Source organism: Cherax quadricarinatus, chromosome 51, assembly GCF_038502225.1.
Source record: "Cherax quadricarinatus isolate ZL_2023a chromosome 51, ASM3850222v1, whole genome shotgun sequence".
Lineage (NCBI taxonomy): Eukaryota > Metazoa > Arthropoda > Malacostraca > Decapoda > Parastacidae > Cherax > Cherax quadricarinatus.
The window spans coordinates 23216003-23288091 of NC_091342.1; positions in this window are offsets into that span (position 1 = coordinate 23216003).

Below are 72089 nucleotides of genomic sequence, written 5' to 3' on the forward strand. Positions count from 1 at the left end.
TTCCAGGGTGATGGACTCATTACATCATCTGTATTCAACTGAAGAAGCCTACTATGTAGGCGAAATGTTTCGGAATCAAGACACCTAGCGTCTTATTAACTTGTCGGTACTGTATATAGCAGCATCATATTCACGTACAGAAACTGCAAAAGACCAGGGATAGTGACCTTAACTTATCTCAGCACCAGAATGTCACTTTATTCGTTTAAATACAAAAGTTCATGAAGCCACGAAATGGAGCTCTAGTCTTTATTTTAGGACGTTTTATTCATATTGATTTTTATTAAGTCTGCTAATGTTTTGATGAAGCTTAATTCTGGCGGTTGTTGTACCCCAGTAAAAAACACCCGGCAGGATTTTTGACCTGATACAACTATTATGTACATGATGTACAAAATGCACGCTGTCTCGCATGAGAAGAATAAATTAAAAAAGGTGTCCCGTAGCTCGATCGCTAGCGCACTCAGCTCACACACTGAGGTCCGGAGTTCGAATCTCCTCCGGTACGGCTGGAAAACATTAGGGACGTGTTTCCATAAGACACCTGCTGTCCCTGTTCACCCATCAGTATAAAATGGGTTCCTGGGTGTTAGTCGACTGGTATGGGTCGCATCCTGGGATAAAACTGACCTAATTTGCCCGAAATGCTCAGCATAACAAGCGGCTTTCTATACAGTAGTATGTCATTGATATCAGCTAGGACTGTATACCTTGTACATGTACTTGTAGTAAATAAATAGTATTATTATTAAAAAAGTTAAATTACACATGAATAAATATGAAAAAATCATCCATAATTATGATGAGCGTCACAAAAATTAAGGCAAAAGTGTTCCATTAAACCAGAACAAGTGACGTCCCCAGTGATTAACGAGGCAACTTCTGCCTACCCACGCTCGTTATTTGTGGAGGCAGGAGGGCACTCAGTGAAGGTAGCCTGTGATGCTCACCCAGTGACGTAGTAAGGCAGTGATGTAGTGAAGCAGTGATGTAGTGAAGCAGTGATGTAGTGAAGCAGTGATGTAGTGAAGCAGTGATGTAGTGAGGCAGCGATGTAGTGAAGCAGTGATGTAGTGAAGCAGTGATGTAGTGAAGCAGTGATGTAGTGTAGCAGTGATGTAGTGTAGCAGTGATGTAGTGAAGCAGTGATATAGTGAAGCAGTGATGTAGTGAAGCAGTGATATAGTGAAGCAGTGATGTAGTGAAGCAGTGATGTAGTGTAGCAGTGATGTAGTGAAGCAGTGATGTAGTGAAGCAGTGATGTAGTGAAGCAGTGATATAGTGAAGCAGTGATGTAGTGAAGCAGTGATATAGTGAAGCAGTGATGTAGTGAAGCAGTGATGTAGTGAAGCAGTGATATAGTGAAGCAGTGATGTAGTGAAGCAGTGATATAGTGAAGCAGTGATGTAGTGAAGCAGTGATGTGTAGCAGCGATGTAGTGAAGCAGTGATGTAGTGTAGCAGTGATGTAGTGAAGCAGTGATGTAGTGAAGCAGTGATGTAGTGAAGCAGTGATATAGTGAAGCAGTGATGTAGTGAAGCAGTGATATAGTGAAGCAGTGATGTAGTGAAGCAGTGATGTGTAGCAGCGATGTAGTGTAGCAGTGATGTAGTGAAGCAGTGATGTAGTGAAGCAGTGATGTAGTGAAGCAGTGATGTAGTGAAGCAGTGATATAGTGAAGCAGTGATGTAGTGAAGCAGTGATATAGTGAAGCAGTGATGTAGTGAAGCAGTGATGTGTAGCAGTGATGTAGTGTAGCAGTGATGTAGTGAAGCAGTGATGTAGTGAAGCAGTGATGTAGTGAAGCAGTGATATAGTGAAGCAGTGATGTAGTGAAGCAGTGATATAGTGAAGCAGTGATGTAGTGAAGCAGTGATATAGTGAAGCAGTGATGTAGTGAAGCAGTGATATAGTGAAGCAGTGATGTAGTGAAGCAGTGATGTGTAGCAGCGATGTAGTGAAGCAGTGACATAGTGAAGCAGTGATGTAGTGAAGCAGTAATGTAGTGGGGCAGTGATGTAGTGCATCAGTGATGTAGTGAAGCAGTGATATAGTGAAGCAGTGATGTAGTGCAGCAGTGATGTAGTGAAGAAGTGATATAGTGAAGCAGTGATGTAGTGAGGCAGTGATGTAGTGAAGCAGCGATGTAGTGAAGCAGTGATATAGTGAAGCAGTGATGTAGTGAGGCAGCGATGTAGTGAAGCAGTGATGTAGTGCAGCAGTGATGTAGTGAAGCAGTGATATAGTGAAGCAGTGATGTAGTGAAGCAGTGATGTAGTGAAGTAGTGATGTAGTGAAGCAGTGATGTAGTGAGGCAGCGATGTAGTGAAGCAGTGATGTAGTGATGTAGTGAAGTAGTGATGTAGTGAAGCAGTGATGTAGTGAGGCAGCGATGTAGTGAAGCAGTGATGTAGTGCAGCAGTGATGTAGTGAAGTAGTGATGTAGTGAAGCAGTGATGTAGTGAAGCAGTGATGTAGTGAAGCAGTGATGTAGTGAAGCAGTGATGTAGTGAAGCAGTGATGTAGTGAAGCAGTGATGTAGTGAAGCAGTGGTGTAATGAAGCAGTGGTGTAGTGAAGCAGTGATGTAGTGAAGCAGTGATGTAGTGAAGCAGTGATGTAGTGAAGCAGTGATGTAGTGAAGCAGTGGTGTAGTGAAGCAGTGATGTAGTGAGGCAGTGATGTAGTGAAGCAGTGATGTAGTGAAGCAGTGATGTAGTGAAGCAGTGATGTAGTGAAGCAGTGGTGTAGTGAAGCAGTGATGTAGTGAGGCAGTGATGTAGTGAATCAGTGATGTAGTGAAGCAGTGATGTAGTGAAGCAGTGATGTAGTGAAGCAGTGGTGTAATGAAGCAGTGATGTAGTGAAGCAGTGATGTAGTGAAGCAGTGAGGCAGTGATGTAGTGAATCAGTGATGTAGTGAAGCAGTGATGTAGTGAAGCAGTGATGTAGTGAAGCAGTGGTGTAATGAAGCAGTGGTGTAGTGAAGCAGTGATGTAGTGAAGCAGTGATGTAGTGAGGCAGCGATGTAGTGAAGCAGTGATGTAGTGAAGCAGTGATGTAGTGAAGTAGTGATGTAGTGAAGCAGTGATGTAGTGAGGCAGCGATGTAGTGAAGCAGTGATGTAAGCAGTGATGTAGTGAAGTAGTGATGTAGTGCAGCAGTGTAGTGTAGTGAAGTAGTGATGTAGTGAAGCAGTGATGTAGTAGTGATGTAGTGAAGTAGTGATGTAGTGAAGCAGTGATGTAGTGAAAGAGTGATGTAGTGAAGCAGTGATGTAGTGAAGCAGTGATGTAGTGAAGCAGTGGTGTAATGAAGCAGTGGTGTAGTGAAGCAGTGATGTAGTGAAGCAGTGATGTAGTGAAGCAGTGAGGCAGTGATGTAGTGAATCAGTGATGTAGTGAAGCAGTGATGTAGTGAAGCAGTGATGTAGTGAAGCAGTGGTGTAATGAAGCAGTGGTGTAGTGAAGCAGTGATGTAGTGAAGCAGTGATGTAGTGAGGCAGTGATGTAGTGAATCAGTGATGTAGTGAATCAGTGATGTAGTGAAGCAGTGATGCAGTGAAGCAGTGATGCAGTGAAGCAGTGATGTAGTGAAGCAGTGATGTAGTGAGGCAGTGATGTAGAGAAGCAGTGATGTAGTGAGGCAGTGACATAGTGCAGCAGTGATGTAGTGAAGCAGTGTAGTGAAGCAGTGATGTAGTGAAGCAGTGATGTAGAGAAGCAGTGATGTAGTGAGACAGTGACATAGTGCAGCAGTGATGTAGTGAAGCAGTGTAGTGAAGCAGTGATGTAGTGAGGCAGTGATGTAGAGAAGCAGTGATGTAGTGAGGCAGTGACATAGTGCAGCAGTGATGTAGTGAAGCAGTGTAGTGAAGCAGTGATGTAGTGAAGCAGTGTAGTGAAGCAGTGATGTAGTGCAGCAGTGATATAGTGAAGCAGTGATGTAGTGAAGCAGTGATGTAGTGAAGCAGTGTTGTAGTGAAGCAGTGATGTAGTGAAGCAGTGATATAGTGAAGCAGTGATGTAGTGAAGCAGTGATGTAGTGAAGCAGTGTTGTAGTGAAGCAGTGATGTAGTGAAGCAGTGATGTAGTGAAGCAGTGTAGTGAAGCAGTGATGTAGTGCAGCAGTGATATAGTGAAGCAGTGATGTAGTGAAGCAGTGTTGTAGTGAAGCAGTGATGTAGTGAAGCAGTGATATAGTGAAGCAGTGATGTAGTGAAGCAGTGATGTAGTGAAGCAGTGATATAGTGAAGTAGTGATGTAGTGAAGCAGTGATGTAGTGAAGCAGCGATGTAGTGAAGCAGTGATGTAGTGAAGCAGTGATGTAGTGAAGCAGTGTTGTAGTGAAGCAGTGATGTAGTGAAGCAGTGTTGTAGTGAAGCAGTGATGTAGTGAAGCAGTGTTGTAGTGAAGCAGTGATGTAGTGAAGCAGTGATGTAGTGAAGCAGTGATGTAGTGAAGCAGTGATGTAGTGAAGCAGTGATGTAGTGAGGCAGTGATGTAGTGAAGCAGTGATGTAGTGAGGCAGTGATGTATTGAGGCAGTAATGTGGTGAAGCAGTGATGTAGTGAAGCAGTGATGTATTGAGGCAGTGATGTATTGAGGAAGTAATTTAGTGAAACAGTGATGTATTGAGGCAGTGATGTAGTGAAGCAGTGATGTAGTGCAGCAGCGATGTAGTGGAACAGTGATGTAGTGGAGCAGCGATGCAGTGGAGCAGCGATGTAGTGGAGCAGTGATGTAGTGCAGCAGCGATGTAGTGGAGCAGTGATGTAGTGCAGCAGCGATGTAGTGGAGCAGTGATGTAGTGCAGCAGCGATGTAGTGCAGCAGTGATGTAGTGGAGCAGTGATTTAGTGCAGCAGTGATTGTAGTGCATCAGAGATGTGGTGCAGCAGTGATGTAGTGCAGCAGCGATGTAGTGGAACAGTGATGCAGTGCAGCAACGTTGTAGTTAAGCAGTGATGTAGTGGAGTAGATGATGCTGTCAGCATCATCCCTTGTCTGTCATTCTCTTGTCTTCGAGTCACTCTGCCCTTTGGCTTGCAAATGATCTGAATCTTCGTTGCCACGTGGGTGAAGATGGTCCAAGAATCCCCAAGAACGTGGGCAGAACTCTGGCACCGGTTCCAGCAACAAGTGATTTCCCAAAAGTGATTCCTGGTTCTAAGGTTCCGTCGCGGTGGTCGGTAAAGGTTGTCTCAGTCACTTGAGATCCAGAGACTGAGCCCATTTCTCAGTTATCATAAGAAAAAATGGAGAAAAGGGAAGGCGTAAGCTCCAAAAGTGCACGAAATGAACCGTGTACTAAACCTGGATCGTAGTCACCTCCACTACGACAGGTAGTGCTGTTGTTCTCTGGTAACCATCTCGAACTGTTCCTAATGTGTAACACCAGGATGTCATCTCCAAAACTGACTGAGCAAGACTTAGCAAAAGTGCCGGCGGTGAAGAGTAGAAGTATAGGCGCCAACTAAGGGAGACAACTCTGTCTCACAAGAGAACTGCAGCTGGAGTGATGCAGAGGATTGAAGTACGTACTACCAACAGCGGAGACACTTTAGAGGCTTGTAGTCAGACTGTCTCACATTCCATAGTTAATAGATACGTATTAGCCTGAGTGATGAGTGCTGCGCCTAGACAAATTGTGAAGGAAGAGAGGGAAAACTAATGACGTTCCACTCAACCAGTATTGAGATCACTTGTGAGACGGAGTTAAGGGCTAGTAGACAGGAGAGACTTTTTGCCAGAGGTTTAACATAGGCAGGCTTCCATACCGAAGAACAAGGTGTTTAGAAGTAGACCTGACCTGATTCGTGGCCAGGGTATCACATTCTTTTCCTCTACCATAAAGACACACAGTAGGCTGAAGGCATTTAAAGGAATTGGTGAGAGATCAGTGTACTATCAAGTTACGTTAACAGATAAAGGAATGAAAGTGAAGAGGGGCAACAGCTGTAAAATGATTACCCAACAGGAAAATGAGATGAAATGAACTCTAATAATACAGTGTACAAATACTTAAAAGCACTAGATGAAGAGTGAAGTCAAATGACCTCAGTAAGTAGCCCACCCGTCATCTACCAGCCAAATGGTAGTTCTGAGGGAAAGGGCAGACAGGCGGCGCTGAAGTAACATTCCTCTGCAAATGAGCATAACCACAGGCATATGACCACCAGTCATTCACACATTCACACTGAAAATGACGTATACAAGAGAACTTTTCACCTTCACAATAGAGGTAGGAAAAATCAGCTTGTCGTGGAGTCATGTGGCTTAAATAATCATACAATCAGTACCACAAATACGAGTATATTAAAAAGTTATATTGACTTCATGTTCACTGAAATAAGGAATAATTCATTTAATAAATTAACCTATGAAACAATTTCCAGGCAGCCCGCTGTCTCCTGAAATTTGTTTGGTTATATTATCAAACACCAGAAAAATAAAGATGTAATTATAATCGTTAATTTTAATTTGCCAGAATCAAAGTGGGGTGAGATTATTTCTACCAGTTCTGAGCGCACACGTATACATACGCAATAAGATCACAGTGAACAGGTGATATCACAATATGCAAAATACTTACACAGAAAGATCACAGCCTCGTTTCCATGCTATCCTCGAGTGTGACTTAGCTCCTTTAACCACTAAGTTACGGAAGTTTCAGAATGTTAGATTACTTGTGAGTCGTGTTTCTTCTAACGTCGGGCGCACCAATCAGCCTCAAGTAAAGGGTTTCATTGTTTGCTTACCCTTGTTAAAAAAGATAACAAGCATTAAGCACTATACTCACATACAGGTGCTTATATAGTGCTTGTGGCTTATGTAAAACAAAAAAGAGAGACTAACATTTTAGTTTTTTAAATAAAGTGAATATAGTTTTATGACAGTTTAAGGAAATCCTGTGGATTAATTAATTTAAAATTTTTTAGGTATGATTATTAATTTGTATGTTAAAATCTATATAATTACTAAAGGTTTACCTGGAGAGTTGGATTGTCTAGTGGGCACAGAGTGTATGGTGTATCAGACAAGACAGACGTCAATGGCTGGTTCAAGAAGGGAGAACCCTTGCAAGTAGTCAGTCTGCACTGTAGGGTCATATGCATATATTTAATATTAGGCTGAGACGCAAAAGTTATACAGATGTAGAAAACGATACAAAACATATAATGTAACATGTACAGTAGTTTATTTAAGTCAAATAATTTCTAGGGATAAGTGGTTTTAACATGTCTTGTTGAATAATTAAACTATCTATTTACTTACCAATTCATGCCCCGACTATGCTTGCACTACTTTACGAAGACAACATGGTGCGTGCAAGTCGTATAAAGTTAACTTGGGATAGGTGCCAGCATACTGGCATACATCATAAGCAATATACTGAGTTCTTATTCTCTTAATTAATAATACACTATTTGTAATTTATTGTTAACAATGGACATATACATTGAGAGGCGTATATCTCTGTGTATATACAATGAGTTAACTTTAGTGTCTTGTTTTTAGGGATTAGAGTATAATTTTTTGGTAAGTGTCAAGAACAGTTGCAGTCTTGACGACAAAAATGGCTTAAACCTAAAAAGAACTAAGGCTTACTACAAGACGTAATTCGTGAATTGAGAATTTAACTATAAAACACATATTTAAGATGACACTAATATCAGTATCGGTCCACAGCAGGTTAGAGTTCATGTTACTGAAGGAGACACAGTTGCAACACTTGGGTACCTTTATTGTGGACATGTTTGGCAACCTGTGGTTTTATTCATCCAATACAGAGAATAATACTGATAAAGGTGGAAGATGAACTAGTAGTTCGAGGTGTTCACTTCATCAACCTTGAAAGATGATGTTTAGTCCATCAATTTTGGAAGGTATTCATAGTCCATCAGTCTTGAAAGGTCTTCACTCCATCAGACTTGAAAGGTCTTCACTCCATCAGACTTGAAAGGTCTTCACTCCATCAGACTTGAAAGGTCTTCACTCCATCAGACTTGAAAGGTCTTCACTCCATCAGACTTGAAAGGTCTTCACTCCATCAGACTTGAAATGTCTTCACTCCATCAGTCTTGAAAGGTTTTCACTCCATCAGTCTTCAAAGGTCTTCACTCCATCAGTCTTGAAAGGTCTTCACTTCATCAGTCTTGAAAGGTCTTCACTCCATCAGTCTTGAAAGGTTTTCCCTCCATCAGTCTTGAAAGGTCTTCACTCCATCAGTCTTCAAAGGTCTTCCCTCCATCAGTCTTGAAAGGTCTTCACTCCATCAGTCTTCAAAGGTCTTCACTCCATCAGTCTTGAAAGGTCTTCACTCCATCAGTCTTGAAAGGTCTTCACTCCATCAGTCTTGAAAGGTCTTCACTCCATCAGTCTTGAAAGGTCTTCACTCCATCAGTCTTGAAAGGTCTTCACTCCATCAGTCTTGAAAGGTCTTCACTCCATCAGTCTTCAAAGGTCTTCACTCCATCAGTCTTGAAAGGTCTTCACTCCATCAGTCTTGAAAGGTCTTCACTCCATCAGTCTTGAAAGGTCTTCACTCCATCAGTCTTCAAAGGTCTTCACTCCATCAGTCTTGAAAGGAGGTGTTCAGTCTTTCAATCTTGAATTTAGTTGTTTGCTTTGTATACCATTAATATATATAATAGAATTGAAGTATAAAACTAGTTTTGTAAATATCTTTTATTGTAATGTGTTGTGAATATCAGGACTGTGTACTTCCGACTGTGAGTCTTTTAAGTAGCTGCTGAACTTATATAATTGTCCTGGTGTCTTCGTCTTGTGATAATTTCTACGATACAGTTATTAATCATAATATGTAAAGTAGTAATTCAGTAGTTTTTTAATGATGCTTTGATAAATGGAATGATAATTAGTAAGGTAGTAATCGAACGATATACTTATAGTGATGGAGTGATGAAGTGGGCACTGTACAGTGATGCGGTGAGTTGCAGTTGTATAGTGATACAGCTGTATACATGGTAGTTTGTTTGGTTTAAGCTCTATCAACTGCACGAGAGTATTAAGCTCACAATTCACTTTAATCCCTAAAAAATGGTTCAAAGTAGAATCTCAGTGTATGTACACAAATATACTGGGCACACCTCTCAGTGAATATATACTTTTCTTAGTGTTAGGAATGTAATGATAAATTTGAAAAGGAAACTGTAATAACCTAATTGAGATATTGTGATATGTTAAGATTATCCTTTGACACTGTGATTCACAGACACATTGCTATTATAATGCAATATTATAAACAATTAAATAATAGAAGTCCTCAGGTTGTTCTTCAACTCTATATATCCTTGGTTAGGTCTCATTTAGACTATGCTGCTCAGTTTTGGTCACCGTATTACAGAATGGATATAAATGCTCTGGAAAACGTACAAAGGAGGATGACAAAGATGATCCCATGTATCAGAAATCTTTCCTATGAGGACAGACTGAGGGTCCTGAATCTGCACTCTCTCGAAAGGCGTAGAATTAGGGGGGATATGATCGAGGTGTATAAATGGAAAACAGGAATAAATAAAGGGGATGTAAATAGTGTGCTGAAAATTTCCAGCCAAGTCAGGACTCGCAGCATTGGTTTCAAGTTGGAAAAATTCAGATTCAGGAAGGATATAGGAAAGCACTGGTTTGGTAATAGCGTTGTGGATGAGTTAAACAAGCTCCCGAGTACAGTTATTGAGGCTAAAACGTTGTGTAGTTTTAAAAATAGGTTAGATAAATACATGAGTGGGTGTGGGTGGGTGTGAGTTGGACCTGACTAGCTTGTGCTGCTGGGTCTGGTGCAGTGCTCCATCCTTGAGTGGGGATGACCAGACTGGGTGGGTCATTGGGATAATCGGAGGGGGGGGGACATGGACCTGCTCCGCATGGGTCAGTAGGCCTGTTGCAATGTTCCTTCTTTCTTATGTTCTTAGGTTCTTGTATATATATATATATATATATATATATATATATATATATATATATATATATATATATATATATGTGTGTGTGTGTGTGTGTGTATCACTTTAAAATTAACATGTCTTGAGGAAACTAACAGTGAGGAGTGTCCTTCATAAACAGCTGATTTTAAATAATTGATGAGCTCTTGATGTTTGCCTGTTAAACGGGAATCTTCATATAAATTGCGAGTATTTATGTGATACTCAAAAAAGTAAGTTTACTTTATTCGACAAAATTTATTTATGTTTTGCCGAGTGTTACTTTAAACTTCTATAAAGTCTGCATTACGCACAGACATACAGTTAATATGCAATAAGATTACAACAAACAGGTGATATCACAATATGCAGAACAACCACTGTGAAAAAAAAGTAAAATTCCAAGCGCTTTCCTGATTTCTCACATTATCAAGGAACTTTACAATCAGTATGATGGGGTATCAGTATATAGCAAGCAATATCATGGGGCATCGGTATATAGCAAGCAATATGAGGGGGCATCAGTATATAGCAAGCAATATAATGGAGCATCAGTATATAGCTTGATATATACTGATGCCCCATCATATTGCTTGTATAGCTCCTTGATAATGAGAGATATCACGAAAGCGCTTGGAATTTCACTATTTTTTTCACAGTGGTTGTTCTTCATACGTTTAATATTTGTTAAATGTTCTGAAGATCACCTCTCCCTGGTCTGATCTTCGACCAGACTTCTTAAATTGGAAAGGATGTCTTACTGGAAGAATAAAATGGCACAATGCACAATGCACAAATAACCTCGCACATAGAAGGAAACTTATGACGACGTTTTGGTCCAAGTCGGACCGAAACACCGTCATAAGTTTCTTTATCCTGTGTGCGGGTTATTTGTATATAAGTTACTGGATAAAAAAAACTACTGTGAAACACCCAGTAAAGTGAAAATCCGAGTTTAATGAATGTAAGCCGAAGTGTGTAAGATTTATCATCTTAATTGTTCACGAGTGCACAATGTTCACGAGTGCACAATGTTCACGAGTGCACGATGTTCACGAGTGCACGATGTTCACGAGTGCACAATGTTCACGAGTGCACAATGGTCACGAGTGCACAATGTTCACGAGTGCACAATGGTCACGAGTGCACAATGTTCACGAGTGCACAATGTTCACGAGTGCACAATAGTCACGAGTGCGCAATGTTCACGAGTGCACAGTGGTCACAAGTGCACAATGTTCACGAGTGCACAATGTTCACGAGTGCACAATGTTCACGAGTGCACAATGGTCACGAGTGCACAATGGTCACGAGTGCACAATGGTCACGAGTGCACAAAGTTCACGAGTGCACAATGTTCACGAGTGCACAATGGTCACGAGTGCACAATGGTCACGAGTGCACAATGGTCGCGAGTGCACAATGTTCATTAGTGCACAATGGTCACGAATGCACAGTGTTCACGAGTGCACAATGTTCATGAGTGCACAATGGTCACGAGTGCACAATGTTCACGAGTGCAGTGGTCACAAGTGCACAATCGTCACGAGTGCACAATGTTCACGAGTGCACAATGTTCACGAGTGCACAATGTTCACGTGTGCACAATGTTCACGAGTGCACAATGTTCACAAGTGCACAATGTTCACGAGTGCACAATGTTCACGAGTGCACAATGTTCACGAGTGCACAATGTTCACGAGTGCACAATGGTCACGAGTGCGCAATGTTCACGAGTGCACAGTGGTCACAAGTGCACAATCGTCACGAGTGCACAATCGTCACGAGTGCACAATGTTCACGAGTGCACAATGTTCACGTGTGCACAATGTTCACGAGTGCACAATGTTCACAAGTGCACAATGTTCACGAGTGCACAATGTTCACGAGTGCACAATGTCCACGAGTGCACAATGTTCACGAGTGCACAATGGTCACGAGTGCACAATGTTCACGAGTGCACAATGTTCATTAGTACACAATGGTCACGAATGCACAATGTTCACGAGTGCACAATGTTCACGAGTGCACAATGTTCACGAGTGCACAATGTTCACGAGTGCACAATGTTCACGAGTGCACAATGTTCACGAGTGCACAATGGTCACGAGTGCACAATGTTCACGAGTGCACAATGGTCACGAGTGCACAGTGTTCACGAGTGCACAGTGTTTACGAGTGCACAGTGTTCACGAGTGCACAGTGTTCACGAGTGCACAATGGTCACGAGTGCACAATGGTCACGAGTGCACAATGGTCATGAGTGCACAATGGTCACGAGTGCACAATGGTCACGAGTGCACAATGGTTACGAGTGCACAATGGTCACGAGTGCACAATGGTTACGAGTGCACAATGTTCACGAGTGCACAATGTTCACGAGTGCACAATGTTCACGAGTTCACAATGTTCACGAGTTCACAATGTTCACGAGTGCACAATGTTCACGAGTGCACAATGTTCACGAGTGCACAATGTTCACGAGTGCACAATGGTCACGAGTGCACAATGGCCACGAGTGCACAATGGCCACGAGTGCACAATGGCCACGAGTGCACAATGGCCACGAGTGCACAATGTTCACGAGTGCACAATGTTCACGAGTGCACAATGTTCACGAGTGCACAATGTTCACGAGTGCACAATGTTCGAGTGCACAATGTTCACGAGTGCCCAGTGGTCACGAGTGCACAATGTTCACGAGTGCACAATGTTCACGAGTGCACAATGTTCACGAGTGCACAATGTTCGAGTGCACAATGTTCGAGTGCACAATGTTCGAGTGCACAATGTTCACGAGTGCACAATGTTCACGAGTGCACAATGGTCACGAGTGCACAATGTTCACGAGTGCACAATGTTCGAGTGCACAATGTTCACGAGTGCACAATGGTCACGAGTGCACAATGTTCACGAGTGCACAATGTTCACGAGTGCACAATGTTCACGAGTGCACAATGTTCTTGAGTGCACAATGTTCTTGAGTGCACAATGGTCACGAGTGCACAATGGTCACGAGTGCACAATGGTCACGAGTGCACAATGTTCACGAGTGCACAATGTTCACGAGTGCACAATGTTCACGAGTGCACACTCAGACGAGAGGACAGTACTATCTACCTGTGTACTTGTGCTCTACCAGTCTACTACATGTATCTTTTACTGTTAATGTTCTGCAGAAACCTAATAAAGAAAAGTTCATAAAACACCTGAAGTATAAACAGCAGCTGTCAAATAATTTCCTTTTAGATCTGCAAAATCCTGTATATTAGGTCGATTAAAGTGATCGATAGGCATAAAGAGGGATTTTTTTTTTTTTTTTGAGATTGCATTTATTGGTACTGCAGAAAAACCTGAATGAAGATTTAACCTGAAATAACTTAAAGAAGCCCAATGGTGTAATATAAAACCATATAGGTTAGAATTGGTTTTTCTTTTTCTTACTTAGGACATATAACAGCCATATATGTTCAACAAAATATACTACAGTTAATGCAAAAAACACTAATTTTAAGATTATAGAAAATCAGTCAAAAGCTGTGTATACTATATATATATATATATATATATATATATATATATATATATATATATATATATATATATATATATATATATATAATGTAATCATATCTAAATTTATTTCATTAGTAGGTATTAATTAAAAGTTCAGCATTGTTGTAACTGCAAAAGAAGTCACTTTCTATTAGCAGCTTCATTAATCAGTACTCCTGAACTTTATTCTTCATCACACACAGCTTGTATGACTAACCCCAAATACACTAACAAGCACGAGAGTGAAGAGTAATAGCTTGATTTAGATTTAGATTTTTGCCTTTCAAGTGGCTTGTGCACACTGTATACGTACATCCTGTGGACGGTAGCGCATGAGCAAATGGGTACACAAAAGGCCTAGGAACTAGGTACCAAAAGAGTTAACACACACACACACACACACACACACACACACACACACACACACACACACACACACACACACACACACACACACACACACACACACACACACATACACTCGTGTTGAATAGAGGGGAAAAATCTTGAAAATATTGTGCTTGCCCCTAGCTAGGGTGTAGATTGTGTTTACCCCTCGGAAAGGAGGCACTATACCACTATTCTCGTAAACACGGAGATACTATTCCACCATTCTCGCAAACGAATATGTGCAATACAACTATTATCGTAAAAAGGGGGAGACTCTATGCTACCATTCTCATAAAGAGAGAGAAGAGGCACTATACCACCATCTCGTAAACAGTGAGACACTATATAATCGTTCTCGTAAACAGGAAGACACTGTACAACCATCATGTTCAATATAGTGATATATAGATATAATCTTCAATAAGGTACTTGTTTTAAAATAGCATAATACTGTATTCTTATATTTTACATATTGGTACTATAACATACACATATACACATTTTATTTTACTAATACTTTATCTCATTACTAAATAAGGAAATAATCTTACCCCCCAGTCTTATTAGTAATGCAATATTACACTTGACTCACGAAATCGTAGTAACACGGTGGGATTCAAACTCCACCCACGGAACTGGTGGTTTTTGACCCCCCCCCCCCATTTCGTGATCAGTATTACAGTAACTTAGCCATAGTATATATACCCTTCACTTTTAGACAGTGATACTAGGATGCCCCTACTGTTTTAAATAAGGTGATATTTTATTCCTACCTTTACTCCCCACTCTTAAAACTGTGGGAAATTAAAACTCCACTTTTAAATAAGACAATATTTTACCTTAACATTAAATACGGTGATACTATACTCCACTTTAATTAAGTGGATACTACTAAGACTCCGTACTTAAAGTATATTATAAAATCCATTCTTCCTAGGTATGGTGATACTTGATGACCACTCTCATAAAGAGGGTTATACCATACCAAAATTCTCTTAAATTTTATAATATTATACCCCGACTCATTAATTTTTTTAAATTTTATTCATGAAAAAATGCTAAATCCGTTGAGGTCATACAACGCTGATATTTTGACGACTGTGGAAATATCATTGCCATTTAAAGCAGAGAAAATGCTAGGCTCTTCTTGCACGGTCTGTGCCTGTGATAACGTCAAGTCACTCCAGCCTTAAAATCACATCTAATACATTTACATGCGTTAGCTTGTGAATGATTTTAGCTGGTTACAAAAATAAGTATTAGCTATTTTACGTTAGGTAATCCACGAATCCCACCTTCTCACTATCTGCAAGGCTCAGGGACAGATGATTTAAGTTTCCACGGTCTTTTGTACATAGTTCTGCAAGGCTGAGGTACTGATTACCTCATCTGCTTTCTTTTATATATTGATCTGAAAGGATAAGGGACTGATAACCTCATCCTCTACAATGTTCAGTTTATGTCCCTGTATTATAATAAAGCCACTGGTTGGCGAAACGTCTACAAAATAAAAACAAGCAGATGTTGCACATGTGTCTAAATCATCAACTTCTTGTTATTGTATATCACTGATGTAATGACACTGTAATCTAATACAAAAAGACTGTATAAGACAAAACTGTTACAGACGGGTTTTTCCTCCAGGGGCAGGTGTGGGGACCTTCGGAGAAGTAAATAAAAACGCTTCGAGAAAATGTAATGAAATTTCCCCTTAAGGCGGTTTAAAAATATTTATTATTAAAAAAATGTATTACTGCTCAACTGTAACTTAAAAAATGATGATTAAAGTAACAGAATTTGTATAACTTACTGTTTGGTTCATTAAATTGTTTACAATATACACTCTTGAACAAGCACAGGATATTTACACCGAAAATCGATACCATGCCTAACCCTTCTAGGGTAGGGTAGGTGCCTGAGCCCGAGCCTTTAGCTCATAAGACTGTCATTCCCATTAGCCCCCTTGGGGCGGGGATGGCAGACCAGAGAGGCCTAGCTTGTGGCTAGGCCTGGGGACAGTTGGTCCCAAAGATGAGGAGGTACTTGTGCCTCCTCCCATGGGAGACTTAGGTCTCACACACTCCCTAAAGAGGGAGCCAAGGCCGGGCCACCACTTGGAAGAGGCCCGGGCCGGGAGAATACCGGCTAATCTTTAATAATAATAATAATAATATACACCGAAAGGTGTATTTCTCACACCTTTATGCTGAGAATTTACTTTTATTCCTATTTTAGGGATTAAGGTATTTTGGGCTGGTAATGAAAAAGTTACGTGCAGGCATAAATGACCTACGTGTAGTCGATAGTCTTTAAATCCTATTAACCAACCAACATACTCAGGTTAAAGCTTAAGCTTAAAGGTTTCGATTCACATCTGCACTAACATCATGGTTATTTTATTCAATAAAATTAAGAGAATAAATTCATTGTATATAGATATATATACATCTTAATGCATTTACTCCATTCGGGTCATGTACACTTTGTAATGTGTATTACACTTACAGAACTCTCAGGGTATATACCACTCGGTGTATAATCTGAGATAGTCACTCACAGTATATGCTCAATGAGATGCACATTATTGGTGTATATGTCGATGTTAGAAGAGAGGAAAGAATAAGCTACTACAGTACCACCATACAATGTTCAGTACCACCATACAGCGTTCAGTACCACCATACAATGTTCAGTACCACCATACAATGTTCAGTACCACCATACAATGTTCAGTACCACCATACAGCGTTCAGTACCACCATACAATGTTCAGTACCACCATAGTGCTCAGTACCACCACACAGTGTTCAGTACCACCATAGAGTGTTCAGTACCACCATAATGTTCAGTACCACCACACAGTGTTCAGTACCACCATACAGTGTTCAGTACCACCATAGTGTTCAGTGTCACCACAGTGTTCAGTACCACCACAGTGTTCAGTACCACCATACAGTGTTCAGTACCACCATACAGTGTTCAGTACCACCATACAGTGTTCCGTGCCACCACACAGTGTTCAGTACCACCATACAGTGTTCAGTACCACCATACAGTGTTCAGTACCACCATACAGTGTTCAGTACCACCATACAGTGTTCAGTACCACCATACAGTGTTAAGTACCACCACAGTGTTCAATACAACCAGTGTTCAGTACCACCATACAGTATTCAATACCACCATACAGTGTTCAGTACCACCATACAGTGTTCAGTACCACCATACAGTGTTCAGTACTACCACAGTGTTCAGTACCACAACAGTGTCCAGTACCACCATAGTGTTCAGTACCACCAATGTTCAGTACCACCTCAGTGTTCAGTACCACCATACAGTGTTCAGTGCCACCACAGTGTTCATTACCACCACGGTGTTCAGTACTACCATGCAATGTTCAGTACCACCATACAGTGTTCAGTATCAATATACAATGTTCAGTACCAGTGTTCAGTACCACAATACAGTGTTCAGTATTACCACAGTGTTCGTTACCACCATACAGTGTTCATTACCACCATAGTGTTCAGTACCACTATACAGTGTTCAGTACCACTATACAGTGTTCAATATCACTATACAGTAGTCAATATCACTATACAGTGTTCAGTATCACTATACAGTAGTCAATATCACTATACAGTGTTCAGTACCACTATACAGTGTTCAATGCCACTATACAGTGTTCAATACCACTATACAGTGTTCAGTACCAGTACACTTCAGTACCATGAGACTGATCAGTACTGTGTCACTCCCATGGTTTTGGTATTATTTCAGGTGTATTAATTTATATTGTCACTAAAATTACAATAAAGCATCAAATAGAAGTTATAGAGCAAACTGTATTTTTATATATTGTAAAAAAGGTAACTTTTTATGCATGATAATGTTAGTAAATATTTATGTATAGCCTTTGAATATTTCAAAAGTTTGGAACCAGCTGAACACGGCCAATCGGCTCACGATTCAGATTAACTATTATTATTATTTTTTTTGCTGTACACATGAAAAAGTGTATGTCATCCCTTAAATATATTGCTGGAAAAAATATGTAAAAATAAAACTAGGATATAGTTGCAGAAAAAAAATTGGGGGGGGGGACATAATATGCCCAGCTGAACGTGGCCGATCAGATGACTCAAAGCGAAGGCTATAAAGAATTCATAAGACCACAAGAACAAAGGAATAGCGCAGTAGTAGGCCTTCTGGTTCGCGCTAGGCATCTTCAATTCATTTCCATCCACACCCACTCATGTACCTGTCCAACGTATATTTCAAGTTACCTAATGTGCTTGTCTTAGTGTCGCTCCCTGGGAATTTGTTCCATTCCTCTACAACTCTGGTGACAAACTAGTATTTTTTTTTTTTACACTGATCAGTTTTACAGGCTAAGAGCTGTTATCCTACCTCAGCTTATTTCAAAGCCCAGCCATGTTTAAGATATACTACCACCCCTGGGATGCCATCCACAACAGTCGGCTAACACCCAGGTACCTACTTACTGCTAGGTGAATAGGGGCAGTAAGTGCAAAGAAACATGCCTAACATTTCCACCCGTGCCGGATATTGAACCATGGATACTCTGTACATGAGCTGAGTGCTCTGTCAACCGAGCCACGGAACACTTATGCCTTTTCTGAACCTATTTCTTTCCATCTTTTATCTATTTCTGCGAGTCTTGTCTGAGATATTTTCAATACGCTATTTATACCCCCCTCCATTTATTCCTGTTTTTCACTTGTACGCCTCAATTATATCTCTTAATTCTACGCCTTTCCAGAGAGTGCAAGGTGCAATGTCTTTAAACTATTTTCAAAGGAAAGATTTTTGATATATAAACCAGAACTGAGCAGAATAATTTAAATAATTTCTAACCAAAGATGTATAAAGTTGAAGTATAATATTAGGACTTCTATTATTTATACTTCTTCATAGAACATCAAGAATTCAAATAACTTGACAATTGGCTGCTTTAAATTTCTGATAACCAGAACTCCTAGATCTTTTTCGCATTCATTTTGACTAAAATCTACATTCTGCAGTACATGTATTTAGCTTATAAACATCATGGTTATTTTCTTTTCCTAGGATTAGAACCTTACACTTGTCCGCATTGAACTGCATCTGCCACTTCGACCACAGCATCAACCAATTTAGGTCATCCTCTAGCCTTCTAGTGTCCCTATCAGAAATTATTTCACAGGCTATTTTAGTGTCATCAACAAACTTACGTTGCTCTTTATTCCCTCATTAATATCGTTTATGTGGATTGTAAACAAGAGTCCTAGGGCTAACCCTTGTGGCACAACCACTAGTAACAGGTTCCCTTCCGATTTCTACCCATTAATATGAACTGTCAACCATGCCTCCACCCAAAGGATAATTTCCTCTCATTTATCATGCAACGCTACTTTCTTAATTAATCAATCTCCTTTCTGAACTTCATCAAAAACCTTACTGAAGTCCATATTCTTCATCTTGGTCTTCCGCCTTGAATACCTTAGTTAAAACGTTAGTAGATTCGTAAAGCAAGAACGGAATTTTGTAAAACCATCCTGAGATTCGTTGCTCAAATTATATATTTCAAGGTGCCTTCGAATTTCCTCAGCAATTATTGGTTCTATCAACTTTCTCATTGAGGTTATTCTAACTGGTTCATAATTTAAAGCTAAGAACATATCTCCCGTTTTGTACATGAGTATTATCCGGTACGATACCTGTTTCTAGTGACATGCTGAAGAAATCAGCTAATGGTTTGCTAAGTTCCTCCTTACATTCCCTTAGGACCCTTGAAAACAGCACATCAGCACCCAGTGACTTGTTTGGCTGCAATCTATCTATTGTAATTGTCTAAGACCACGTCACAGTTGACTTCAACATTGCATAATTTATTTTGTCCTCACCAGTATAATTATTGATTTCTGAAGTTTCGTTTATATCCTGTTGTGTAAAAATAGAGAGAAAATAAGTAATGAAAATGGTAAATATTTCTAACAGAGAGCTGACTTGAGTTAAATTATAGTGGGTCAATCTTTCCTCTAAGCTTATTCCTACACTCTGTACCTGAAACTCTTTGAGTTGGTCCTTTTTTTCCCTCACAACCTTGTTTTTCATAATCTCTTTAGGGTTTCCTTATTCTTCATCTGACTTCTCTCATAAAGTGAATATATTGTTCAGTAAGTTGACCCTCAACTCTTTTCATTCGCTAGTAAATGCCTCTCTTTTCACCCGAGAGATGTTTGAGTCTACCCAGGTCGCCCTCTAGGTTTGGGGGTCTGAAGATCACATCTACCGAAAAGTTAAAGCTAAACAGATATCGTGTCTGTCTCTTCCATCTTTATATCGTGTCTTATACAATGGCATAAATTTTCCCTAACATACATAGCAACTCCGTCCCCTTTCCTATTGGCTATCAGTCACATGCCTCTCCCTGCATGTGGAATTCAGCAGGCTTGTCCCGAATTTTCAGACTGAGCCATGTATCAGTTATTGCAGAAATATCTATGTTTCCTGCACATGCAATTAGTATTTGTTTAACGATTTTATTTCTTGCATTCCGGCTATTTGTAATACATGCTAAGAAAGTTTTCATCTCGCTTTTCTCCCCTGTCTCGTCTTGTTTGTGACTAATTTTGCTGCTTTTATCAGAGACTACTTTATGAGCTATCCTGTCTTCTGAGTGTTTACCTAACATATGTCTTTTTTTTTTCTCTCTGTTTAGTGTTGTAATCCTTTCCCTCAATCTTCTAGGAGTTTGTCTTACAGAATTAAGCAATAACTTATTTGACTAATATTGCCCATGCTGCCTCCCCATCACCAGAAAGATGCATTCCATCTCTTGGATACATATAATTTTTACCATAGAAGTTATCCCAGTTGTCAGTGAATAGAATTTCAAGTTCCTTGCAGTACTTGGCTGGCCAGCAATTTACCCGAAATGCTCTAGACATTTATTGCCCTCTCCCAGGCAAAATGTAACTTATGATCATAACTTAATTATGACCAGTAGCACCATTTACTTGGCCAGCAACTCTTCTCTCTTGTGTTTCCTAACATTATTCTCTTCAACACTGAGGCAGACATTGGGTTTGTTTCCATTACCAGACATGATTTTATCAAACCTTTTAACTACTTCACCCACACCTGCTCGAGGAAAATACACCTTTCTCACCTTTTTATCCTTATTATAGGAAGCTACGTCCATGTATCGAATTTGTGAATCTCGAGCAACAAAAAAGTTCTTCTCTTACATGTGGCATTTGCCCTACCTGTCTCCTTATCCACAACTGCACACACGTCCTGAAGAACAGCAAAGCGATTTCTGTTCTATTACTCTGCTTCAACCTTCCTCAATTTCATCCTCCCACCTCTGGATATCACTTTCCATTCGTTACATCCATCATATTTTCCTTCGTTACTACCAACTACCTCACATTCCTTATTACATTATCACCCTTCTTGTCCAAATGAGTTTTTAATTTCTCATTCTCCTCCCAAGAACTGGAACCTCATCCTTGAGAACCGGAACCTCATCCTTGAGAACCGGAACCTCATCCTTGAGAACCGGAGCCTCATCCTTGAGAACCGGAACCTCATCCTTGAGAACCGGAACCTCATCCTTGAGAACCGGAACCTCATCCTTGAGAACCGGAGCCTCATCCTTGAGAACCGGAACCTCATCCTTGAGAACCGGAGCCTCATCCTTGAGAACCGGAGCCTCATCCTTGAGAACCGGAGCCTCATCCTTGAGAACCGGAACCTCATCCTTGAGAACCGGAACCTCATCCTTGAGAACCGGAACCTCATCCTTGAGAACCGGAACCTCATCCTTCATCTCTAGAACAACTCTTAACACTACTTCTCGAACTCTACAACACTCCTGAAAGATTATTGTACAAACCATTGTTACAAACACTTCAAATTCCCTGAGAAAGTCACACAGCTCTGGATAGGTCCACACAGCCTCCTTAACCATTGACTTGTATAGTCTATATGGCAAAACATTTTGAATGTGCATATATTAAATGACTAGAAGTAATATAACAGTGTCACTTAACTGTGTCGACTTAACAACTTTTTAAGTAATTTGAAATTAAGAACTTATCACTTTTGCCTTATTCGTCTTCATTATTGATTTTCTAGATTATATAAGATATTGTTAAAGAGTTCACCTGGTCTCGTGGCCCTGTTGGAGTTTAAGCAAGGAGATCCACCAAACTTAATGAGGATATATTGTTCCAGTTTCTGTTTTTTTTTTTTTTTTATGGAGGAACTGTATTTCCTCTTCTTTTCCGGCCCAGATTTGGGTAATATATTTTTGCCCGGACTGCCAGGAGGCAAGGCTCCATAAGGTTTTAGTGGCACTCAAAACTACAAGCAACAGCACCTCGTCTCCGTTTTCCGTGAAGTCGTGGTTATAATTCAGTCCTGTCCTCTTAATGGCTGTTATAAAGACAAACAGGAGACTGTTCAAGGAACCTTAAACAGTGAAAAACTGACAGTTGTATCTGCCACCCTCAGTGGCTGACCGGTTTCTTCTCCTGGCAGAACTTTTGATCGACATTATCTTTTATTTTTTTTTCCGTTGTGGTATGTTTTTAAATTTTTATTTTTATAGTTAGAGGACAACCTAATCAAAGTTTGCTGTATATGCTACATGAAAAATCCACACTTTTTTTTATGGGATTTAAGAGGATAGACTGAATACCTACATCAAAATACGGACTTCATCATCTCACAGGTATGCAATAACTCTTTCATATATTTATAACTTTTTATGACTATTGAGGGTTCGTTAAAAATATTCAACGTTGAATGATACACGAATATAATAAAATTGTCTCATTACTCGGTAGTCTAGTAATAAACAAACAAAAGTTTATTTCTTTGCAAAGGTTGCAATGTGTGTTTACATTTCCTTGTTTGATTGGTACAAAGAAAGTCACTGTCATGCCGGGGCACTTTGGGCCGTGTATAATGGAGTGTAGTTGGAGTGTATACTTAGAACTGTACATTAAATGTAACATAGAGCATATCAGAAAATATCGGCAAAAATTATAAGTATAACAGTTATAACAATTGTTAGCTAGCATAGTAACCGGCCTCCTGTCGTGTCAGGAATGTCAGTCACACTAACAATCATTATAACAACATAGTTAATCATATAGTACATAGTTATATTTACAAATGTTTTTAATACATACTGAATCAAACCTGTTTTATAATAACCATTAAACAGTGAGACTGTGGTAAAACTGTTACGAAGCCCGCTAGTGAATATAACAGTACCCTGTTCTCTACCTGGTGACTGGAACAGCGCCCTGTGCTCTTAACATTGTTCACTAAGGTATTCCTCTTGATCAGGGAATTGCATGTGCTCCAGTTCCCTGAATTGAGCCTGAATGCCTTCCATCCCCCCCCCCCCACAGCGATGTACAATCCTATGGGTTTAGCGCTCCCCCATTATTATAATAATAACCACTAAGGTATTGGAGGCAGTAGACTAAAATACAAAATACAATATAGTGTGCAAAACAACCAGTGAAAAAATTGTGAAATTTCAAGCGCTTTCGTAATTTATCACATCGTTAAGGTACAGGTCCTTAATGTGGGAAATCACGAATTTTGACAGGGTCCCACACAGCGACTCCTGGGTCGAGTTAAGACTGACCAGCAGGCAATAGTGTGTGTACATAAATGAGGAGAAATCAGTATATTGATCCGGTACAAGTTATGCCATAGGAGTCAGTATTGGGACCTCGTTTCACAATCTGTTTAAGCGACATAGGTATAAACGACATAAAGAAGTTTGTCGATGACACTAAAATAAACCATTAATTTTTGACGAGGACACTAGAATGTTACAAGATGACTATGGTAATTTACATGAAGTCCAACTGAATGCAAAAAAAAATTATCTTGGAGTTCTGGTTAACAGAAATTTAAAGCCAAGACAACAGTGCATAAGTGTTCCAAATAACGCTAATACAATTCTAGGCTTCATATCAAGAATTATAAACAATAGAAGTCCTAAGGCTATAATTCAACTTTATATATCTTTGCTAAGATTATAAGTAGATTATTCTGCTCGTTTCTGGAAATAAACATGCTGAAAAACAGAAAAGGATGAAGGTGATTCCACTTATCAGAAGTCTTTCTACGAAAATAGACTGAAGGCACTGAACTGGCTTTCACTGGAAATACGTAGAATTAGGGAAGATATGATTGAAGTGTACAAATGGAAAACAGGCATAAAAGGGGATCTAAATAATGTGGTGAAAGTAATTAAGACAGAACTTGCAGCAAAAATAAATTTAGAATGACATGGAGAAGTACTGGTTTGGCAGTAGAGTTGTAGATGAGTGGGACAAACTCCCAAATAGCGTTACTGGAACGAGAACTTTGGGAATCTTAAAATATAGGTTGTGCAGCCATGTGAGTGTGAATAAACCTGGTGAATATGGGACAATGAGCCTACTATAGTGTTCTTTTATTCGTGTGTTATTATTTTGATAACGACAAACTAATGCTAAACTCACGCTTGTAATTAATTTATATAACTAGGATATGTTTAGTAACTAGCATATGTTTTATTTGTTACTAGAATATGTTGTTTGTAACCAGGATAGGCTTTTATTTGTAACATTATGTTATTTCTAACTAGGATAGGTCTTATTTGTCTCTAGGATAGGTTTATTTGTAGCTAGGATATGTTAGTTGTACACAAATAACCCTAGGCCGTATTCCAGCCTAGATAAATTTTATTTGTAGATAGGTTAGGTTTTATTTTTAACGAGGATAGATTTTATATATAACTAGGATGTTTTATTTGCAACTAGGATAGGCTTTATCTGTAACTAGGATATGTTTCATTTATAACCAAAATGTTTTGTTTCTAACTAGTATTACGTTTTATTTCTATCCATTTGTTTGAAATTACATTTATTAAGCCCATGTTGGAATCAATTTAGTTATGGTGGTTACTCACTCATCTGTGTAAACTAATTCACTGAATATTGACAAGCGTCGCATTGTTCTTTCCACCTGTTAAGTTACTCCATGAAATGTAATGAAATATTTAACGTGAAGCCTATTCAGCGTGCATTAATAAAACACGATAAAGTTGTGTGTTTGGTTAGGATAAAATGTATTGTTCTAAATATCTTCAAAGTGCTTAAAACTAGCCTGGCATTAACGCTGTTTGATACTGACTGTTTGATCAACATTAATGAGTTCACAAATCATCAGTAATAATAATAATAATAATAATAATAATAATAATAATAATAATAAATAATGTATCATCCTATAATAAGACACATACTTGGATATTTTTATTGTTGAAACGTTTCGCCTCTACAGCAGTCTTCATTATTACAATATAGAGGTGATTACAATACTGGAGATATTTCTGAAATCACCTCTGTTTTCGACTGATAATACCTACAACATAGGTGAAACTTTGCACTCGTGTTACACATCGTGTTGTCAGTGGTGTGGCTTAGAAAGACACTTGAACAAACACTGGGGCATATTTATTAGAAAACTTGCTCAATCCTGGGACCTTGATGACATCTAACATACAGAGGTGGAGTGCGAGTCTTGTTAGGTATGTGGTGCTTTGCCTGGTTAAATGTCATGTATGCTAATGTTTTTCAAATTTTTGTGAAAGCCCCGCTAATCGCCGTCGGTGACGGCGATTAGCGGGGCTTTCAGACATCGTCGGCGTCTTAGATCTTATTCTGTGAGGACGAGCTGTGCCTCGTCTCAGTTCATCAGATGTCCCGTGGAGTCCCTGTAGAGGACATAGACGCACCTTAAGTCGTCTAATCGTCTCTGATGCTGGTGTTTCGATGTTCGTTGAAGCGGACAGAAAGATTTCTATCTGTTTCTCCTACATATCTTTTGGGATAGTATCCACAAGGGATGGTTTAGACTCCCGTTGTGGTAGTTAGATCACTTCTAACATATTTCTGTCTTGTTAAGTAGGTGGTGCTTTGTGTTAATCACTTCGGTCCCAAGACCGAAACATTTTCGGTCCTGGGACCGCGTCTTTCTAAACCAGTTGGTCGGTTTACACCATGTTGGTGTTGTATACCATTTATAATACGATGTAATACTTGGACAAGGATGGATCCTCCTTGTCTTTTTCTTCTTCTCATTATTATTATTATTATTATTATTATTATTATTATTATTATTATTATTATTATTATTATTATTTGCGATTAACAAAATATTTTTTTTCTTATTTACCCCAAATGTTTGAAAACACATTTGCTCGTTAATAGCGCAAGTCATGAAAATATCGAGAAAGAAATAGCTTGTTTATTATATTTACTTTGAATTTCAACACATCCCAAGAAGTCCTTAATGAAGGCAGCTTTATTGCATCCCTAACATCATGGCTACAAAGGCCAACATAAAGTTGAAATTGTATGATATTAGTCTAAGGTAATTTACATGAGGGTTTAAATTTATCTTTGTTAATAAGACTCAATTTACGATTTGTGATATTTTGTTGAGACAACATTTTGTCTCGACTGAGAACTGATAAAATCCCTGGTAAACGAAACGTCTTGTTAATAAAATGTCATAAACTGCATATTGAGTGTTATATACTTGTCGGTATGGTATACTGACATGTATATAACAAAAATATTCTTGAATGTGAGCCTTTAAACCGTTGAAAAAAATGAGAGCATGTAAGGATCCCTGTCATTGTGAGGACCATTGATAGGTTCAGAAAGAATGGAACGAGGATGTCAGACCAGGGCCACTAAATCTGAAAATGAACTTGAGGCGCTAACGTTGCCTTTGATCTCCTTTTCAAAGTCATATGAGAAAAAATCTAATTCGACCCTAATTTTCAGATGTAAACAAGTCATCATGAGTGAGACGTGTGTTTACCTCACTAATATTTGCAGGCTTTGATACCTCAAACACAGACAATTTTAATACCTTAAGTGCGATAAATACTTCAGTTATAATTATTATTAGCGCATTTATCAGCCTTGCCCAATACCTCACCCATGTTTCTTGTTCACATCTGGACGATCCACAGTACTGGTTTTACTTCTCACCCCGAAAGTGCCAGGGTCAAAGCTCAAGTTAAATTTTTTATTATCTTAATAAGGAAATATGTAGGTGAGACATCCAGTACTCACACGTTAATAGGAGGCGTATAGTTTCCAACGAACTGGAAGCAAAGTAACTGGATAAAAGAGGAAGGCATTGTAACTGGATCCCCGTACAATAATAATAGGGGGTTCTTCCCATACAAAAGAACCTACAAAGCAGGAGTCTGGGCAATATGACACTCTTGAAATCATTGCTTTTGAGATTATTACTTTTGAAATTATTGATTTTGAGATTATTGCTTTTGAGATTATTGATTTTGAAATATGTTCATATCGCCTGTAGAGGAAGCAAATTCAAAGATTGTTGACACGTTACGTAATATCACCCTTATGAAATGTGGCAGTATAGTTTTAGTGGTGGGGCCCTAGTCATAGACCTCCTACTAGTTGCTTACCTAGGGCCTGCTACAAGTTGCTTGCCTTAAGGCTCCCACAACTCTTCAAACGCTTCTATATTAACGTAAATTTTGTTAAGTCACATGTTTACGTTTTGTTACCCACATGTTTACATTTACAAACTGTTGTTGTCATGCCTCAACTCATTTACAGACTGCTATCATACATGAACTCATTTATCATAGATGAATCTATTTCAAAGCCTAACCCTGTCTAGGTTATACCACCACCTCACAGGATGTCATCCCATAGCGGTCAACTAACACCGTATCTATCTATTGCTAGGTGAACAGGGGCTTCAGGTGCATGGAGTCTTGCCTATACATCTCCCTCGGCCTGAATATCGAACCTGGGTCCCTTCGGTTGAACCGAGTTTTCTACCACTGAGTTATTATAGATCGTTCACTCCTTAACGAATAATTCTGTAGGAATTTCGAGTAAAAAAAATCCTGTTTTTTGTTAATATTAAGGAAAAAAGGTCATAAAAGTCATATCTTTAAATATTAATGGGTTGTATAGGATCGTAAACTGGTATTTATGGTATTGATGTACAGTATCATAAACTACATCGTGTATATTGTTGTATACGATCGTAAACTACAGTGTCTATGATACTGTTGTATACGATCGTAAACTACAGTACATATTTATGATATTGTTGTATTCGTTCGTAAACTACGGTATTTATGATATTGTTGTATACGATCGTAAACTACAGTGTTTGATATTGTTGCATACAATCGTAAACTATAGTGTTTATGATGTTGTATATGTAGAAAGAGCGCACAGTATTCCTGCAGTTCCAGCGTTGATGACATTGTTGAGCATGTACCAAGTCTATATTGTACTCCTGCAGGAACAATGCTGGGCTTGATAACATTGTTGTACATAAACGACGTGCACACACTGTTCCTGCAGGATCATAATCTGGTGCACTATGGGTTACACAAATTTCACTAACGTTAAAGGGTGTAGTTATCGAGGCGGTTTATGCGAGCCTCAGCCCAGCTGGTCAGGTACTGACCTTAGGTCCCTGTACAGCTCCTTCTTGAAGACAGCCAGGGGTCTGTTGGTAATCCCCCTTATGTATACTGGGAGGCAGTTGAACAGTCTTGGCCCCCTGACACTTACTGTGTGTCTTAGTGTACTCGTGGCGCCCCTGATTTTCATTAGGGGAACATGACACCACCTGCCGAGTCTTTAGTTTTCGTAGGGACTGATTGTCGTGTCGAAGTTTGATACTAATCCCTCTAGGATTTTCCAAGTGTATATCGAGTAGTCATCAAGGCATAGTTATCAAGGGGGTAGTCATCAAGGTGTAGTTATCAAGGTGTAGTTATCAAGGTGGTGTAGTCATCAAGGTGGTGTAGTTATCAAGGTGTAGTCATCAAGGTGTAATTATCAAGGTGGTGTAGTTATCAAGGTGTAGCCATCAAGGTGTAGTGATTGTCGTGTCGAAGTTTGATACTAATCCCTCTTGGATTTTCCAAGTGTATATCGAGTAGTCATCAAGGTATAGTTATCAAGGTGTAGTTATCAAGGGGGTAGTCATCAAGGTGTAGTTATCAATGTGTAGTTATCAAGATGGTGTAGTCATCAAGGTGTAGTTATCAAGGTGTAGTCATCAAGGTGTAATTATCAAGGTGTAGTTATCAAGGTGTAGTTATCAAGGTGGTGTAGTCATTCTCATACATGAAACATGGTAATTTTTAGCACAGATATGAGAGTGGGATTGATGGGAGGATTTTGCGTGTTGATGACTTTAGGATGGGTACGTTGATGACGCTTGTGTGTACAGTATATGTACTGCGGTAAGGGAACTTTGTACAAAGAACGAGTTTTTTTTTTAATGCTCTAGTGTAATTTTTTTTAGATGTTTGCCCCCACGTTTGCGGCAGTAACTGGAGACTGGAACTGTGTTGCACGCAAAAAAAATGTAGAGCCCATGGGGGAGAGACATTTTTCCCCTGTATTGAATGAATTGTAAGGGGACGTGTGTTTGAGGGATGCATGCGAGTGCAGGAAGCCTCGACACTGCACACGATGATTCAGCAGGGGTACAGTACACGATTATGTAAGGTTTATGTTAGTGACGAGGTTAGGGTGTTGGCCTGATCATCTGGCAATCTTAACAGTGTCTTTGGATAGTTTAGCAATTCCACATTAAGCTTATTGGAAGTTGAACCTAAGTACATTAAGCTTATCGGAAGTTGAACCTAAGTACATTGTTGGAGTAACAGCAGCTACAAGTGGTTGGATTAGGGTGTTTTAGAATGGTGGGTGAGATTGCTAAATCAGTGTTAAAGAAACTATAAAGGAATGTCGACGGTGTAATGCGGGGAAAATATAGTATGATAAATTATAATCAGTCTGAGGCAAAGCTGTGGGGGCGGAGCAGTCAGTAGGATGTTCATTATGGAACAAATTGAAAATCTTGAAGAAACGGATCATGAATCAGATTCATGGAACTTATACGGTGGTTTGCGTTCAAAGGTAAGCGAGGTATCGTGCGAAGACAAACCGTTGGGGTGCGTTTAATTAAGACCACAAAAAAATGAAAAACGACAAAACACGAGATGTAAAATGACAGAAATCATAGGAATGTATGCAGACAGGTAGTATGAAAAATATTCGATCCAGGCGGGGTGAGGGTTGGGGAGGATAAGAAGAGGGTTGAGAATGAAGATAGAGGGGGACAAGCGAGGCTATGTCAGCTATAGCAAGAGAAAAAGTGGCAAGGATAAATGGCCTGCAGGTAAAATTTTACAAAGCGCATTAGGAAAATTTGGGAAGGAGATTTAAGGTAATCTTAACAAACGAAATGAAAAATAGTAAGAGAGTGGAGCTTGAGCTGCGAGGCGGTACTGGTGCCGGATGAAAACAGACGGGAAGGTGGGATGGTTATATGGCGTTCTCCTTAACGTGCGCAGATTACAAAATTTTTTTTGCGAAAATTCTGGGGAACATGTCATCTCGCAGGGTTAGTATGACTCCAGGGACGATCAATAATTGAAGAGTACGTGCACCCGGTGGGGAGGATGGGGGAAGGAGACTTAATATCTCTAGAGTGGACGGGAACGTCAAATAATGTGAGAAACGTTGAGCGTAGTCCTATTAAAGCATGACTTTGGAAAGGAAATTGCGAGATGGGTAGAGACATGGGGTAGGGGGATGGGGGCAGCAGCAACAGTCTGGTTGATCAGGTCCTGATCGACCTTGGGGCCTGGTCTAGGAACAAACTGGTGAGGCGTTCACCCTAAACACATCCTCTAAGTATCCTTCAGTCATGCGAGCTCTGAATGGCTTGTGTAAATATATTGTTTTAAATAATACACGTCTACTAGTGCATGTATCACAGCGTCCACATTTATCCATACACAACAGGACCTTTCTAGGGAGGTGACTAGATGCCGCATAATTTTCGTTTGACACGTACCTTGACCGTCCCACCCGCATCGTACTGTGTCAAGTGTAAGCTTTATGTGAGTGATAAAAGATAAGCCTTCTGCTATTCTATTATTTTTACATTTCCTTGGTAATGTGAGAAATCACGAAAGCTCTTGGAAGTTCACTGTTTTCTCACAGTGGTTTTTTTTCACCAGTTTACTATGATATATATATATATATATATATATATATATATATATATATATATATATATATATATATATATGTGTGTGTGTGTGTGTGTGTGTGTGTGTGTGTGTGTGTGTGTGTGTGTGTGTGTGTGTGTCGTGCCGAATAGGCAGAACTTGCGATCTTGGCTTAAATAGCAACGTTCATCTTGCCATATAGGACAAGTGAAAATTTGTGTATGCAATAATTTCGCAAAAATCATTCTCAACCAAACGAAAAAAATATATTTAACTGTGTTTATTATTAAATTATTGTAAACAAATCTAAAATATATTTAGTTGGGTTAGGCTAAAATAAATTGCCCTTGTTATAATAAGGTTAGGTAAGTTTTCTAAGTTCCTTTTGGTGCAAAATTATAAATTTTTACATCAACATTAATGAAAAAAATATATCTTTAAACGTATAAGAGAAAATTTTTGAAAGGACTTAATTATAAATGAGTTCTTGCTAATTGACCAGTTTTACATATTCGGCACGACATATATATATATATATATATATATATATATATATATATATATATATATATATATATATATATATATATATGTCGTGCCGAATAGGCAGAACTTGCGATCTTGGCTTAAATATCAACGCTCATCTTTCCATATAAGACAAGCTAAAATTTGTGTATGCAATAATTTTGCCAAAATCATACTGAACCAAAAGAAAAAAACATATTTCACTGTGTTTGTTTAGTATTAAATTATTGTAAACAAATCTAAAATATATTTAGTTGGCCTAGGCGAAAATAAACTGTTCTTGTTACAGTAAGGTTAGGTAAGTTTTCTAAGATTCTTTTGGTGCAAAATTGTAAATTTTTACATCAACATTAATGAAAAAAATATATCTTTAAACGTATAAGAGAAAATTTCAGAAAGGACTTAATTTTAAATGAGTTCTTGCTAATTGACCAGTTTTACATATTCGGCACGACATTATATATATATATATATATATATATATATATATATATATATATATATATATATATATATATATATATATATATATGTCGTGCCGAATATGTAAAACTTGCGATCTTGGCTTAAATAGCGACGCTCATCTTGTCATATAGGTCAAGCGAAAAGTTGTGTATGCAATAATTTCGCCAAAATCATTCTGAACCTAACGAAAAAAATATATCTCATTGTGTTGTTTAGTATTAAATTATCGTAAATGTATTTAAAATATATTTAGTTGGATTAGGCTAAAATAAATTGAGCTTGTTATAATAAGGTTAGGTAAGTTTTCTAAGATACTTTTGGTGCAAAATTATAAATAAAAAAATTATAACTATAAATTATAAATAAAAAAAAATATATCTTTAAACGTATAAGAAAATTTTTTAGAATGGACTTAATTTTAAATGAGTTCTTGCTAATTGATCAGTTTTACATATTCGGCACGACATGTATATATATGTATATATGCAAGACAACCACTGTGAAAGAATAGTGAAATTCCAAGCGCTTTCGTGACTTCTCACATTATCCCATTATCAAGTTCCTTGAGATATATATATATATATATATATATATATATACATACATACATACATACAAGGAATTCGCGAGAGCAGGCGAAATATACACAAACACTGATCTCTGGCTGAAGGAGACTCGAACCTACGAACCTTAGGACAAGGTACGCAGTGCTTTACCAATCTACCCACATTGGACAGTACCTTGAAAGCTGGCTGCCTTGGCTCAAACGTGTAGCGCAAGCTACACGCCAAGGTATTGTCCAGTGTGGGTAGATTGGTAAAGCACTGCATACCTTGTCCTAAGGTTCGTAGGTTCGAGTCTCCTTCAGCCAGAGATCAGTGTTTGTGTATATTTCGCCTGCTCTCGCGAATTCCTTGCATTGTTCAAATCTCTAGTAAGGCTGATGCATGTAGGGGATGAGGTGAAAAGCTGTAAGCCTTCTCCCTGAAAGCTGGCTGCCTTGGATCAAACGTGTAGCGCAAGCTGCACGCCAGGGTATTGTCCAGTGTGGGTAGATTGATAAAGCACTGCGTACCTTGTCCTAAGGTTCGTAGGTTCGAGTCTCCTTCAGCCAGAGATCAGTGTTTATATATATATATATATATATATATATATATATATGTCGTGCCGAATATGTAAAACTGGTCAATTAGCAAGAACTCATTTAAAATTAAGCCCTTTCTGAAATTTTCTCTTATACGTTTAAAGATATATTTTTTTCATTAATGTTAATGTAAAAAAATTTAATTTTGCTCCAAAAGAATCTTAGAAAACTTACCTAACCTTATTATAATAAGAACAATTTATTTTAGCCTAACCCAACTAAATATATTTTAGATTTGTTTACAATAATTTAATACTAAACAAACACAGTGAAATATATTTTTTTCGTTAGGTTCAGAATGATTTTGGCGAAATTATTGCATACACAAATTTTCACTTGTCCTATATGGCAAGATGATCGTTGCTATTTAAGCCAATATGGCAAGTTCTGCCTATTCGGCACGACATATATATATATATATATATATATATATATATATATATAAACACGTTGCCCAATATCCACCGAGGCAGGGTGACCCAAAAAAGAAAGAAAATCCCCAGAAAGAAAGAAAATACTTTCATCATCATTCAACACTCTCACATCACTCATGCATAATTACTGCCTTTGCAGAGGCGCTCAGATGCGACAGTTTAGAAGTCCCTCCAAACTGCCAATATCTGAGACCCCTCCTTTAAAGTCAGGGATTGTACTTCTCATGTTAATGCATACACGAAACGAGTGATTTTTAAGTAAATAACAATGCTGCGACCAGCTGGAAATCGAACCCGAGATATTGACTTTAATCCCCGTCATAATTAAAAGTACTTTTTGATAAGTGTAAACAAATACTAAGGACCCCCGTGTAACCGACAGGCTTTAACCAACCTTAACGCTAGTTAGGTGCCTGTAATTCTAGCAGGAAAAAAAATCACAGAGGTATATCTACACAAGGAGTCAGAAAAGTGGTTTAGGAGGCTACCTCAAGCCCACAGCAGACGAGCTATTCGAATATATTGTTTCTGAGACTGGTAGTGGATGATGGCTATATGCCTTTGTAGTTACAGCAGAGTTTCATAGAGGCCTCAAGAAGCAGCTTGAATTAATGTCGTGGCAGCTTCAAGATGAAGATTGTGGAAGTCTTAAGGAACTTGAATTCGAGTGTTGTATGAGCATTAAGCAGAGGCTTGAATTTGAGTGTCGTGGAAGACTTAAAATGAGGCTTGTATTTTTCAGAATACAAACCCCAGTTTTATTCCTCAGAAAAGCATCTGAACACATCCCACATAGACTGTGATCAAGTTTGGTTGGCAGAGGAAATAAAAATTTATATGTTTGGGCATGCAGACCAACGGTGTATCTTGCACAAATAAAACGTGCAGCGTGTGTCGAGGAGGTTAGTGGGTCCGGCTGTGAAACATGGCAGGCGGCTGCTCTGGTGTATAGCCTGTACAACTCTCACTTGTTTTTGAATATGTTTTGATCTGAGGTTGTGTTTCAACATTTGTTTCTGGTTTTCTTGGGAAAAATTTGCTACTTACAAATTCCAAAACATTCTAGGATATTTTGGTAAAAACTTTGCCTCTAATGTTCAGAGGCTTTGGCTTTGTCGTTAAGAGTATGTTTACAAGACATGTTCCAGGAGAGAAGCTTGTATCGGTGCTCCCAGGAGAGTACAGCAGAGAGCAGTAGGGAGGCCTGTGTGTGGCAGGTGAGGAAGGCTAATGGACACACCTGCACCAACACTCAGGACATCACTCCATCCTAATATCCTGTAGGGAGCTGTGTGGGAAGCTCCAGGTGGGAGAGGTGGTGTTTCTGTGATGGTGGTAGTGGAGATGATTATGTGATGGTGCAGTGATTTTAGTGATTCTGTGATTGTGGTGGTGGAGATAATGATGTGATGATGCAGCAGTTGTAGTGATTCTGTGATGGCGTAGAGGTTTTGGTGATTCTGTGATGGTGGGGTGATGGCAGTGTGATGGTGTTAATGGAGGTGCTTCTGTAATAGTGCGGTGATGATAGTGTTTCTGTGATGGTGGTGATAGTGTTAGTGGTAGAGACAGTTATTCTGTGATGGTGTTAGTGGCGGTGATTCTGTGATGGAGAGTTTGTTAGTGGAGAATGTATTAGTGAAGGAGGGGGGTGTAAAGCCAAAGGAAAGATTTACAGTTTATTTCAAAAGTGATTAAAAACATACATAAACCATCACCGTCCATTGATAAGCAGAGTCTTAAGACTATCATAATCTGTGTTCAGCGATGATTACGTCTTTCCTTGACTATCATCTTTAACTCGGCCTGCCAGAAAACATTACATTTTTCGTTCCTGTAGTCACTTGGAGTACAGAAGTTGATATTTGTAACTGAGAGAGGTCTCACACGGGTGTTGGGATGTTTTTGGAGGTTCTCACAGGTGTTGGGATGTTAATGAACATCCATACACAAGTGTTAGTAGGTGCTAGTTCACACACAGGTGTTGGTAAGTGCTGGTTCACACACAGGTGTCGGGAGCTGCTGGTTCATACACAGGTGTTGGGGGTTTATTGAAGGTGCTCACACAGGTGTTGGATGGTATGTACGCTGAGAGCTATCATTCGCAGTTTTCTCTTGTTTGCCTTGGTTATATTTCTCAACATTGATAGAGAGCGACAAGAATAATTTTTCTAATGATAGTCATCTACTGTCGTTGGTGTATCTGGGAGGTGGTGCGGCGCCTCCACCCCTGCTGTCTCGTCCCTCGATATCACTCTCCGTTATGGAGAATTCTTATGCAGGTGAATCATTACAGAGGCGCTTAAATCAGGCCTCCACTCGCGTTTCTAATTTATGACAAAAAAAAAAAATTTTTTTTTTACCTCAACCGCCGTCTTCCACCAAGGTAGGGTGATCAATAAAGGAAACACATTCAGCATTATTCATTCAATCGCTGCCTTGCCAGAAGTGTGGCGACATCACAATTAAGATTATTACTCTTTGTAATATCTCCACACCCTCCCCCTTGTTTTCTTTAGAGTACAGGCATTGGACCTCCAGGATTCAAGACCTGCTAACTGGTTTCCCTGAATGCCTTCGTCAGTGTCACACTCCAGCAGCACTTAAACATTTAAACTTTAATCTCACAATAAACATATATGTTTGTTAATAGTGGGTCCCTGAAAAGAAGTGGTGCCTTGGTACTGATGAGGGGCTCTTGATCCAAGGAAGTGAGCTCATCCTCTTTTCAACCACACCTGTTTTTTTCCCATTCCCCATGACCTGTATTCCCTTACGCGTTTAGCGCCTCCCTTAATAATAATAATAATTGTTGTTGAAGGGGACTCAAAAGGCGAGATAACCCACTTCTTGGTTCATTCAGTCGACGCCATGACAATAGATCCCACAAAACGAAGTATATATGATATGATATACAAGATTACCTCAAGGACTGAAGTTTCTCTTCATTCCTATGATATAGGATTACATTCACTGCTGTCACTTATCAGTACCCAACAACAACACCACATACAACAACAACTAAAAAAGAAAAACATCAATAATACCGATACCACCAACAACTTATACTACTACTAACCCCCACACAAACACCATATATGTGTGTGTGTGTGTGTGTGTGTGTGTATATATATATATATATATATATATATATATATATATATATATATATATATATATATGTCGTGCCGAATAGGCAGAACTTGCCATCTTGGCTTAAATAGCAACGCTCATCTTGCCATATAGGACAAGTGAAAATTTGTGTATGTAATAATTTCGCCAAAATCATTCTGAACCTAACGAAAAAAATATATTTCACTGTGTTTGTTCAGTATTAAATTACTGTAAACAAATCTAAAATGTATTTAGTTGGGTTAGGCTAAAATAAATTGCGCTTGTTATAATAAGGTTAGGTAAGTTTTGTAAGTTCCTTTTGGTGCAAAATTATAAATTTTTACATCAACATTAATGAAAAAAATATATCTTTAAACGTATAAGAGAAAATTTTAGAAAGGACTTAATTTTAAATGAGTTCTTGCTAATTGACCAGTTTTACATATTCGGCACGACATATATATATATATATATATATATATATATATATATATATATATATATATATATATATATATATATATATATATATAACATGCAAAACAACCACTGTGAAAGAATAGTGAAATTCCAAGTACTTTCGTGACTTGTCACATTATCAAGGAACTATAAAAACAAAACAAAGGAAGGCATATAAAGGGTCAAGACTACACCTCACCATCACATCCTACAACATAGCAACATCTCACACACGCATGATAACACCCGACTCTGAAACCCACCTAATACTCTACCCAAGAATTAAGATTTATTACTTGTTTAATGTATCAATAAATTTTTCCGAAATTTTATTAATTATAAATGAATCCAATTTATATAAACCAAAGAAAATATTCATATTTTTTTCAAAACTGCTTTTATGAAACATGATTCAATTATATTCCTGTCGACCATGGACTTGCTGGATACAACTTTCTCAACTTTTTGAAAATCAGTTGGATGGTTAAAATCTATCACATGAATAAATAGAGCATTGAAATCTTGTCCAGTTCTAATGCTATATTTAAGTTGTTTTAATCTCAGTTCGAGACTTTTACCAGTTTGTCCGTAATAAAATTTATTGCAAATTTTACAAGGAATCTTATAGACACATCCGTCAGCATTTTGGGGGAAATTCTTTATTAAAAGTTTTTTTACTCTATCAAGATTTTTAAATACAATTTTGATATTAAAAGTCTTAAGAAGAGCAGGCATATCAACCAAGTTTTCATGATAAGGGAGAACCAACATATTTTTAGTTCAATAAGGTTGGTTGTCCCTTTTTGGATTGTAAAAAGTATTTCTAGTAATTTTAAAAGATTTATCAATTTCGTTTCTTGGGTATTTTAGATCATTAGTTATTTCATAAATTTTGGATATTTCTTCATCTATGAACTGTAAACACGTAAGCTCTCAAAAACATTGATTCATTTATAATTAATAAAATTTGGGAAGAATTTAATGATACATTAAACAAGTAATAAATCTTAATTCTTGGGTAGAGTATTAAGTGGGTTTCATAGATGTGATAAATGGTTTAAAACCGACAAGTTGAAGATTGAGACACTTATGCAACATATGGAAATTTTTACTGAAGAAACGTTTCGCCACACAGTGGCTTCACCAGTCCAATACAAAGGTTTGTATTGGATTGATGAAGCCACTGTGTGGCGAAACGTTTTTTTCAATCAAGATTCCGGGTTTCACACAGTAGTTGTTTTGCATACTCTGATATCGCCTCTTTACTGTGATCATGGAAAAAATCGCCAACACAGTGCTCCCCAACGCCTCAGGAAAGGACAAAGCTTGTCTCCTGGCAGTGAAGGCACCACACTCAGGAGATTTCCTTTTAGCTGTTCCCAATTCCTCCTTGGGCACTCGACTAGACCCACAGACCATTCGGATTGGTGTTGCTCTTCGCCTAGCCGCCCCCATTCTCACCGAACATAGGTGCATTTGCGGCAGGGCGACAGCTGATCAATTCGGACTTCATGGTCTCGTGTGTCACACAGCAGAAGGGAAGTATGCCAGGCATGAGGAGGTCAGTGACATCATAAAGAGAAGCCTCGTCACAGCCCGTTGCCCAGCTCAACGGGAACCCCAAGTGCAGAGGTCTGACGGAAGTCAAAAGCGTCCTGATAGAGCCACTATGCTACCCTGGAAGGATGGAAAGCAGATTGCCTGGAACTACACTTGTGCCACCACATTGGCAGACGCCTACTTGCCATACTCCGTAGTGGAAGGGGGTAGAGCTGCCAGCCACAGGGAGACCCAGAAGATCCGCTTATATAACTTCATCCCAATAGGGTCGGAAACCCTTGGAGCATGGGGCAAGTGTGCTCTAAAGTTCCTCAAAGAGCTGGGTGAAAAGCTCATCATAGAAACCAAGGACTACAGGGCGACCAACTTCCTCTTTCAGAGACTCAGTGTTGCAATCCAGAGAGGAAATGCCTGCAGCATTCTGGGCACGCGGCCCACGGCCGGGGAGCTGGACGAAGTATTCGAGATGTAGCTCTGAGTTACCTATGTTGTTTTACTTTCCATTGTATCTTTGTGAATGTTTTGTCAATGTATTTTGTCTTTAAATAAAATATATATTAAATATAAGGGGTGGTAGAAAATTCTCAAACAGCTTCAGGGAGAACCTTGAGTTTTCCCTGAAGCAAGTTTATTCTTTTCTCTGAGGATGAGGGACCCTAGGACAGTTCTAGAGGTGGTACCTCTATATATATATATATATATATATATATATATATATATATATATATATATATATATATATATATATATATATATATATATCGTGCCGAATAGGTAAAACTTGTGATTTTGGCATAAATAGCAACTCTCTTATTGCCGAATAAGCCAAGTAAAAAATTTTTTATGCAATAATTTCGCAAAAATCATTCTAAACCTAACGAAATATATATATATATATATATATATATATATATATATATATATATATATATATATATATATATATATATATATATATATATATATATTATTGTGTTTGTTTATTATTAAATTATTGTAAACTTATGTAAAATATATTTAGATTGATTAGGCTAAATTAAATTGAGCTTGTTATAATAAGGTTAGGTAACTTTTCTAAAGTTCTTTTGGTACAAAATTATTAATTTTTGCATTAACATAAATGAAAAAAAATATATCTTTAAACGTATAAGAGAAAATTATAAAAAGTACTTAATTTTAAATGAGTTCTGTAGTGCCTGTAGTTTTAGTGCCTGAAGTGTCAGTATAATAATAATAATAATAATAATAATAATAATAATATCTTTATTTCTACAAGTACATGTACAAGGTATACAGTCCTAGCTGACATCAATTACATACTACTATATAGAAAGCTCCTTCTTATGCTGAGCATTTCGGGCAAATTAGGTCAGTTTTTGTCCCAGGATGCGACCCACACCAGTTGACTAACACCCAAGTACCCATTTTATACTGATTGATGAACATGGACAGCAGGTGTCTTATGGAAACACGTCCCTAGTGTTTTCCGGCCGTACCGGAGATTCGAACTCCGGACCTCAGTGTGTGAGCAGAGTGCGCTAGCGATCGAGCTACGGGACGTATCAGTATAGTTCCTAAAATGCCAGTATAGTGCCTGTAGTCTCAGTACAGTGCCTATAGTCTCAGTGCAGTGCCCGAAGTGTCAGTATAGTGCCTTAATTGTCAGTATAGTGCCCGTAGCGTCAACATAGTGCCTTAAATGTCAGTATAGTTCCTGTAGTGTCAATATAGTCCCTGTAGCGTTACTCTAGTGACACTTCGGGCAGCATGTCAGGGATGCGTCTGTCTGTATCTTTATAAATCCCCTTAGTGTGAGGGTCTTTGATGCTGGTGATGGGTTTTTGATCCAATGAACTGGATTTGTCCTTCCCTCTTTTTTAATCAAACCTGATTGACATTCCTCTGCTCTGTATGACCACTACGGTCCAGTGCTGTATCCTAAAGATAGTATTAATAATAATAATAATAATTATTATTATAATATATCCATAAATAAGCTAAAAGAAATATGGCGTTTTCAGGAAATGTGGTCATTTCCCGACCTATTTATATTCACGTGACTATTCTTGCTTCATCTCCTCCTAAATTTAATTTCAAGAAAGCATATTTGGAATTTTCTCGCGTCGCGACAGGTTACTTCTGTCTCGAGAAGACAGACGACGAAGTACTTGTAGATATCTCAGGGCGTCATGTCAACCCCCCACTGAGACCAGGCTCTAGGTCAGGCCTTCATGTTGACGGCCTGATCAAGTCATGCTGTTGGTGCTTGCTGGACGCAGTCCGACGTGAAAAACCACAGCCCGGCTGATCAGGAATGTCTTTCGAAAATTAGATAGAAATTACCAAGGTTTGTGAAGGTGCTTTCTGTAATCACTGTATAAACAAAAATAATGTAAAAAAAAAAACAGAAAGAAGCTAAGAAAAACATAGACTGTGTTTTCATAGCAAAGATACAATTGGCCCGCTTCAACTTAATAATAAACAAAAGTTTACATATCCAGCTCAGTAACCTCCCACATAGGTAGTGTTGAAATTTACATTACGTCAAAGACTTGAAAATGATGAACTCATCTCAGCCAAGGAGCAAACGAAATTGCTGGTCCACGTCAGTGTCACGTCACAAAAGAAATAATTAAGTTTCTTAAACATCTCAGCTGCAGTAGATTAAGCTGAAGCCTTGGATGTCTCCAAAACTTCTGGAAATGTATGTACCTCATTCCCATTCCCAAGGTAAGGTATAACGGGCTTATTTGGTAGGCTGTAAGCGGGGTGTGAATGATATACTTCTTCGGAGGCTTCTTACTTTATTGTTAATGTCGTGGTGGGTACACAGGCTTGTGTTGTGCCCATGGCCCGGGAGGGCCATGCCCACGAGAGAGAGCTGGGGGTACTTGTGTCTTGCTGCTAGGCCACTGTGTGAGTGAGAGTGAGGCAAGTCTGGGCATACTGAAGTGGCAAGGCCTCTAGGTGGCAGCACCTGAGTGGCGCGAAATATGAACTAAGCTGGCAGACAGCATGGGCTGTCTGTGCAGACAGTACAGGCTGTCTACATACGCTCGGCCACCTACCGCGCGTTGTCCCGACGCGACAATACTGGTAGTAAAAGAAACTCTGTCTCTCTCTCGTAGGAACAGGGCACAGAACACAAAATAAAAACATATATATACATATGGACATGGAAAAAAAACTTCCTACAGGGAGGGAAGAAAAAACATGGGGTGTGCTAAACATCGTGGTCAAAAGCAATGAGCGTCGAAGGGCATCACTGCACGCCTTTCTGCGTCTGGACAGGTACTGCAACACGGGAGACATGCGAGTCGTGGCAGAGACGACTGGGCGAAACATCTGGGAGTCGTAACATCATACACCAGACTGCAGTGAGCGAGCTAGCAGTCAAAGTGATATCATCTTTGTGCAGGCTGCTCACTGAAGCTTGTGACACGAGGCTGACACAGCGCCTGCCGACAGGCCTGGCTGCGGCTTGACGAGTATCATCTCTCGACAGTTGGAGTTATAGCAGAGGTTAGCCTAAGCGTCCCCAGACTTGTTTCTCTACATATAACTGCACTCTGACGGTCTGGAGGTGAAGTGAAACAAATCTCGATGGGAATCGTAGCAGGTACGATTCTGCAGAACATCACGAGCGACGAGCATAAAAGCTTTCTGTACAAGAGGGCTCGTACGCTCAGGGCTGAGTAATCAGCTGTCAAACACACTGGTCACACGGGTGACTTAGCACAGTGGTGCCACTCAGGTCTGGCTCAGACCTCACTGGACACACGGAAACTTTAAAAACACACCGCTGTACATACGGTACAACATGGCTTAACTAGCAAATGATGCTTTTCTGTGCACAAAACTGACACTAAGACATATACTAAAATGTGAGAACACTGACTAAGAGGAATTAATTAACACACGACATATATTTTCTCTCAATCTTCTCGACAATACTGAAATAATTACTGAACACTCGATGGTGACATCATGTGATGTCAGGCGTGATGTCGCGAGGTGACGTCAGCAGGGCTGTGACGTCAGCAGACATCTCGAGGTGACGTCAGGGAGACATCATGAGGTGACGTCAGGCAGACATCGTGAGGTGACGTCAATGTGATGCGGGCAGCAGACCACAGCATGTGGCCTGGGACATCTGGTAACTCACGTGGCTTTGTAGGTCTACGTGACATCGGCCACACCCAACGTGGTGTCGATCCACGTGGTGTCGTGATCTACGTGGCATGCTGATCCACGCAGCTTCGAGTGGCCTTGGGCACTCGGATACACAGCACTGGCAAAGAATTCACACGAAAAACAGCAGAAAATACAGCAGAGGGAGTGGGCAGTGGTGAGTGTATGGTAGTGTGGTGGCGAGGAGTGTGGGTGAGTGTATGGCAGGGCGAGCATCTAGCCATTCCTCCTCCTCCTCCTCCACCCACAAACACGTGGAGAAGCTCACACTGGACGCAGAAATCACAAAACTCACCTCTGGCTTGCTGAAACAGCTGTGCTGAGCTGAACAACAACAGCAACATATAAGTGACGCTGAACACGTGACTTGAGAAACAGCGTGGGACGCTGTAGCGTGGGGTCACTGTGACGCCACTCACAATTCTCGAAGACTTTCGACAAATTTCGGCTGGATCCTGCTAGTACCTGTGTCTGGATGCTCAAAAGTGCAGACACGACATCAGGATAACTCGTTGAGAGACGGATGCTTCTTGTATGGGATGATGAAGTGAAGATGACTTCATACCTCTTCCTCCCTCTCTCCAGGCAAACACAACTGCTGCAAGCACCGCTGTCACCATTTATAACGGGCTTATTTGGTAGGCTGTAAGCGGGTGTGAATGATATACTTCTTCGGAGGCTTCTTACTTTATTGTTAATGTCGTGGTGGGTACACAGGCTTGTGTTGTGCCCATGGCCCGGGAGGGCCATGCCCACGAGAGAGAGCTGGGGGTACTTGTGTCTTGCTGCTAGGCCGCTGTGTGAGTGAGAGTGAGGCAAGTCTGGGAATACTGAAGTGGCAAGGCCTCTAGGTGGCAGCACCTGAGTGGCGCGAAATATGAACTAAGCTGGCAAACAGCATGGGCTGTCTGTGCAGACAGTACAGGCTGTCTACAAAGGTGCCTTAGATATTTTAAGAGGGTGCTCTAAGGAGCGACTTTTTAGGCAGCACCACTCACTCTGTGAGTCATCCTGCCACTATCAGGACAGTATTGGGCAACTTGCACACGAAAATCACTCACAACGAAAGCAAAAGACTCAGCAGACGATGCAACATCCCCCCAATGAAAAGCAGGGGTGTCACTAGCACGTTAAGAGACAATACAGTAAGTGTCAGGGGCCCGAGACTGTTCAACTGCCTCCCAGTATACATAAGGGGGATTAAAAATAGACCCCTGGCTGTCTTCAAGCAGGCACTGAACAAGCACCTAAAGTCGTTACCTGACCAGCCGGGCTGTGGCTCGTATGTTGGATTGCGTGCAGCCAGCAGTAACAGCCTGGTTGATCAGGCTCTGATCCACCAGGAGGCCTGGTCACAGACCGGGCCGAGGGGGCGTTGACCCCCGGAACTCTCTCTAGGTAAACACCACTCTGTGAGTCAACCTGCCACTATCAGGACAGTATTGGGCAGCAGCACTCTGTGAGTCAACCTGCCACTATCAGGACAGTATTGGGCAACACCACTCTGTGAGTCAACCTGCCACTATCAGGACAGTATTGGGCAGCAACACTGTGAGTCAACCTGCCACTATCAGGACAGTATTGGGCAACACCACTCTGTGAGTCAACCTGCCACTATCAGGACAGTATTGGGCAACACCACTCTGTGAGTCAACCTGCCACTATCAGGACAGTATTGGGCAGCAACACTGTGAGTCAACCTGCCACTATCAGGACAGTATTGGGCAGCAACACTGTGAGTCAACCTGCCACTATCAGGACAGTATTGGGCAACACCACTCTGTGAGTCAACCTGCCACTATCAGGACAGTATTGGGCAACACCACTCTGTGAGTCAACCTGCCACTATCAGGACAGTATTGGGCAACACCACTCTGTGAGTCAACCTGCCACCATCAAGACAGTAATGGGTAGCACCAAGTACGTACTCTGTGAGTCAACTTAACATCAACACTTACATCACAGATCACACAATTGACACACCATTGATGTTATTAATTTTATTCCTTACATTTTTCAACACTAGTTAGTTAAAGATTAGCCGGTATTCTCCCGGCCCGGGCCTTTTCCAAGTGGTGGCCCAGCCTTGGCTCCCTCTTTAGGGAGTGTCTGAGACCTAAGTCTCCCATGGGAGGAGGCACAAGTACCTCCTCATCTTTGGGACCAACTGTCCCCAGGCCTAGCCACAAGCTAGGCCTCTCTGGTCTGCCATCCCCGCCCCAAGGGGGCAAATGGGAATGACAGTCTTATGAGCTAAAGGCTCGGGCTCAGGCACCTACCCTACCCTAGAAGGGTTAGGCTTGGTGTCGATGATTTCAACACTAAAGTATTAGTTCCTACTAGTGCAAATTATCCTCATCTAATTTTAACATATTCTACGTATTTGTATATCTTGAAACAAAAATTATTTTATACGTATTTAGTTTTGTTCACCTTATGTGAACTTGTCTTTGTTGTTGACGTGTAACTCTGCTGTTACCTTGTACTTGTACCCCTCACGAGAGTTTCCTTGATGTCGTTGAGGGGCTCTTGATCTATGGAGTTTGACCTACTCTCCCCTTGGATCAAACATCAATGCCCACCCATTCCATAAGTACTCTATCGTATGTGTAATAATAATAATAATAATCTAAACACTAGTAGCTCTCAGCCTCAATCACAAGTCAGTCCCTTTTCAAAACTTAAAAGTCATCACTTAACTCATCCAGATTATATTTTAAAACCGGGGAGAAAGCTGCTTCTTTCCGCTGCCTTAATTAACTGGAGCTTGTCTCGTTTCTGTAAATGACTGAGAGAGACTGAAGCGGATGATTGTCACACACCGAACCATTGAGCGAGCTAATCATCAAATTTAACTCTGTACCACATTACCAGAATAACCAGACAACAATAAAATTCACTCTCGCTATTTTGGTACACACTCCACATTTTCCAGTGAGCTCTCAACATACGATGCTTAATTTTACTTGATGGGTCAGCGATACTGGTGTGAGGACGCTACCTCTCTCTCTCTCTCTCAGACTTGTCTGCTGACGCCACCTCGCAAGAGCAACAACCCAGTCTCGCAAATTCAATGTGGTTTTTTCACACTCGGTGCGCAGAAAAATTCTCGATATTCATTAATTAGATTAGATGCATAAATAACCGGCACATAGGAAATTGAGACTAACGACGACGTTTCGGTCCGACTTGGACCATTAACTAGTCACACAGTATGACTAATGGTCCAAGTCGGACCAAAATGCAGTCATAAGTTTGTATCCTATGTGTGGGATATTTTTATATTATTCCAGTCATGGTATTGTGCCTTGATATTCTTTAGTTACCTTGGGTTAAATTATGTTAGATTAAGTTAGATTACCCTCTATTAATATAATTTAACCAATCTTAGCATATTACAACGGCAATAAATGAAATATAAGATAAAGATCATAGAAGCTCTGACGAGTAAACAGAAAAGTGACCCCAATCAGAGCAGAGGAAAGATCTAAGTCAGATAGTCGCCGTTTGAGGTTCTTTTGTTAGTCATCCATTTGACTATTTTATCATCAGTGAATTACTGTCTGTTAATTACAGGATGAGCTGGAGGCTGAACGAAATCTTCATAATCGAAGTTCCTTTCTTGATCCAAGAGATATACAGCATGATCAGATTTTGTATAATAACCTGGGATAGACAGTATGATAGCCAGAGACAGAATAATAATCTATGTGATATGTCAAGGTATCTTAGTAGTAAAAATGAGATACTTAATATTTTAAGCAAATATATATTTTCTTGTAATGGATGAAAAAAAAATATATCAATGATTTTGAATCATTGACAGAACTGCGGCTTGGCCAGGACTCGACGCCGCGTTCCCATACCCAGCCCTGTATAAACTGAACAAAGTACGCATCACTCTCTCTACTGGACCACCATCCTTATCACCAGGCACTCAGCAGTACTGAGCATGTGATCCTGATGCAAGGACATTCGTGCACAGGGTCGAGTCCTGGCCAAGCCGCAGTTCTGTTAATGATTCAGAATCACTTGTTTCGTGATTTCATTGACATATAGACTGCTCGTGACGGCTGGTACACCAAACAGGATAAGGCTGAAATTAGTTTTTGAGGCTCCACGACCACGAATGTCCTTGCATCAGTATCACATGTTCGGTATTGCTGAGCCCCTGGTGTTTAACGATGGTGGTCCAGTGGAGAGAGTGATATATATATATATATATATATATATATATATATATATATATATATATATATATATATATATATATATATATATATATAACCACTGTTCAAAAAACATTGAAATTCCAAACACTTTCGTGGGAAAGTTATATCTAGTAAGTCCATGATCGAGAAGAATTTAATAGAATCAGGTCTCATTAAAAAATAGTTTTGAAAATAAAATGAATATTGCTTTTGGGTTATACAAATTGGATTAATTTATAATTAATAAAATTTGGGAAGAATTTAAGATACATTAGACAAATTATTTTTTTTTGGGTAGAATATAAGCTGTGTTTCACGAATCACTGACTATATACCTACATCATTATAAAAAGTCAGGTGTTGTTGAGGTGGCAGCGAGGTGAAGGGTCGTCCTTATATGCCTTCCTGTTAATTACGAAAACGCTTGGAATTTCACTATTTTTTTCATAGTGGATATTCTGCATATTGTGCCGAATATATTATTATATATTAATATTGTATATTATTATATATTATTGTAACCACGAACGAGTGGTATTTAATGAACAACAACACTGCGACTAACCGAGGACTCGAACCCGTGTCTTTTTGGCCAGCTTCATGGTGAGCAAAAATCACACGACGCTCTAACCCACAGGACCTCGGCTAGTCGCAGTATTGTTATTGATTAAATTCCATTCCTTCGGGGTTACAATAATATATATACTGTTTGTGGAGGCTAGTACACCAAACGGGGAGTAGAACGAAATTAGTTCTGAGACACCCACACTATCGTATGTTTTCGGATCACGGTAAAATACCTATCTGTGCTGGGTGCGTGATTTTTGTAGGATTGGGTGGTCCTGCGAGTTAGAGCGTCGGGTGATTTTCGCTCACAGTGAGGCGGGCCAAAACGACACGGGTTCGAGTCTTCTGCTGGTCGCAGTGTTATTGATATATATATATATATATATATATATATATATATATATATATATATATATATATATATATATATAGATATATAGTTAAACTTTTCCGACCTAGTTTCTGGGTCTTATGTATATCCACAAATTCCTGGGCTACTGTGCACAATATAAATGAATGGTGTACACTAAACTAGTCGCTTCAACGAAACAATATAAAATCTAATCTCTTTGCCGAAAGTTATATTTTACGTGTTGGATTTAAAGTAGCAACATAGGGGAGCTAACACAGTGAATGAGGCCTAAGGACGGTGAGTATGAGTGTGGCACCCTGTGGAAGGTGAGTATGGTTGTGGCACCCTGTGGAAGGTGAGTATGGTTGTGGCACCCTTTGGAAGGTGAGTATGGTTGTGGCACCCTGTGGAAGGTGAGTATGGTTGTGGCACCCTGTGGAAGGTGAGTATGGTTGTGGCACCCTGTGGAAGGTGAGTATGGTTGTGGCACCCTGTGGAAGGTGAGTATGGTTGTGGCACCCTGTGGAAGGTGAGTATGGTTGTGGCACCCTGTGGAAGGTGAGTATGGTTGTGGCACCCTGTGGAAGGTGAGTATGGTTGTGGCACCCTGTGGAAGGTGAGTATGGTTGTGGCACCCTGTGGAAGGTGAGTATGGTTGTGGCACCCTGTGGAAGGTGAGTATAAGTGTGGCACCCTGTGGAAGGTGAGTATGAGTGTGGCACCCTGTGGAAGGTGAGTATGAGTGTGGCACCCTGTGGAAGGTGAGTATGAGTGTGGCACCCTGTGGAAGGTGAGTATGAGTGTGGCACCCTGTGGAAGGTGTGTATGAGTGTGGCACCCTGTGGAAGGTGAGTATGGTTGTGGCACCCTGTGGAAGGTGAGTATGATTGTGGCACCCTGTGGAAGGTGAGTATGGTTGTGGCACCCTGTGGAAGGTGTGTATGAGTGTGGCACCCTGTGGAAGGTGAGTATGGTTGTGGCACCCTGTGGAAGGTGAGTATGGTTGTGGCACCCTGTGGAAGGTGAGTATGATTGTGGCACCCTGTGGAAGGTGAGTATGGTTGTGGCACCCTGTGGAAGGTGAGTATGAGTGTGGCACCCTGTGGAAGGTGTGTATGAGTGTGGCACCCTGTGGAAGGTGAGTATGGTTGTGGCACCCTGTGGAAGGTGAGTATGGTTGTGGCACCCTGTGGAAGGTGAGTATGAGTGTGGCACCCTGTGGAAGGTGAGTATGAGTGTGGCACCCTGTGGAAGGTGAGTATGAGTGTGGCACCCTGTGGAAGGTATGGTTGTGGCACCCTGTGGAAGGTGAGTATGGTTGTGGCACCCTGTGGAAGGTGAGTATGGTTGTGGCACCCTGTGGAAGGTGAGTATGAGTGTGGCACCCTGTGGAAGGAGAGTATGAGTGTGGCACCCTGTGGAAGGTGAGTATGAGTGTGGCACCTGTGGAAGGTGAGTATGAGTGTGGCACCCTGTGGAAGGTGAGTATGGTTGTGGCACCCTGTGGAAGTTGAGTATGAGTGTGGCACCCTGTGGAAGGTGAGTATGAGTGTGGCACCCTGTGGAAGGTGAGTATGAGTGTGGCACCCTGTGGAAGGTGAGTATGAGTGTGGCACCCTTTGGAAGATGAATATGAGTGTGGCACCCTGTGGAAGTTGAGTATGAGTGTGGCACCCTGTGGAAGGTAAGTATGGGTGTGGCACCCTGTGGAAGGTGAGTATGAGTGTGGCACCTTGTGGAAGGTAAGTATGGGTGTGGCACCCTGTGGAAGGTGAGTATGGTTGTGGCACCTTGTGGAAAGTGAGTGTGTCACCCTGTGGAAGGTGAGTATGGGTGTGGCACCCTGTGGAAGGTGAACATGAGTGTGGCACCCTCTGGAAGGTGAGTATGGGTGTGGCACCCTGTGGAAAGTGAATATGAGTGTAGCACCCTGTGGAATGTGAGTATGGGTGTGGCACTCTGTGGTAGGTGAGTATGGGTGTAGCACTCTGTGGAAGGTGAGTATGAGTGCGGCACCCTGTGGAAGGTGAATATGAGTGTGGCACCCTGTGGAATGTGAGTATGGGTGTGGCACTGTGGTAGGTGAGTATGAGTGTGGCACCCTGTGGAAAGTGAGTATGGGTGTAGCACCCTGTGGAAGGTGAGTATGGGTGTGGCACCCTGTAGAAGGTATGAGTGTGGCACCCTGTGGAAGGTGAGTATGGGTGTGGCACCCTGTGGAAGGTGAATATGGGTGTGGCACCCTGTGGTAGGTGAGTGGGTGTGGCACCCTGTGGTAGGTGAGTGGGTGTGGCACCCTGTGGTAGGTGAGTGGGTGTGGCACCCTGTGGTAGGTGAGTGGGTGTGGCACCCTGTGGTAGGTGAGTGGGTGTGGCACCCTGTGGTAGGTGAGTGGGTGTGGCACCCTGTGGTAGGTGAGTGGGTGTGGCACCCTGTGGTAGGTGAGTGGGTGTGGCACCCTGTGGTAGGTGAGTGGGTGTGGCACCCTGTGGTAGGTGAGTGGGTGTGGCACCCTGTGGTAGGTGAGTGGGTGTGGCACCCTGTGGTAGGTGAGTGGGTGTGGCACCCTGTGAAAGGTATGAGAGGTAATTCGCCCCAGGAATGGAAGAGCTTGTAGGGAAGAAAATGATGAAGGTAACCAGAGGAGGCAGCTGCTCCTGCTGATATGTTCAAAGCAGATGAGGCATACTACTGTTTTTACTATCATGTTAAAACCAGAAAAGGTGTAACTTTGCTTCTACTATTGCGTTAAAACTATAGAAGACATACTACTGCTGTTACTATCATGTTAATATGATATACAATACCTACAAGTTGATGATTAAGTGCAGCACCTAATTAGGTATATTTACCATCAATGCGACACGTTAAGTGTTCCTCTCACTCATCAACATAGTCCATGTTGTTACTGACTTTGAGAGGAGTCTTGTTCTTGCTCGTATGTTGTCGTCTCCCCTGGTACCTTCCATGAAAACACCCTTCATAGCTCAAACACAAACAACCTTCATTGTACCTACAAAGACACCGTTCATAGTACCTACACAGACACCATTCATTGTACCTACACAAACACCCTTCATATTACCTATACAGACACACCTCAATACTGCCATCTCCTCTTCATCTTCCCTCTCTTCCTCCTCCTCTTCCTCCTTTTCTTCCTCGTCTTCTTCCTCCTCCTCCACTTCTTCCTCTTGTTTCTCCTCTTCCTCCTCTTCCTAGCTTTCAATATTCGACATCGATTTTCATTAATGTATATCGGAACTTTTCCAGAATCGCTGTCTTCCGTTTATGTATAGTGTCACAGTGATAGTCTTGTAATATATCTAGTCTTGCAGTCTTTCATGTGTATAGTGTCACAGTTTTGACCTCCATATTTTATGTGTCTTCTCTCTCTGTATATTTAGTGTCATGGTGATGACCTGGTAATAAAATATAGATCTGGTAATAAAGTATTGACCTAGTAACAGAGCTAGCTCGCCTACAAATTAAAACATCTTTAAATTTTAAAGGGGTGGACCAGTGAGGCAAAGAAAAACTTCGGTCACACGACCAAAAATTTCAGTGTCACGTCATAGTCTGACTAATACCAGCTAGGAGTAACCATTTGTCCTGTTTCCTGAAGAATTTTATCTAAGTTAACCTAACCTAAGCAAACCTTACTGTGAGTTTATAGGTGATATGCAACCTCACTGTGAGTGTACAGTAGAAACTCGAAATATTTTAACTTCATGAGTACCCGTAGACTCATAAGAATTCTGAAGAATTAATAAAGCAAACAGTGATTCTACTGAGCAGGTTGTCATATAAGTGACACCTGCCTCTAAAGAAATATTTCATGACCACTAAAACACCATCTCCACTACCCTTCCTGGAACCCAGGTCAGCACTGGAGCCACTTCACCTCGGTGTGTAGTTCTCAAACTCCAGGATTTTGTTTTGGAATTGTACTGTGTCGTGGTTTCATATTTCCCCACGTGGGTTTTGCCTGAGGTGTAGCTGAATAATATTCTTGTGTAGAGTTTATTTGACCTTCTATTGCTGGGATAGCCTGTATTTTGTCTGGTCGTTGTGCTGTTCCACGGGAGTGTTTGTGAGGGAGATAGTGTGACAGGGGATAAAGTTTGTGTATGTGTGTACGAGGATGCATGTGTATGTGTGAGAGTGAGGTGCGTTTGTGTAGACGTGTGTGTGAGTGCTTAATTATCTATATGTAATTACCTGTCCACTGGTTTCCTTGTCCTCAGGTGTATAACCATAGCTGTGCGTAGATCGTGTACCTTCTGCCATATTGTATGTAAATAAAAGCATCACTGAGCTGTTGTGTTTCTGTATTTCTCTATAATATATTAAATACGTTATTCTTACTGCAGAAAATGATGCATATTAATAATTTCCTTCCTTTTTAGGGGATACCATTCCCATAGAACTCTCTTCTCCCTACACAACAAAATAGGCACAGTCCTTTTCTGTGCGAATGAGGTGGGTGGCGTCTTTCCTAACATCCCTGTGGCTTAATTGAATGTGTAATTTTCAACAACGATGTCCACTTGTGCTGTTGTATCCCTAGTTAACTACATCCTTGTCTAGCCTCTCTTTACTACGTATAATTTTATATGTCATCATTTTATCCCCTTTTGTTCTTAAACACTCGTACTTCTTTACTCTCAGCCCAAGCACCAGTATAGATGCTCTCCTTTCAACCGTGTTAAGTTTCACTTGACACAGTTCACTTGGATATTTATTCGGCTGGCATCCGTGTAACGAACAGCTTCTTAAAAGCTATATTTACATTGCAGTTGGGTAGCGGCCAGTTTATAGCTTACGTTACATGAACCTATGAAACGTACGTTTAACTACAAAGAGTAAAACTGAAAATCAACGCCCGAGACATGTATCTCCGTTCAGTGTCAATTAAGTGTTGGAGTTTGGGCGACAGGCCAACACCTTGTGTTTCACTAGGAAAGGTTCCTAACGGACGTTGCTGCTTCAAGAATGAGTCGCACGTGTAAGGTAAAGAATGTTTTCAACGAGACATTCTTTTTCCTCTGTTTCTGAATGTCAACATTATTTTTTTAAGCTTATTGGTGATGGAGGTTCTCTTCTATTTGTGTGTGCTTCTTCATACAAGTCTGAGATAAGGCTTATTATAAGGTAGTTAAACACTTAGGTAATATTTGTCAGGAAACAGGACAAGTATTTCCTGACGCCGGTCTTAGTCTTATGATGACCCGCAACTGAAGCTTTTGGTCATCTAACCGAGTCCTTCCGCTGGCTTCCTCGTTAACGCACTAGCAGTCTTCAGTGACAGTAGAATACTTACGTTACTGGTATCCCGTCTTCAGTGTTTAGTTTTTTAGTATTGTTCAAGTTTGCTGCTGTTGTAGCACACACTACCTCCGGCATCCCAGGAATTGTAGCACACAGTCTCCAGTATCCCAGGAATTGTAGCACACACTGCCTCCAGTATCCCAGGAATTGTAGCACACACTGCCTCCAGTATCCCAAGTATTGTGGCACACACTGTCTCAAGTATCAAAGGTATTGTAGCACACACTGTCTCCAGTATCAAAGGTATTGTAGCACACACTGCCTCCAGTATCTCAAGTATTGTGGCACACACTGTCTCCAGTATCAAAGGTATTGTAGCACACACTGCCTCCTGTATCCCAGGAATTGTAGCACACACTGTCTCCAGTATCCCAGGTATTGTAGCACACACTGCCTCCAGTATCCCAGGAATTGTAGCACACACTGCCTCCAGTATCCCAGGAATTGTAGCACACACTGCCTCCAGTATCCCAAGTATTGTGGCACACACTGTCTCCAGTATCAAAGGTATTGTAGCACACACTGCCTCCTGTATCCCAGGAATTGTAGCACACACTGCCTCCAGTATCCCAAGTATTGTGGCACACACTACCTCCAGTATCCCAGGTATTGTAGCACACACTGCCTCCAGCATCCCAAGTATTGTGGCACACACTACCTCCAGTATCCCAGGTATTGTAGCACACACTGCCTCCAGCATCCCAGGTATTGTGGTACACACTGCCTCCAGCATCCCAGGTATTGTGGCACACTACCTCCAGCATCCCAGGTATTGTGGCACACTGCCTCCAGCATCCCAGGTATTGTGGCACACTACCTCCAGCATCCCAGGTATTGTGGCACACACTGCCTCCAGCATCCCAGGTATTGTGGCACACACTACCTCCAGTATCCCAGGTATTGTAGCACACACTGCCTCCAGTATCCCAGGTATTGTAGCACACACTGCCTCCAGCATCCCAGGTATTGTGGCACACGCTGCCTCCAGCATCCCAGGTATTGTAACACACACTGCCCCCAGCATCCCAGGTATTGTAGCACACACGGCCTCCAACAGCCCAGGTATTGTGGCACACTACCTCCAGCATCCCAGGTATTGTAGCACACACTGCCCCCAGCATCCCAGGTATTGTAGCACACACTGCCTCCAGCATCCCAGGTATTGTGGCACACACTGCCTCCAGCATCCCAGGTATTGTGGCACACGATGCCTCCAGCATCCCAGTTATTGTGGCACACGCTGCCTCCAGCATCCCAGGTATTGTAGCACACACTGCCTCCAGCATCCCAGGTATTGTAGCACACACTGCCTCCAGCATCCCAGGTATTGTGGCACACTACCTCCAGCATTCCAGGTATTGTGGCACACACTGCCTCCAGCATCCCAGGTATTGTAGCACACACTGCCTCCAGCATCCCAGGTATTGTAGCACACTGCCTCCAGCATTCCAGGTATTGTGGCACACACTGCCTCCAGCATCCCAGGTATTGTGGCACACACTGCCTCCAGCATCCCAGGTATTGTGGCACACACTGCCTCCAGCATCCCAGGTATTGTAGCACACACTGCCTCCAGCATCCCAGGTATTGTAGCACACTGCCTCCAGCATCCCAGGTATTGTGGCACACACTGCCTCCAGCACCCCAGGTATTGTGGTACACACTGCCCCCAGCATCTCAGGTATTGTGGCACACACTGCCTCCAGCATCCCAGGTATTGTAGCACACACTGCCTCCAGCATCCCAGGTATTGTGGCACACACTGCCTAAAGCATCCCGGGTATTGTAGCACACTGCCTCCAGCATCCCAGGTATTAGAACATAAGAACATAAGAAAGGAGGAACACTGCAGCAGGCCTGTTGGCCCATACTAGGCAGGTCCTTTACAATTCATCCCACTAACAAACATTTGACCAACCCAATTTTCAATGCCACCCAAGAAACAAGCTCTGATGTGAAAGTCCCTCTCAAATCCAACCCCTCCCACTCATGTACTTATCCAACCTAAATTTGAAACTACCCAAAGTCCCAGCCTCAATAACCCAACTAGGTAGACTGTTCCACTCATCAACTAAAGACTGTGCCTCCAGCATCCCAGGTATTGTAGCACACACTGCCTCCAGCATCCCAGGTATTGTGGCACACACAGCCTCCAGCATCCCAGGTATTGTGGCACACACTGCCTCCAGCATCCCAGGTATTGTGGCACACACTGCCTCCAGCATCTCAGGTATTGTGGCACACACTGCCTCCAGCATCCCAAGTATTGTGGCACACACTGCCTCCAGCATCCCAGGTATTGTGGCACACACTACCTCCAGCATCCCAGGTATTGTGGCACACACTGCCTCCAGCAATCCAGGTATTGTGGCACACACTGCCTCCAGCAATCCAGGCATTGTAGCACACACTGCCTCCAGCATCCCAAGTATTGTGGCACACATTGCCTCCAGCATCCCAAGTATTGTGGCACACACTGCCTCCAGCACCCAGGTTTTGTGGCACACACTGCCTCCAGCATCCCAAGTATTGTGGCACACACTGCCTCCAGCATCTCAGGTATTGTGGCACACACTGCCTCCAGCATCCCAAGTATTGTGGCACACACTGCCTCCAGCATCCCAGGTATTGTGGCACACACTGCCTCCAGCATCCCAGGTTTTGTGGCACACACTGCCTCCAGCATCCCAAGTATTGTGGCACACACTGCCTCCAGCACCCCAAGTATTGTGGCACACACTGCCTCCAGCACCCAGGTATTGTGGCACACACTGCCTCCAGCATCCCAAGTATTGTGGCACACACTGCCTCCAGCATCCCAGGTATTGTAGCACACACTGCCTCCAGCATCCCAGGTATTGTGGCACACACTGCCTCCAGCATCCCAGGTATTGTGGCACACACTGCCTCCAGCATCCCAAGTATTGTGGCACACACTGCCTCCAGCATCCCAGGTATTGTGGCACACACTACCTCCAGCATCCCAGGTATTGTGGCACACACTGCCTCCAGCATCCCAAGTATTGTAGCACACACTGCCTCCAGCATCCCAGGTATTGTGGCACACACTTCCTCCAGCATCCCAGGTATTGTGGCACACACTGCCTCCAGCATCCCAAGTATTGTAGCACACACTGCCTCCAGCATCCCAGGTATTGTGGCACACACTGCCTCCAGCATCCCAGGTATTGTGGCACACACTGCCTCCAGCACCCAGGTATTGTGGCACACACTGCCTCCAGCATCCCAAGTATTGTAGCACACACTGCCTCCAGCATCCCAGGTATTGTGGCACACACTGCCTCCAGCATCCCAGGTATTGTGGCACACACTGCCTCTACCATCACATGATCTACCACTCTAGTGTGAACACATATTTTGAAGCATCATTTTAACACCACTATTGTTATGTTCAGTTTACCATTGTGGTCTGTTATTTTTCCTAGTTGATGCGAACATTTCATGTCTTCATTTTTTTTTCCTTTTCTGATCTTGATAGTCTTCTGTTTACTTGTTATCAACCAGTGAAGACAAATTCAAGTGTAGTTGTCGTTGTTTTCTTACCAGTACGAGGTATTTTGTAACACCCTCCCTGTTTGTCAGTGTAGCATACACCCAGTACTTCGCCTATGTGTTCTTACCCTGAGAATCTTCTTACTGCTAGCTCCTTCTCTCTCTCCAACGCTTTCAATATTTTATCAGTTTATTTTTCTTTTGGCTTGCTTTTGTTTGCTCTCCTGTAATTTCCATTAAATTTCGTTTTTTTGTCTTACCACACGGCCGTTTCCCACCAAGGTAGTGAGTGACCCAGTTAGTAGCCCACAATAAGCTATAACTCTGAAGCACTCATACGGGTGTTGCGTTCTTACTGTGACTGTAATAATAATAATAATATAATAATAATGAGAGATTCTATACCAAATTGGAGGGAGTATGGAGGAAGGAAATGTATTCAAACGTTTGGTAGTGGACTTGCCTGCGGATGGTTCTGTGATGAGGTTAACCGTAGAATTGAAGAGGAAAAAAAGGTGAGTGGTGCATTGAGGCATCTGTGGAGACAAAGAACTTTATCTATGGAGGCCATAACGGGAATGTGCCAGAGTATGGAAATACCAACACTGTTGTATGGGTAAGGCATATGTTTTAAATGTTGCTCTGAGGAGGAGGCTGGAGGCAGTGGAGATTATGTGTTTGAGAGCAAGGTGAGGTGTGAATATATAAAGAATTCGGAGTTTGAAGTTAAGAGCAGGTGAGGAGTTATGAAGCGTATTATTCAGAAGGCTGAGGAAGGATTGTTGAATCGGCTTGAACATTTAGAGAGGATAAAGGCAAATGGAATGACCGGGAGGGCATATAAATATGGGGTGGAGGAAGGAGGGGTAGGGGCCATCCCAGGAAAGGGAGGGAGGGGTATTGGAGGTTTTGAGTGCTAGGGGCTTTTTACGAACACAGGAAATAATGGCCTGTGACCTGGTCGTAATGGGTTTGAGCAAAACAAACTCAGCAGTAATATTTAACTTGTATTTCCCTCGCTAGATATAAATATGTATGTACACTTATGTACACTATGTACAGGAGTTGATTATAGGTGTACCACACGGTGATAAAGGGCAAAGACAGAAGCCAGAGAGAGAGCACTGTGCTTCAACCAGCTAGAGGCAAGTCTGGCAAATGCTGACTGCGAGTGAACCACGTCACCTCAGCATTTGGCGGGCTCGCCTATGATTGGAGAATGAACCAAGGTACTGATTTAACGATGGGTACCCTTATCGTTAAACCCTTAGCACCTGGTTCGCTGGTTGGGAGGCAGCCTATATGGGAGTGTGAACATACGCTGAATAAATTGTAACATACTCTTTGCATGCCACAGGGTTTGAGCATCCAACAGGCTTGTGTGACAATGATAGATAGGAATGAATGGAGGCAAGTGGTTTTTATATTAGGTGATGTTGGAATGTGAGCAAGGTAACATGAACTGATTCAGGAAAACCGGTTAGCCAAAGTTGAGTCCTGGAGGTGAGAAGTACAGTGCCTGCACTAAGAAGAAAGGGTGGGGATGCTGTTTGGTCTGCGATGTCAACCAGCTTCTGGCAAGAGAGTGAATGAATGACGGTTCAAGTGTTTTCCTCTTTGTTGAGTCACCCTACCTCGGTGGAGACGACTGGTGGTAAAACAATAATAATAATTGTATTATTATTATTATTATTTCCACTGGATTATTGTTTTGTATATATTGCGTGTATTGTGACAGTAATGTAATGTTTGGATATAATACACATGCATAATTACACAAAGAGGTTCAATTCTCTCTGTCTCCCATATATATATATATATATATATATATATATATATATATATATATATATATATATATATATATATATATATATATATATATATATATAATAAGGTTAGGTAAGTTTTCTAAGGTTCTTTTGGTACAAAATTATTAATTTTTGCATTAACATAAATGAAAAAAATATGTCTTTAAACGTATAAGAGAAATTTTTAGAAATGACTTAATTTTAAATGAGTTCTTGCTAATTGACCAGTTATACCTGTTCGACACGACACACACACACACACACACACACACACACACACACACACACACACACACACACACACACACACACACACACACACACACACACACACACACACATGCACACATGCACACAAACATGCACACATACAAGCACGCATATACAACAGGCCTAGTGTCTAATCGACATGCGCCTAGGACAAAATGGTAACTAACACACACACACACACAAAGGATGTTCCAGAGATGGGACACAGCAACAAGGGGACACAGTTGGAAGTTGAAGACACAGATGAATCACAGGGATGTTAGGAAGTATTTCTTCAGCCACAGAGTAGTCAGGAAGTGGAATAGTTTGGGAAGCGATGTAGTGGAGGCAGAATCCATACATAGCTTTAAGCAGAGGTATGATAAAGCTCACGGTTCAGGGAGAGTGACCTAGTAGCGACCAGTGAAGAGGCGGGGCCAGGAACTTGGACTCGACCCCTGCAACCTCAACTAGGTGAGTACACACGCAGACGGAGTACAGTCTAGGGGGGCAGAGACTACAAACCTCACTCAAGGAAAAAGATCTTGGGGTGAGTATAACACCAGGCACATCTGAGGCGCACATCAACCAAATAACTGCTGCAGCATATGGGCGCCTGGCAAACCTCAGAACAGCATTCCGCCATCTTAATAAGGAATCGTTCAGGACCCTGTACACTATGTACGTTAGGCCCATATTGGAGTATGCAGCACCAGTTTGGAACCCACACCTAGCCAAGCACGTAAAGAAACTAGAGAAAGTGCAAAGGTTTGCAACAAGACTAGTCCCAGAGCTAAGAGGTATGTCCTACGAGGAGAGGTTAAGGGAAATCAACCTGACGACACTGGAGGACAGGAGAGATAGGGGGGACATGATAACGACATATAAAATACTGAGAGGAACTGACAAGGTGGACAGAGACAATGTTCCAGAGATGGGACACATCAACAAGGGGGACATAGTTGGAAGTTGAAGACACAGATGAATCACAGGGATGTTAGGAAGTATTTCTTCAGCCACAGAGTAGTCAGGAAGTGGAATAGTTTGGGAAGTGATGTAGTGGAGGCAGGATCTATTCATAGCTTTAAGCAGAGGTATGATAAAGCTCATGGTGCAGGGAAAGTGACCCAGTAGCGGTCAGTGAAGAGGCGGGGCCAGGAGCTATGAATCGACCCCTGCAACCACAACTAGGTGAGTACACACACACTGAGAGTTTGCTGTCATTACTATTTCAGAGATTACATAATTTTTGACTTGTAGTGAACAGGTTACATACAGTCTTGTGTAGTCGGCAGGCTTTGAACCTCATTAACCAAACTTGCTAATACTCAAAGCTACAGGAAATACAGCAGAGCTTGCGTCTGTAACACGATACAAGTCACGCCTGTGGTTTCTCAACGACACAAACTCTCTGTGCTCAAGACGAAACCTGTGTCAGCCAGGCTGTTGGTGGCCAGCCAACAGCAACAGTCTGACTGACCAGGCTACCATTCATTTATTTGGGAAGTGACATAGCTACTGCCAGGGTCAGGGTATCAGGTGTCGCATAAGCACTGAAGGTGAGAGTACTAGGGTATAAGTTGATTAGTAAGCACTGTAACAGTGCCAGGGTATAAGTTGCTTGTAAGCACTGTAACAGTGCCAGGGTATAAGTTGCTTGTAAGCACTGTAACAGTGCCAGGGTATAAGTTGCTTGTAAGCACTGTAACAGTGCCAGGGTATAAGTTGCTTGTAAGCACTGTAACAGTGCCAGGATATAAGGTGCTTGTAAGCACTGTAACAGTGCCAGGATATAAGGTGCTTGTAAGCACTGTAACAGTGCCAGGATATAAGGTGCTTGTAAGCACTGTAACAGTGCCAGGATATAAGGTGCTTGTAAGCACTGTAACAGTGCCAGGGTATAAGGCGCTTGTAAGCACTGTGACAGTGACTGGATTTAAAGTCACACGTAGTCACTTTGGTGACAGTACCTGGGTTTGAAGTGACATATAAGCACTGTAGGTTACAGTGATATAACTACTGACCGTGGTGCTGCAGGCGACAGTGACATTACTAGTGCCCGTGGCACTGCATGTAACAGTGACATAACTAGTGCATGTGGCACTGCATGTAACAGTGATATAACTTGTGCCTGTGGCACTGCGTGTAACAATGACATAACTAGTGCCCGCGGCGCTACAGTTGACAGTGACATAACTAGTGCCCGTGGCGCTGCAGGTGATAGTGACATAATAGTGCTCGTGGCACTACGGGTGACAGTGACATAACTGGTGCCCGTAGCACTACATGCAACAGTGACATAACTAGTGCTTGTGGCACTGCATTTAACAGTGGCATAACTAGTGCCTGTGGCACTGCGTGTAACAGTGGCATAACTAGTGCCTGTGGCACTGCATGTAACAGTGGCATAGCTAGTGCCTGTGGCACTGCGTGTAACAGTGGCATAACTAGTGCCTGTGGCACTGCATGTAACAGTGGCATAGCTAGTGCCTGTGGCACTGCATGTAACAGTGGCATAACTAGTGCCTGTGGCACTGCATGTAACAGTGGCATAGCTAGTGCCTGTGGCACTGCATGTAACAGTGGCATAGCTAGTGCCTGTGGCACTGCATGTAACAGTGCCATAACTAGTGCCTGTGGCACTGCATATAACAGTGCCATAACTAGTGCCTGTGGCACTGCATATAACAGTGCCATAACTAGTATGCTGGTCAAAGTTACATAACAATTAGTCAGGGAAAATGACTATTAGCACAGTAATGAACCCAACTTTCAGAGAGACTTAATTACTACCTGACGAGGTCGTTGTATTTTAATTACAGGTGAGATGATATAAATAATGATCTTATGGTGTGTTGATACCACCCAGGCATCAACAGTCTTGATGACACCACCCAGGCATCAACAGTGTAGATGACGCCACCCAGGCATCAAGAGTCTTGATGACACCACCCAGGCATCAACAGTGTAGATGACACCACCCAGGCATCAAGAGTCTTGATGACACCACCCAGGCATCAACAGTGTAGATGACGCCACCCAGGCATCAACAGTCTTGATGACACCACCCAGGCATCAACAGTCTTGATGACACCACCCAGGCATCAACAGTCTTGATGACACCACCCAGGCATCAACAGTCTTGATGACACCACCCAGGCATCAACAGTCTTGATGACACCACCCAGGCATCAGCTGTGTTGATGACGCCACCCAGGCATCAACTGTGTAGATGGCACCACCCAGGCATTAATCAGTGTTGATGACACAACCCAGGCATCAACTGTATAGATGACACCACCCAGGCATCAACTGTATAGATGACACCACCCAGGCATCAACAGTCTTGATGACACCACCCAGGCATCAGCAGTGTAGATGACACCACCCAGGCATCAATCAGTGTTGATGACACAACCCAGGCATCAACTGTGTTGATGACACCACCCAGGCATCAACTGTGTTGATAACACCACCCAAGCATCAACTGTGTAGATGGCACCACCCAGGCATCAACAGTCTTGATGACACCACCCATGCATCAACTGTGTTGATGACACCACCCAGGCATCAACAGTGTTGATGACACCACCCAGGCATCAACTGTGTTGATGACACCACCCAGGCATCAACAGTGTTGATGACACCACCCAGGCATCAACTGTGTTGATGACACCACCCAGGCATCAACAGTGTTGATGACACCACCCAGGCATCAACAGTGTTGATGACACCACCCAGGCATCAACAGTGTTGATGACACCACCCAGGCATCAACAGTGTTGATTACACCACCCAGGCATCAACTGTGTTGATGACACCACCCAGGCATCAACTGTGTTGATGACACCACCCAGGCATCAGCTGTGTTGATGACACCACCCAGGCATCAACTGTGTTGATGACACCACCCAGGCATTAGCTGTGTTGATGACACCATTCAGGCATCAACTGTATTGATGATACCACCTGGGCATGAAGAGTGCTGATGATACCACCCAGGAATCAACAGTGTTGATGACACCACCCAGGCATCAACAGTGTTAATGACACCTCTAGGGCATCAATGGTGCTGTTGATGAGACCACCCAGGCATCAACAGTGTTGTTGATGACAGCACCCAGGCATCAGTGGTGCTGTTGGTGATACCACCCAGTCATCAACGGTACTGCTGATGACACCACCCAGGCATCAACGGTGCTGTTGATGACACCACCCAGGCATTAACGGTGCCGTTGATAACACCACCTAGGCATCAGGGGTGCTATTGATGACACCACCCAGGCATCAACGGAGTTCTTAATGACTACCCAGGCATCAAAGGTGCTCTCGAAAACACCACTCAGGCATCAACGGTACTGTTGATGACACTACCCAGACATCAACGGTGCTCTTGATGACACCACCCAGGCATCAACGGTGTTGTTGATGACACTACCCAGGTATCAAAGGTGCTCTTGATGACACTACCTAGGTATCAATGGTGGTGTTGGTGACACCACCCAGGCATCAGTGGCAGTGTTGATGATGCTACATAGGCATCAGTGGTGGTGTTGATGACACCTCCCAGGCATCAGTGGTGGTGTTGATGGCACCACAGAGGCATCAGTGGTGGTGTTGATGACACCACCCAGGCATCAGTGGTACTGTTGATGACACTACCCAGACATCAGAGGTGGTGTTGATGGCACCACCCAGGCATCAGTGGTGGTGTTGATGACACCGCCCAGGCATCAGTGGTGGTGTTGATGACACCACCCAGGCATTAGTGGTGGTGTTGACACCACCCAGGCGTCAGAGGTGCTATTGATGACACCACTCAGGCATCAACGGCGCTCTTGATGATACCACCCAGACATCAGCGGTGCTCTTGATGACACCACCCAGGCATCAACTGTACTGTTGATGACACCACCCAGACATCAACGGTGCTCTTGATGACACCACCTAGGCATCAACGGTGTTGTTGATGACACTACCCAGGCATCAGCGGTGCTCTTGATGACACTACCTAGGTATCAGTGGTGGTGTTGATGGTACCACCCAGGCATCAGTGGCAGTGTTGATGACACTACACAGGCATCAGTGGCAGTGTTGATGACACCACAGAGGCATCAGTGGTGGTGATAAATTAGACACATGTGCAACTCTTGGGTATCTTTATTGAGGAAACGTTTCGCCACACAGTGGCTTCATCAGTCCATACAAAGGAGAATCTTGAAGAACAGGAGGAGAATGAGGTAATCAGTCCCTCAACCTTGAGTCGATGTGGTCAGTCCATCAATCTTGAATAGAATACGGCATACGTGCTGAGAAAGATTGATGGACTGACCACATCGACTCAAGGTTGAGGGACTGATTACCTCATTCTCCTCCTGTTCTTCAAGATTCTCCTTTGTATGGACTGATGAAGCCACTGTGTGGCGAAACGTTTCCTCAATAAAGATACCCAAGAGTTGCACATGTGTCTAATTTATCAACATGTCGGTTCTCTGAACCATTCATCTACAAATCAGTGGTGGTGTTGATGACACCACAGAGGCATCAGTGGTGGTGTTGATGACACCACAGAGGCATCAGTGGTGGTGTTGATGACACCACCCAGGCATCAGTGGTGGTGTTGATGACACCACCCAGGCATCAGTGGTGGTGTTGATGACACCACCTAGGCATCAGTGGTGGTGTTGATGACACCACCTAGGCATCAGTGGTGGTGTTGATGACACCACCCAGGCATCAGTGGTGGTGTTGATGACACCACCCAGGCATCAGTGGTGGTTATGACACCACCCAGGCATCAGTGGTGGTGTTGATGACACCACCCAGGCATCAGTGGTGGCGTTGATGACACCGCCCAGGCATCAGTGGTGGTGTTGATGACCACCCAGGCATCAGTGGTGGTTATGACACCACCCAGGCATCAGTGGTGGTGTTGATGACACCACCCAGGCATCAGTGGTGGCGTTGATGACACCGCCCAGGCATCAGTGGTGGTGTTGATGACACCACCCAGGCATCAGTGGTGGTGATGACACCACCCAGGCATCAGTGGTGGTGTTGATGACACCACCCAGGCATCAGTGGTGGTGTTGATGACACCACCCAGGCATCAGTGGTGGTGTTGATGACACCACCCAGGCATCATCGGTGCTGTTGATGACACCACTCAGGCATCATCAGTGCTGTTGATGACATCACCTTGTCATCAACACAACCGGATGCCATTGGAGCTGTGTTGATGGTGTTGATACTACTGCCTGGACAAAAACAGTGTTGTTGTGACAATGTTGACACCACTACACGGTCATCAACAGTGTTGACATCACTACCCGGTCATTAACAGTGTTGACAACACTACCCGGTCATCAACATTGTTGACAACACTACACGGCCATCAACAGTGTTGACAACACTACACGGTCATCAACGGTGTTGACAACACTACACGGTCATCAACATTGTTGACAACACTACACGGTCATCAACATTGTTGACAACACTACACGGTCATCAACATTGTTGACAACACTACACGGTCATCAACGGTGTTGACAACACTACACGGTCATCAACAGTGTTGACAACACTACACGGTCGTCAACATTGTTGACAACACTACACGGTCGTCAACATTGTTGACAACACTACACGGTCATCAACAATCAACATTGTTGACAACACTACACGGTCATCAACACTACCCGGTCATAAACAGTGTTGACAACACTACACTGTCATCAACAGTGTTGACAACACTACACGGTCAACACTACTCGCTCATAAACAGTGTTGACAACACTACACTGTCATCAACAGTGTTGACAACACTACACAATTATCAACATTTCTGACAACACTACACGGTCATCAGCAGTGTTGACACTACTACACGGTCATCAACAGTGTTGACACTACTACACGGTCATCAACAGTGTTGACACTACTACACGGTCATCAACAGTGTTGACAACACTACACGATCATCAACATTGTTGACACTACTACACGGTCATCAACAGTGTTGACAACACTACACGATCATCAACATTGTTGACACTACTACACGGTCATCAACAGTGTTGACAACACTACACGATCATCAACATTGTTGACACTACTACACGGTCATCAACAGTGTTGACAACACTACACGGTCATCAACAGTGTTGACACTACTACACGGTCATCAACAGTGTTGACACTACTACACGGTCATCAACAGTGTTGACACTACTACACGGTCATCAACAGTGTTGACACTACTACACGGTCATCAACAGTGTTGACACTACTACACGGTCATCAACAGTGTTGACACTACTACACGGTCATCAACAGTGTTGACAACACTACACGATCATCAACATTGTTGACAACACTACACGATCATCAACATTGTTGACAACACTACACGATCATCAACATTGTTGACAATACTACACGATCATCAACATTGTTGACAACACTACACGATCATCAACACTGTTGACAACACTACACGATCATCAACACTGTTGACAACACTACACGATCATCAACACTGTTGACAACACTACACGATCATCAACAGTGTTGACAACACTACACGATCATCAACATTGTTGACAACACTACACGGTCATCAACATTGTTGACAACACTACACGATCATCAACAGTGCTGACAACACTACACGATCATCAACAGTGTTGACAACACTACACGATCATCAACAGTGTTGACAACACTACACGATCATCAACAGTGTTGACAACACTACACGATCATCAACAGTGTTGACACTACTACACGATCATCAACAGTGCTGACAACACTACACGATCATCAACAGTGTTGACAACACTACACGATCATCAACAGTGTTGACACTACTACACGATCATCAACAGTGTTGACAACACTACACGATCATCAACAGTGTTGACAACACTACACGATCATCAACAGTGTTGACACTACTACACGGTCATCAACAGTGTTGACAACACTACACGATCATCAACAGTGTTGACAACACTACACGGTCATCAACAGTGTTGACAACACTACACGGTCATCAACAGTGTTGACACTACTACACGGTCATCAACATTGTTGACAACACTACACGATCATCAACAGTGTTGACACTACTACACGGTCATCAACATTGTTGACAACACTACACGATCATCAACAGTGTTGACACTACTACACGGTCATCAACATTGTTGACAACACTACACGATCATCAACAGTGTTGACACTACTACACGGTCATCAACATTGTTGACAACACTACACGATCATCAACAGTGTTGACAACACTACACGATCATCAACATTGTTGACAACACTACACGGTCATCAACAGTGTTGACACTACTACACGGTCATCAACAGTGTTGACACTACTACACGGTCATCAACATTGTTGACAACACTACACGATCATCAACAGTGTTGACAACACTACACGATCATCAACAGTGTTGACACTACTACACGGTCATCAACATTGTTGACAACACTACACGATCATCAACAGTGTTGACAACACTACACGATCATCAACAGTGTTGACACTACTACACGGTCATCAACAGTGTTGACAACACTACACGGTCATCAACAGTGTTGACAACACTACACGGTCATCAACAGTGTTGACAACACTACACGGTCATCAACAGTGTTGACAACACTACACGGTCATCAACAGTGTTGACAACACTACACGGTCATCAACAGTGTTGACAACACTACACGATCATCAACAGTGTTGACAACACTACACGATCATCAACAGTGTTGACAACACTACACGATCATCAACAGTGTTGACACTACTACACGGTCATCAACAGTGTTGACAACACTACACGGTCATCAACAGTGTTGACAACACTACACGGTCATCAACAGTGTTGACAACACTACACGGTCATCAACAGTGTTGACACTACTACACGGTCATCAACAGTGTTGACAACACTACACGATCATCAACAGTGTTGACAACACTACACGGTCATCAACATTGTTGACGTGAAAGTTAAGACACATGTGCAACATCTGGATATCTTTATTGTAGTAGACGTTTCGCCATCCAGTGGCTTTATCAATACAGATTCTAGGACATAATAGGAAGACAGTAGAACTATATACAAAGCCACTGGATGGCGAAACGTCTACTACAATAAAGATATCCAGATGTTGCACATGTGTCTTAACTTTCATATTGTCGGTATTTTATACCTTTCTTGCACAACATTGTTGACAACACTACACGATCATCAACAGTGTTGACACTACTACACGGTCATCAACAGTGTTGACAACACTACCCGGACATCAACGGTGTCACACAAAGACTCATTTGTTTCAGCAAAACAATATCCTAACGTGAACTATTGTTTCTCAAGGTTAGAAAACCTTACAACAGATCACTGTTAATTTGGCTGCTGTTGTTAACCTCTGTTTTCCAAACCTTTATCTGATTGACTGTTGTTGTTGCTTGTGCTTTCCAGTTCCATATCTGATTGACTGTTGTTACTTATGTTTTCCAGTTCCATGTCTGATTAACTGTTGTTACTTGTGTTTTCCAGTAACATATCTGACTGGCGTGAGGACACATATCTGACTGGCGTGAGGACACATATCTGACTGGCGTGAGGACACATATCTGACTGGCGTGAGGACACATATCTGACTGGCGTGAGGACACATATCTGACTGGCGTGAGGACACATATCTGACAGTGAGGTTAGGTTTCGCTCACAAGAGGTTTCTTCAGTGTTAACTGTTAATCACCAGTTTAGACGTGACGGATGTTAGAAAATGTTAAGAGGCAGGACCAGGAGCTAGGTCTCGACCACAGCAAGCTCAAACTAAATGAACACAAGTACTGCTTATATAAATGCTAGAAACATATGTACAACGTCAGAGATTATCCTGGTAAATTACAAGTGATCTTGTTAGTAACATGGTGCATGGTACTGTAACACTGTGCATGATTCTGTAACACTGATAGTGTAACCCTGTTTATGACAACGTAACGCTGTGTGATAGTGTAACACTGTGTATGATTCTTTAACACTGATACTGTAACCCTGTTTGTCACAATGTAACGCTGTGTGTGATACTGTTGAACTGTGTAGTACTGTGTAATCTGTAACAATGTGCGTGGTACTGTAACACTGTGTTATACTGTAACATGGTGCTTGATATTGTGAGATTGTTTGATACTGTAACAGTGTGTATTTTTGTCACAAAACACACTGTTACAGTAATGATAGACAAAGCCCGGACTAACGGAGGACACAGTGTGTCAAGGTGTTTGTGATAATGTAATGAAAGAACAGTACTTAACAGTCTTACTGTTCAATTAGTGAAGGAGCAGTACTCGACAGTCTTAGTTAAGTTACTGAAGAAGCAGTACTCAACAGTCATACTGTTAAGTTAGTGAAGGAGCAGTACTCAACAGTCATACTGTTAAGTTACTGAAGGAGCAGTACTCAACAGTCTTAGTTAAGTTAGTGAAGAAGCAGTACTCAACAGTCATACTGTTAAGTTACTGAAGGAGCAGTACTCAACAGTCTTAGTTAAGTTAGTGAAGAAGCAGTACTCAACAGTCTTAGTTAAGTTACTGAAGAAGCAGTACTCAACAGTCTTACTGTTCAATTAGTGAAGGAGCAGTACTCAACAGTCTTACTGTTTAGTTAGTGAAGGAGCAGTACTCAACAGTCTTACTGTTTGGTTAGTGAAGGATCAGTACTCAACAGTCTTACTGTTTAGTTAGTGAAGGAGCAGTACTCAACAGTCTTACTGTTTGGTTAGTGAAGGATCAGTACTCAACAGTCTTACTGTTTAGTTAGTGAAGGAGCAGTACTCAACAGTCTTACTGTTTGGTTAGTGAAGGAGCAGTACTCAACAGTCTTACTGTTTGGTTAGTGAAGGAGCAGTACTCAACAGTCTTACTGTTTAGTTAGTGAAGGAGCAGTACTCAACAGTCTTACTGTTTAGTTAGTGAAGAAGCAGTACTCAACAGACTTACTGTTTAGTTAGTGAAGGAGCAGTACTCAACAGTCATACTGTTTGGCTAGTGAAGGAGCAGTACTCAACAGTTTTTCTGTTTAGTTAGTGAAGGAGCAGTACTCAAATGTCTTAGTTAAGTTAGTGAAGGAGCAGTACTCAACAGTCTTAGTTAAGTTAGTGAAGGAGTAGTACTCAACAGTCTTACTGTTCAGTTAGTGAAGGAGCAGTACTCAACAGTCTTACTGTTCGGTTAGTGAAGGAGCAGTACTCAACAGACTTACTGTTTAGTTAGTGAAGGAGCAGTACTCAACAGTCATACTGTTTGGCTAGTGAAGGAGCAGTACTCAACAGTTTTTCTGTTTAGTTAGTGAAGGAGCAGTATTCAACAGTCTTAGTTAAGTTAGTGAAGGAGCAGTACTCAACAGTCTTACTGTTCGGTTAGTGAAGGAGCAGTACTCAACAGTCTTACTGTTCGGTTAGTGAAGGAGCAGTACTCAAGTCTTACTGTTTAGTTAGTGAAGGAGCAGTACTCAAGTCTTACTGTTTAGTTAGTGAAGGAGCAGTACTCAACAGTCTTACTGTTCGGTTAGTGAAGGAGCAGTACTCAACAGTCTTACTGTTCGGTTAGTGAAGGAGCAGTACTCAACAGACTTACTGTTTAGTTAGTGAAGGAGCAGTACTCAACAGTCATACTGTTTGGCTAGTGAAGGAGCAGTACTCAACAGTTTTTCTGTTTAGTTAGTGAAGGAGCAGTACTCAACAGTCTTAGTTAAGTTAGTGAAGGAGCAGTACTCAACAGTCTTAGTTAAGTTAGTGAAGGAGTAGTACTCAACAGTCTTACTGTTCAGTTAGTGAAGGAGCAGTACTCAACAGTCTTAGTTAAGTTAGTGAAGGAGCAGTACTCAACAGTCTTAGTTAAGTTAGTGAAGGAGCAGTACTCAACAGTCTTACTGTTCAATTAGTGAAGGAGCAGTACTCAACAGTCTTACTGTTTGGTTAGTGAAGGAGCAGTACTCAACAGTCTTACTGTTCGGTTAGTGAAGGAGCAGTACTCAAGTCTTACTGTTTAGTTAGTGAAGGAGCAGTACTCAAGTCTTACTGTTTAGTTAGTGAAGGAGCAGTACTCAACAGTCTTACTGTTCGGTTAGTGAAGGAGCAGTACTCAACAGTCTTACTGTTCGGTTAGTGAAGGAGCAGTACTCAACAGACTTACTGTTTAGTTAGTGAAGGAGCAGTACTCAACAGTCATACTGTTTGGCTAGTGAAGGAGCAGTACTCAACAGTTTTTCTGTTTAGTTAGTGAAGGAGCAGTACTCAACAGTCTTAGTTAAGTTAGTGAAGGAGCAGTACTCAACAGTCTTAGTTAAGTTAGTGAAGGAGTAGTACTCAACAGTCTTACTGTTCAGTTAGTGAAGGAGCAGTACTCAACAGTCTTAGTTAAGTTAGTGAAGGAGCAGTACTCAACAGTCTTAGTTAAGTTAGTGAAGGAGTAGTACTCAACAGTCTTACTGTTCGGTTAGTGAAGGAGCATTACTCAACAGTCTTACTGTTCGGTTAGTGAAGGAGCAGTACTCAACAGTCTTACTGTTCGGTTAGTGAAGGAGCAGTACTCAACAGTCTTAATGTTTAGTTAGTGAAGGAGCAGTACTCAAGTCTTACTGTTTAGTTAGTGAAGGAGCAGTACTCAACAGTCTTACTGTTCGGTTAGTGAAGGAGCAGTACTCAACAATCTTACTGTTTGGTTAGTGAAGGAGCAGTACTCAACAGTCTTACTGTTTAGTTAGTGAAGGAACGGTACTCAACAGTCTTACTGTTAAGTTTACATTTCCTTCACCGAGAAATACTCTAAATGATTTAGCCACGAAAGACAACGCCATTTTAAAACTTCAAGACGAAACTTTTTTTTTTGCAAAATATGTGAGGTGTGTACATATAGATATCAAATATGTGTTTTAAGTCACAAGCAGCACACCAAGGCTGCAACACTTCTAAAGTTATGTACCCAGTGGAGAGCTACATAAGTCTTCACACACACAAAATGCTTTACAACTGTGACTTAGCGTGATGATAGAGGCTAACTCACCTGGGTTCATGAGTGTGACCATCCGCCCCACCTGTCAGACTAATA